Source organism: Macrobrachium rosenbergii, chromosome 30 (genome assembly GCF_040412425.1).
Source record: "Macrobrachium rosenbergii isolate ZJJX-2024 chromosome 30, ASM4041242v1, whole genome shotgun sequence".
Classification (NCBI taxonomy): Eukaryota; Metazoa; Arthropoda; class Malacostraca; order Decapoda; family Palaemonidae; genus Macrobrachium; species Macrobrachium rosenbergii.
Window position 1 is genome coordinate 31,583,350 of NC_089770.1, and position 72,089 is coordinate 31,655,438.

The 72,089-nt window shown below is 44.2% G+C and overlaps 1 long non-coding RNA gene and 1 pseudogene across 1 annotated transcript; both read right to left on the reverse strand.

The window, feature by feature from the left end:
* Positions 1-10,813: 10,813 nt before the first annotated feature.
* LOC136855152 (zinc finger protein OZF-like) lies at positions 10,814-12,085 on the reverse strand (annotated as a pseudogene).
* Positions 12,086-12,508: 423 nt separating this feature from the next.
* On the reverse strand, positions 12,509-43,833 carry LOC136855153 (uncharacterized). Its single transcript, XR_010857928.1, has 2 exons — positions 43,602-43,833; positions 12,509-12,780 (listed from the first exon to the last, which is right to left on the reverse strand). It is a non-coding gene; the product is annotated as an uncharacterized lncRNA (long non-coding RNA).
* Positions 43,834-72,089: the final 28,256 nt, after the last annotated feature.

A 72,089-nucleotide genomic window follows, 5' to 3' on the forward strand; every position in this document is an offset into this window, starting at 1 on the left:
TCTCGATGCCTCGGCAATCAGGTCGGATGAAGGCGAAGTCTTCAAGTATTTGTCTGTAACTCGGGGTGAGCAATGCTTGTGAACCCCTAGCGAAATGGACAAATACGGAGGGGAAAAATGTAGATATCGAGTTTTCCCCAAAAAGACAGCATGCCTCACCGAAGCGGGCCCTGGTCTGGTATGAAGGAGAGAGAAAAAAACTACCGACTTGTTGTGCAGGGAGGCAACAGAAGGACGGTAGGGATTTCTCAGTCGGGCAGTCTCTGCATGAATCTTCGAGAGTGAGCAGCATGTTCCGTCCCGATCACTCAAACCCGAGGCCAGGCTTGACTACCAATACATCCCCACCAGGAATGCATCTGGTTAACTGAGCTGTCGAGTGTGCAATAGAACAACACTTGAGTACCTGCAAATGTCGACATGAAAACAGGAGGAAAAAATGATTCCTCTTGTTTGTCGACAAATGCCACTACTGTGGTTTTGTTGTTCAAAAACCAGTGAGTGCCGCAAAACTCATCCTGAATTCTCGGACAGCCAAAAGGCTGCCCTGAGCCAAGGATGGTGATGAGAAGGTACTAATTGTCTCAGTCACACACCTTCAAGACAAAGTCTTACCAGTGTGCGCCTATTCCTCAATCGGTGAATCCGTAAGTAGACACAAGATGTGAGGGGAATATGCAAGCATATTCAAGGTTCCTTCAATCAAGCATTAGCCTAACTCCTTTCCTCATACTTCAAGAGGAAAGAAGGACGGAGGAATAGAAGCAGACTTCCATTCTCTACCATGGGAAAGCTTCCCGAAGGGAAGATGACAGGGTACCGAAAGAATTAGCTCTAGCCAGGCTGGCATTTTCCCTGAAGAATCGGAGCACGAAAGAGGAATGCGGGATGGAAGTTCATGGAAAAAATTGTTGAGACCATAAGGAAAATGGATACTTTTCTGAAGGAATCCATTTCCAGGTCTCAGCAATGTCCCTTTTGGGAAAGAGAGTGGAAAGAGATACAGTATCATTTCCTCCAGGCATCAGCAGATTGCAATCTTCTTCTGAAGCCTGGGACTTCTTAGCTAAGGAGTTGAGGGGGGCTGGCTTGTACTCAAGGTCGAGTTGAGATGACTAAGACCCAAAGTTCTTGGCCATTGTCCAAAAGACAAGGCAGTGCCCTGGTACGAACCTTAATTACCGAGGTATCTGGCAAATCTCTGAAAGAGAAAGGCAGAAAGGTTCGTTCCTAAGGGTCGAGCCAACTCCAGACGTACGAAACAGGAGATCCAAATTGGGACAAAGCCCTTCTTCTTAGCACCAGAATTGCCCAAAAAACTGCAGTCGGCAAGACCCTTTGAGGCAAGAAGAATTCATACTCTGTCGAGGCAGGGTTGGAAGCTTGGTGTCTCAACCTAAATTAACTCCTTCGAAGAAAAGAATTCATCAGGTCGAGAACACTCTTGGAAACCAGGACCGCGGCAGTCCCCGACACTCTCGGCCCCTCAGGAACTGCAAGGGTTGCGAGCGATGAAGGTTATTCATTGGGGGAGCCGCGGTCCTGTCCCGGGGACCCTCGCACCGATTCGTCGGTGCGTTCTCCAAAAAACATGGGGCGATCGTAACTTGAAAAGGAAAACCCTCGCTGTTTGTGAAGCGTGAAACTCCTGTACCTTTCCCTTTGGAGGGAGACCTTGACAGATCCCATGAAACCCTCCTCGGCTACCTGGTTATACTACGAGAGAATCAGGGGACCAACACCCAAAGCACGCCAGGCAGCCGAACTCCGAAGTTCGTCGGAGCTCTCTCTGTCCGTCTCGCACCTCTCGGAACAACTGAGAGGAGAAGAGAACAGGTGAGGAGAAAGAGTATCCCTACCTGTCCTGCCAGTAAGATAAGCAGGAGAGGCGGACCATGAGCGATAATCAACCGAAGGAGATTACTGCCACACGGGTGAAGAAGAGCACTTCTGCTGTGGCAAAGCGCTTTCCTGGGAAGAGTAAAAAGTTCACTCGAACATAGCCGAGAATCCGAATCGCGAAAAAATCAAGTAGGGCCGAGCCGAGGCGCACCGAACCGAGCTGATCACACAAACGGGATCCAGCTGGTTGGTATGCGGTGGACTGGGAGGCAGGCGGGGCGAGCCGAGCCGAGCCGAGCCAGTCTAGCAAGCCGAGTCGAGCTGAACCAGTCTCGTAAGCGCGACCAGGGGCCGAGCCAAGCCAAGCTGATCACGCGAACACAATCGGAACTGGGCAGGCTGGAACTCGTCTGCCGTGAACAATTGCTAGTTTCCCGAACTCTAAACTCCTTCGAGGCCGAGGCCCCTCAAGAAGAAGGTTCAAAGGGGAATTCTGTGTCTGTTATCTTGCATGCTCGAACCCTAAAGTTCAAGACACAAGAATGAAGCCCGCCGAGCAACCAAGCAGCTGGCAAAACACCTGGCCAGCCAGACACCCGGGCGTCTCGGCACTCAGACACCTGGGTGTCTCGGCACCCAGACACCTGGGTGCCCCGGCAACCAGACACCCAGGTGCCCTGGCAACCAGACACGTGTGTCTCGGCACCCAGACACCCGGGTGCCCTGGCAACCAGACACCTGGGTGTCTCGGCACTTTCTCGCCCTGTGCCTCTCATCAGGAGAGCGCTCGTGATTCATAGAATTCGAGCTACCCATGAGACTCCCAAAAATCGGGAGAGGCTGCTTTCAGTTTCCCAAGAGGTCGAAAGAGCCAAGCACAGAACCAGTCTTAGACGCAGACTTCCAAGACTGGCAACGATGGCATGGCCTCAAGAGGCCGTGCTCTCGCGGCCCCCGAAATACAAGATCCCACAGGAGAATGCGAATCGGTTCCCGCCTGAGGGCAGGAAGAGTCAACAAGAGAAACTTGTCTCCCGGAAGAGAGCCAGTCCCTTAGAAGTCCCGCGGGACTTTTGAAGGGAATCTCTTCCCTGCTTCTTCTGATGTTCGAACCAACAGGATCAAGACACCAGGCTGGGAACCCGACCGAGCACTGGCAAGCACTCAGGGAGCACTTGCAGTGCTGGCAGGAAGAGCTGAGACACCTGGGTGGCTCGGCCCTTTCTCTCGCACTGCTCCCGAACTGGGCCGAGGAAAATCTCTCCAGACCAGATCGGGATACTCGATATTCCATAGAATCTCGAGCACTTGGAGCAGCTTGCGAATGAGCACCCAAAGCAGCCCCCGTCTTAGATGCGGAACCTCTAGGACTGGGAACGGGATTGCAAACCAAGGTCTGCGCGCCCGCGGCTTCCGAAACACAAAACCCAGGGCTATGTGAATCGGTTTCCTAACCCGAAGGTCAGGAAGAGCCAACGAGAGACCCACTGCCTCTTCGGAAGGAGGCAGTCCATAGACATCCAAGGGCATCAAGGGGAAGAAGCAGCCTTCCTCTCCTTCGGCCGACAGAGGTCTGTCCGATTCTCGGGACCCCCTTGGACCTCAGGAAAGGAAGGGAAGACGCAGCAGAAGACGAAATCGAAGATAAGATGAAGAAGATGGCAGCTACTTCCACAGGGCGGCTTCCTTCACCTCCACTCCGACATCTTCTACAGGATGGTGGACACGAAACATCGTAACCTCCACGGCAGTCAGGCAGGAACACAACGGACGCGGCCCAGGACACCCCCACCAGGAGAAGCAGCAGGCATGATCAGGACAGCCGATGCAGGAGCTACGGCAGTGGTTCGGAAGGCAGGAGCTACTGCAACGGCCAGGGACATCACTTCAACAGGGCGACTTCCTTCATCTTCACGCCGACATCTTCTGCAGGATGGCGGACATCGTAACCTCTGGGGCAGCTGGCAGGAACACAACGGAAGCAGCCACAGGCACAACCGCCAGGAGAAGCGGCAGGCATGATCAAGACAGCCGATGCAGGAGCTACAGCAGAGGTTCAGAGGCCGGGAACGTCACTTCCACAAGGCAACTTCCTTCCCCTTCACGCCGACATCTACAAGATGGCAGACATCATAACTTCCAGGCCAGCTGGCAGAATACAACGGAAGCGCCCCGGCACGACCACTAGGAGAAGTAGCGGGCACGATCAGGACACCCAATGCAGGAGTTACGTTAGCGGTTCGGAAGGCAGGAGCTACTGCAACGGACAGAAATGTCACATGAAAGTCACCAGCAGCGACAGGAACGATCAGGGTGGCTGCAGCAGGAGACCAGGAAGAGCAGCCCAGAGACTGTCGTCGAGTTGACAAGAGCATAACACAGGGAACAGCAGGAGCAGATGGACCACAGATATGCCAGAGGCAGTGCAACAGCATACATGAAGACCAGCAATGACAGCGATCAATCCACATTGGCGGGAACAGTCAGAACGATCCCGACGTGAAATATGCCATCTAACCAGGTAATGTGGTCTATCCCGAAGAAACACTAAATGAACGTCAGGACTACTTCATGCGAGATATCCTTTGATAAATCTAGCCAACTACTGCTGTGTCTGTGATGCTCACTGTCAACCTGAAAGAAAAAGCAAAGATGATTAGTAGAGGGAGACTCCTCTCGCTACAAGGGGAACTGCCCTACACAGCAGGAGGAGGTACTCTAGAAGAGGTCGCCCGATTGCTCCCCGCACCTGGTCTTCACCCGAGAGGGCAAAGGAGAGAGACCTACTAAAGAGGAGAAGGAAGAACCTATGGGAAGAGAAAAAGGATGGAGGGGAGGCCACCAAGGGCGCCGTGGAAGCGGAACTTACCGGCGACGCCCGCAACCTCCCATCCAGCCCATAGTTCTCCAAGTGCAGGCAGCGAGCAACACTCAGCATAAGTAGGAAGGAAGTAGTGATACCCCTTATACACGGAGGGCGGAAGTCCAAGAAGGGAACGAACTCTTAAGTCCCGACGAATGTAGGGGAGCAAAGATATTACGTCCAAAACTATATCTCCGAATGTACAGGGGCGCCTTCAGTATTTACATAAAGGGCTGCTGGAAGAGAAGCATTACCACTCGGTTACACTTCTCCAATTACGCCCTTGGCCGTCAAACCCAAGACACAGCCCAGGGAACGACGGCTTATGAAGGTTATCACAAATCGTGGGTTCGTATTAATAAATATCAAACACACGTACAGTATATATAAATAAAAATACAGAAAGATCCCACCTGGATAATAAGAGCTTAACAACAGTCAGGCAGAGAGAACCAAAAACACGTCAGCAACGCATGACAGCCGAAAGCAAACTGGGATGTTTACCCGCCTGCCCGGCGGTAGTTACTGCCTAACCACCTTGCTCAAGAGTTTAACGGCCATTTCCAGCCTACGCCTGAAAGTAATTCCTAATGTAAAGGACCGACGGTTTGTATATCGTGTCGGAACAAAATACAATTTCAAAGATTAATACAATAGTAATAAGATAATAATTTAAGCTACTGTGAGGACAAAAAGGTCCAACTGGGTATTAACTGATTTATTTACCTGGGCTCAGGTTTACATAGCAGAGTGCGGACGGAAACGTAGTGCCCAACCTCCGATTGCTGTGATCCGCACTTCTGAGCAATTTGTGTTTGTGGACCATCAAACAAATGGCAATTTTAAGCCACATAATATACATACAATGATAAAATATATATCAGCGGAAAGGCCAGGAAACTCTACACACGAATATTTACATGAGATTCTTGACATGTTAATAAGTGTGATGCATGAACGTGATTAATGCAAAATGAAGAGACGTCTGACGTCTTTATAAGTACTCCCCCCCCACCCAAGACAATTATTATGAAATAATGATTGGAAGATATCTTGAAATCAATCATGGAACCTCTTTGGGAGCAGGAGCCGGCCCCGAGTTCTTGATACCTGCGGACATGGGGTGGCTTCGACTGCTGAATCGCCCAGTGGTTTTGTTGAGCGGATGTCTTCCTTAGTGCAGCCGTTGGGACGTCCTCGACCACATTTCGGGATGCTGATGGGTTCATCCAAGACCTTGTTTTGTGGAGGAATTCTGGGATGCCTGACGGTTTCCTCCCGAGTTCCACTGTCCATCAGGAAGGCTGGCTTTAGCTTGTCGACAGAAACCCAGTCTTCCCACCTGTGGATGTTGACGAGGTAGGCCCTGATGCCCTACTGACGACAAGGTATGGGCCTCTGTATGGTCTGGTCAAGGGTGGGTGGTAGGCGGCAATCCTGATAAAGACGTGCGTGCAGGAATCCAGGCCTCCTGGGCTGTAGATCGTGGTCCTGTCCGTGAAAGTCTTTCGGCAGAGCGCGAACTTCTTTGCTATTTCCCTCGGCCTTGGAAGGGGTGTATCTGCGACGTCCGGCTCCGTGGGGAAGAACTCTCCAGGTACAGCCAGTGTTTCACCGTAGACTTTCTCTGCGGGAGAGTCATTGCCGTTTTCCCTTGGTGCGGTGCGGAGGCCCAGCAGGATCCAGGATAGCTGCATTTTCCAATTGTCGTCGGAGCAACGTGCCACCAGAGCTGCCTTCAACGAACAGTGGGTCCTTTCCACCATGCCGTTGGCCGCAGGGTTATATGCCGTCGTACTGTGGAGAGTTGTCCCCATCAGGCGTGCCAGGGAGACCCAGAGCTCCAAAAAGAATGCTGGGCCTCTGTCTGTAGTTATGCTGTCGGGCACACCAAAACGGCTTATCTAACTTGACAGGAGGGCCTCTGCGCAGGCGCTCGTTGATGCTTTCACCATTGGGGTTGCTTCCTGCCATTTTGTGGAATGGTCTATGACCATCAGGAGGTATCTGGTGGCCCCTGATTGCGACAGAGGCCCTAAGACGTCTACATGGATGTGCCAGAAACGCTGACGTGGTTGAGGGAAATCTCCGATGCCTGATTCCGTGTGCCAGGTGATTTTACTCGTCTGGGACGGTATGCAGTTCTTCGCCCACTCCCGAACATCCTTCCTGATCCCGTGCCACACGAACTTTTTTGTCATCAGGCACGCTGTTGTTCGTCCTGATAGATGGGACAGCCCGTGGATGATGTCGAACGTCTGCTTTCTCCTCGATGAGGGTATCAGGGGGCGCAGGCGACCAGTGCTGCCTTCACAGAGAAGTGTTGAACTGGACCCATGTATTGGCACATCTTCCCGCCTCAGTGCGTTGAGTGCTGTGCGGTAGGCTGCTGTTTCCAGGTCCGCAGCTTGTTCCTTTGCCAGGTCCTCGTAGTCTATGCCCAGGTGGACTGAATTTATCTCGACTCTTGATAGGGCGTCGGCCACCGGGTTCTTCTTGTCGGGGACGTAGCTAATGGTGCAGCCGAACTCGGAGATAGCGGCCAGGTGCCACTGCTGTCTTGCCGACCATGCATCTCCCGCCCTCGTGAATGCATGCACCAATGGCTTGTGGTCTGTCAGGATGGTGAAAGGGCTGCCGTCCAAGAGGTACTTGAAATGCCACAGTTTTCAGCTTTCACCCTGCCAGCAGCTCCCTGTCGAATGCACTGCAGCAGGTCCTTTTTCTGCTTTGCTTTAACGTGTGGTTGAAGAAGGCCAGAGGGCAGGGGGGAACTGCCTACTATCTGCTACTTCTAGCACTGCTCCGTTGCAATGTTCTAACGTGAATCAGTAAGTCTCAGGGGCGGTGGGGTCGTGATATGTTAAGGTGGTGGCTTTGGCGACAGTCTGCCTTCGTCTGTTCAAACACCTGCTGCTGCAGGAGCTGCCCAAGTCAGAGCTTTCGGCTTCCCTTTCAGTACTCCGGTTAGGGGATTACATGATGCAAGGTGATGTCCAGTATAAAGCCATATCGCGGTAGTTGTTGACCATTTTGGTAAGGAACTCCTGCAGGGACTTGATGGATTTTGGTGTTGGAAACTTCTTCACTGCATCCACTTTGGAGGCCATGGGGCGGACACCTGCTGGAGAGATCTTGTGGCCGAGGAAGTCTACCTCTTCCGTTCCAAAGGTATGCTCGTCGTACCTGACAACCAAACTGTTCTCCTGCGGCCGCTTCAGCATAGCCCGGACGTGGCGCAGGTGTTTCTCCGGGGACCTGCAGCAGATCAGGATGTCGTCTACGTAGTAATTGCAGAAAGGTAGGTACCCCAAGATGGTGTCCATAAGGCGTTGGAATGTGGCCCCGGTGTTCCTGATGCCGAAGGTGGAGTAGAAGGTATATGTTCCGAACGGCATGATGATGGCTGTCTTCGGAACGTCATCAGGGTGCACTGGTACCTGAAAATAGGACTTGAGCAAATCCATTTTTATAAATACTTTGGCCCTGTGCAGGGCGCCTGTTAGGTCCTGCATGTTCAGCAAGGAACAGTGGCCCAGTGTCATTATTAGGTTCAGCTGACGATAGTCCCCACAGGGCCTCCAGGAGCCGTCTGGCTTCCTTACCATGTGGAGGGGGGAACCCCACGCTCGATGCCTTCCTGCAGATGCCCATCTGTTCCATCTCGACGAAGACTCGTTTAGCATCTTGGAGTTTTTTGGGTGGCAAGAGGCAGAATTTGGGGTGTGTTGGCAGGCCCATCGTGGTGATATGGTGATGGATGCCGTGCTTGGCCTGGGCTCCAAGCAACTGACGCAGCTCTGGCTTGAAGACATCTGGGAACTCGTGGAGGAGGGCGCTGTATTTGTTCAAAGAGATGGAGCAGACGGCGGGCATCCCCAGCCCGGTGGAGAGCAATCGGGAGCTGCAGGTTCCGGTATCCAGCAGGCATTTTTGGCTGACGTCTACCAGAAGTCCGTGGTGTGCAAGGAAATCGGCACCCAGGAGAGGAAACTTGATGTCTGCGATGACAAAGGGCCAATCATATTTACGGCCCAGAATGCATATTCTGAGGGTCAAAGTTCCCTAGCAGTGCGATTGCGGCGCTGGATGTGCGGTCATGGTCCTCCTTCAACAACGGAAACACTGATGGCATAGCCCTGGTGTCTACCAGCATCCGTCGTTCTAAGGGACGTGGATGAAGAATCCACTGGCTAACTCTTGAGGTTTGCGGTCATTGCTGCTATTTGTGGCTGCCTTTCTCATTTTTTGTGAAAGAACAGGGGCTCTGCAATTTCTGGCGGCGCTTCTGAACCTCCAATGGAAGTAACACTAGGCTGGATTTGTCCAAGTCCTCTGCTGCTGTGGCGGCGCCTTCTTCCTGTACACCGCGTTTATGTCCTCTGCCTCAGCTTCTTCTGTTACCAGGTTACAGGCTGCGGGTGTTGCAGCATGTTTGGAGGCCTTGGTGGCCTCATGGAGTTTGTGTACGACGTTCACCAATTTGTCCATTGCAAGGGCGTCTTCAAGCATCCGTGATTTGCCCCCCCTCACCTCATGCGGAAGGTTAGAATGCACCAATATTTCTCGCAACAAGCCAATTTCCCTCCTCCGACCGTCCGCGTCAAAGAATTATTAAGTGCAGCATCAGGAGACCTCAAGATTTTAGATGATGAGGCGCCCTGGGTGATGCATTCCCCAGGGGCTGGGTCATCAGGTCAATAAACCTGATGCTCTCTTATGGGCATGGAGTATGTGTTGATGATCTTATCTCGCAGGTCTCTGTACTTGACTTTGCCAGCTACAGTCCAACCATGGGGTGATTTTCTTGAAGACCTCCTCCAGTAGCGTTGTCATGGTTATAAGTTGTCCGCCAAAGCTTGGTCTCCTCATCTGTAATTTTCACCACTGGAAATGGACATCTGCCCGCAGAAACCAGGATGCAGTGTTTTGTTGCGAACGGGGAGTTTTATCGCCTAGCTTACTGCTGCCTTCGTCACGTATTGCGGAGGGGGATGCAGAGGATCTGTGCGTCCTCGAATGACTTTCTACCTCAGTGTCTGACATTTTTCCTCACACCAAAACACAAAATATTTCCTGAATATTTAGTCCGTTAATGGTGTTTGGGGCTCATCAGAAGTCAAAACTATATGCCGTGTGGTTCTGTTAATAACTTCTGAGTACAGTCAATGTGAATCATAAATGGCGGGGCCAAACCATTCAAGCACGCCAGAATGTACCTGGAGAGGTACACCGTAATTAGTCTGTTAGTGGCGTGGGTGTTCTCCGAGGAAGGAGCTTTCAGAGGCCTACACTTTTGTTGCCTTGTGGTTCCACTAAAGGCTCTCTGGAGGTAAAGCGGCCGTAGTGAGTCCATTAATGGCGAAGCCAAAACCACTGTGTTTACTGTACCGTCATTCCTCGGGTCACCAGTTGTGAGGACAAAAAGGTCGAACTGGATATTAACTAATTTATTTACCTGGGCTCAGGTATACACAGCAGCGTGCAGATGGAAACAATGCATACAATGATAAAATACATATTGGCGGAAAGGCCAGGAAACTCTACACATGAATATTTACATGGGATTCTTGACATGTTAATAAGTGTGATGCAGGAACGTGATTGATGCGAAATGAAGAGACGTCTGACGTCTTTGCACTATATTTGATGTTGGATGATACTTTAAGTATACATTTGGTATTTGAACTTTCAAGATAGGCAGTCAAGCATTTTTAGAGGGGATTTTTGCTTTTCTGAGGATTTTGCATTTCCGCAATAAGTTCTGAAACCTGTTCCGTAAAAATGGGGGACCACTGTAGTTCTTAGATAAGTGGTGAGGCTGACAGTCTCTCTCTCTCTCTCTCTCTCTCTCTCTCTCTCTCTCTCTCTCTCTCTCTCTCCAAAACAGCGGAATGGTAAAAGTTTGGAGGGTTTTTTATGAAAGACTCAATAAAAATGCAGGTTATGTCATTTTCAAGATACCCAAAGGATTAAAAGGAAAGTTTTCTTGCGATTCTTGATGATTATTTCAGTTTACGACGATTTTCAGCTGATGACGTGGCATCAGAACGGAAGCCCCCTCATACACCGGAGAATGCCTGTACTTGGTTACCCAGTGTGCTTGGTTTTTGTGGGAAACAGCATGTGTGAGAGAAGTTGATGAGAGGATTCACGGGGGGACGCTGTCTAATCTCAATGAGCACCCCATTGCTATATTTTTATAAATAAATGAAGAAAACGTCCATGTCTTCATTAGAATCCACCATATATATTACATAAAAATATGTTTCATGGAAAATGCTTTTCCACATTCCTTACACATGAATAGCTTCTCTCCAGTATGGATTCTCATATGAGCTATAAGATTTGCTTTCTGGGAAATTGCTTTCCCACATTCCTTGCACATGAATGGCTTCTCTCCAATATGGATTCTCATATGATATGTAAGACCATGTTTCTGGGAATATGCTTTCCCACATTCCTTGCATGTGATTGGCTTCTCTCAAGTATGAATTCTTGTATGCACTGTAAGAATGTCTTTCCTGTAAAATGCTTTCCCACACTCCTTGCACATGAATGGCTTCTCTCCAATATGGATTCTCATATGATATTTAAGACCATGTCTCTGGGAAAATGCTTTCCTACATTCCTTGCACATGAATGGCTTCGCTCCAGTATGCATTCTCATATGACGTGTAAGATCTGATTTACTGGAAAATGCTTTCCCACATTCCTTGCACATGAATGGCTTCTCTCCTGTATGAAGTCTCAAATGAACTGTAAGATTTGATTTCTGGGAAAATTCTTTCCCACATTCCTTGCACATAAATGGCTTTTCTCCTGTATGATGTCTCATGTGAACTGTAAGATTATGTTTCTGAGAAAATGCTTTCCCACATTCCTTGCACATGAATGGCTTCTCTCCTGTATGAAGTCTCATATGAGCTGCAAGACGTTGTTTCTGGGGAAATGCTTTCCCACATTCCTTGCACGTGAATGTTCTCTCTCTGGTAGGATTTGTGATATGACTTGTAAGATTACTTTTCTTGTAAAATGCTTTCTCACAGTCAGTGGATCTGAAAGGCTTCTCTCCATTGCGACCATTCCTTCTTTCTTGTTTTACTTCCTTTTTGTAAGTTAGTGGATCTTTTTCATTCACTGCTGAATTCATTTCATATGAATATTCATTATCTTCATTAGACTCACAGAATACCTCTGGCTCTATTTTGATGTCCATCAATGGATCCAGAGAGAAAAAGTCACCATTACTGGTTTCACTAAAGGCAGCCATGTTGCTGTTTTCTTGATTTATGGAAGGGTGTAATAATGTATCTTCAGTTTCACTTTTCAAGGGAAATTCTAAATAATGTTCTGGATTCATTCTTGGCAAGTTCAAGTATTATTTTGAGGTCTATTTTTACTGTACAGAAATAAGCTTCAACATTCAAAACACTTTTTCCGAATATGCTACAGTTGTTGAGCCTTTTTCAATCAGTGCTGAGTTCCTTTAATATGAACATTCATCACCTTCATTAGACTCAAAGAATTCTTCTGGCTCTGCCTTCATATCCATCAGTGGATCCACAGACAAAAAGTTACCATCACTGGTTTTCACTTGTTATATTTTTATTCTATTTTTTCCTTGGCAGCCAGCCATGTTGCTGTTTCTGGATTTATGGAAGGTAATGATAATGAATCTTCAGTTTCACATTTCAGAGGTATTTCTAAAGAATGTTCTGGATTCACTTTAGCCTTTTGTCCTATCCTGTTCTGTAAGAGAATGTGTTCAACTGACAACTCTTAACACAAAATTGTTTATAAATGATTATCCAATAAATGTGTTATAAATGAAGTACTATATCTTGAAGGACTACAACCAGATTTCAATGCTGATGTATGAATCTAATATTCAGAACAGATTTTATTTGTTGTTGTAATTTTTAAAGGAGTACAACAATTATTCACTATTGTTTCTTACACTTTAAGAGCTGCTACTGGTAATGTTACATGTAGTACCATTAAACACAACCATTCCCAAAATCTTGATGCTGCTCAAAACTGACGAAGGAAGGATGGTTCTTCCGAGGGAGAATCTGAAATCAAAAGAATGCAACACAGAGTTAGGAAACAATGCCAGAACTGAAGAAGCAAAATAATCAATCAAATTTAATTTAGGTTCCTATAAAGGTCTCAGGCTATTTAACAGGGAGTGTACTTGACAATATTGCATATTTTAGAGTAATTTGTATTTTTCTTAATATACAAACATGAAGGTCTTTACAAATGGATTTTGCTTGTGATGCGAGTTGGAACAGCCATTAACTTTCAAACAAGGTCATTAGCTACCAATGGTAGGGGGGAAGCCTGCCCACCCGTCAGTCTGCATTCCACTTTGCCTCTCGCGCCAGATATCAGAATGTTAGGAAAAATACAATTACTTTAAAATTTGCAATTTGTTCCTGCACAAATACAAACCTTTGGTCTTTACATAAGAGGCTTACCCTTTGGAGGGTGGATTCTGGGTAAATCTCAGAACCGACTTGAAGTTCTACCCAACTGGGAATCTCTTCCTGGTCTCAAAGAGCTGAGGAAGGAGTCCCGTACCTCTGATCTGTTGAATATATGGGATGTTCAACTGCCACACTTCTGGGCTTTGAATGAATGAGTTTATGTCATTATTTAAAAAAAGGCTTGGATGAACCCATAGTGTCGGAGACAATAAAAGGTTAATAAAACCAACAGGTGTGTTTTATTGTCAACCCCTCTCTCCCCTTGCTAGAGAGAGGGGGAGGAGTTGTATCTAACAATATACTCTAGATTATAGACAGGGTACTTAGTTATCTAGACTCACGTGCACGACACGCCAGTCGAAAATCACGTGAAAAAATACTACCACCTGCCTCTCTGCCCTAGGAGAAAAAATAATTTCTTTAATCTAAATGAGAAAAGGGAGGAGGCCAGTCATTCACACTTATTCTCTCTTTAGCTACCGATACACCGTAGGTGAGATACTACTTTTCCCTCTAGGGGAACTGCGCGAGCTACACAACTTGAGCAGCCACCACCACCACAGGAACCATGGAAAACATGTCCAAGAACTTATGGGCAATGTCCCAAAGGTAGAAGGATGTGAATATGGTTGTTGAGACCACACTCCTGCCCTTAAGACCTGTAGAACCAACAGGTTCTTCCAGAATGTGAGGGAAGGACCAGTCTCCCTAACCTTGTGAGCTCTTTCTTGGAACATACTCCCATCTACCTCGTCAGAAACAGAGTACACTCACTTGATTGTCTCATGAAGCAAGAATGAAATCGTGCTCTTGGACACCTCTTTCTTGGTCAAGCCAGTACTAAAGAAGAATCATCAACATTCAGACCTTAAAGGTTGAAACCTCTTAAGACAGCACCGCAGCACTCGAACTGGACACAGTAGCATCTTGTCTTGATCACTACTGACAAAGCCCTCTGGGGGGATTGAAAAGAACTCAAATCTGGTGTCAGGGACCAACGGATTCTGAGTCTTCGCTACATAAATCCGGGACAAACTTGAGCGTGACAGATCACCATCCCCTCCACCGTTTAACACTGAAGGAAAAGCCATGTAGCTCGCCAACTCTCAATGCCAATGCCAGGTCAAGCAAGAACACAGTCTTGAAGGTCAGATCCCTGTCTGACAACTCTCATAAAGGCTCGTAGGGGACACGAGTCAGGCTCCTTAAGACGAGAGTTACATCCCACTCAGGGGTGCTCAGTTCCCTGGGAGGGCAAGATTGTTTGAAGGTTCTCAACAGCATGGAGATCTCCCACGAGGAAGAGAGAGCAACACCCTTCATGCGAAGGACTTGACCAAGGGCAGCTCTGTAGCCCTTAACCCTTAAACGCCTAATGGACGTACCATACGTCGACTGAAAATTGTCTGTTGGATGTCAAGTGGACGTACCATACGTCGACTAAAAATGCTTTTTTTAAATATTTGCGGAAAAATAATTATAGGCCTAGTTTGCGGAAGGTTTCAAATCACACGCCCTGAGGGATGCTGGGAGTTCACGGATCAAGCTGTTGTTTTGTTTATAAGCGTCACCCAGACGCGCATGCGCGAATTCCCTCCTTCTCGCACCAGACAGCATCAGCGCCGGACCATGCGAGAGCGATTTTTTGACGATCCGTGTTTTGCAGAACTTTGGCGAGTGTTTGCGTGATTTGTGCTGCAACAGGACGTTTGCAGAGATGTCTCAAAGCCGTCAGGACCGTGAAAGGCGCATACTGCCTGTCGGTAGTGAGCGTGTGAGACGAGTTTTAGACTGGGATGCTGGAGAAGGACCCAGCAGCCAAAGTGACCCAGCTTCTCAGCGCCGTGTTGTTCGCCCACGTGTGACCGAAGGCGACCAAGGACCACATCCTGTGCCTTTTTACGACCCCTAGGAAGCATCGGGGTGTCCTGAGGGGCATCCGTAAATTTTTGAAAAAACTTTTTCCTTCGCTGAAAATCCTGGCATTTCTTGAGTCACCTTGTCGTAATTTTTTCGCCATTTTATATTATTCGTTACATAAAGTGTTATACATCAAAATGTGTGCAATTTCATGTAGAATACAACAAAAAATAAATCATTCTTTTAGCTTTTAACAGTTTTGAAATATTTTCATTTAAATCACAATAACTGACAAAATTTTAACATTTGGTCAATTTTGACTTGACCAAAATGCTCGAAAAACGCAATCGTAAGCCAAAATTCTTGCATTCTAGTAACAATCAATCATTTACCTTTATTCTGCAACAAACGGAAAGTCTCCAGCACAATATTTCGATTTATGGTGAATTTTTGAAAAAAACTTTTTCCTTCGCTCCGCAAAAAATCCTAGCATTTCTTGAGTCACATTGTCGTAATTTTTTCGCCGTTTTATATTATTCATTACATAAAGTGTTATACATCAAAATGTGCGCAATTTCATGTAGAATACAACAAAAAATAAATCATGCTTTTAGCTTTTACCATTTTTGAAATATTTTCATATAAATAACGATAAATAGAAAAAAATCAACCTTCGGTCAACTTTAACTCAATCGAAATGCTCGAAAAACGCAATCGTAAGCCAAAATTCTTACATTCTAGTAACAATCAATCCTTTACCTTCATTTTGCAACAAACAGAAAGTCTCTGGCACAATATTTCGATTTATGGTGAATTTTTGAAAAACTTTTTCCCTCCATCCGCGCGCATAACTCCGCTAAAAATCCTAGCATTTCTTGAGTCACCTTGTCGTAATTTTTTTTGCCATTTTATATTATTCGTTACATAAAGTGTTATACATCAAAATGTGCGCATTTTATGTAGAATACAACAAAAATAAATCATGCTTTTAGCTTTTACCATTTTTGAAATATTTTCATATAAATAACAATAAATAAAAAAAATCAACCTTCGGTCAACTTTAACTCGATCGAAATGGTAAAAAAATGCAATTGTAAGCTAAAAAACGTACAGTCTAGTAATATTCAATCAATTTCCTTCATTTTGAAACAATTGGAAAGTTCTAGCACAATATTTCGATTTATGGTGAATTTTTGAAAAAACTTTTTTTACGTCCGCGTTACTTAATTCATGCATCATTTTGTGATAATATTTTCTCTGTGTTGCTTTAATCGTTTTACAATCTATTATATACTAAATCATATATAGTGTACAAAAACTCAAAAATTAACTCAATTTAACCGCTTTGTGTACAATACAACAAATAATTAACTCATTAGCTTTAACAGTCGTTGCTCGTCGAAAATCGTCAAAATCATAAGAAAACCTTACTTTTAATTTGTATATTGATTTTATCAAAAAAACCTTCAAATTATGATTATTCTGCCATTTTGGGGCATATTCTTCCTGTTCCAATATTTATATATGATAATGATATTTTTTATATATGATTTCATTTCTGATGGTTGCATACTAAACTTCAGGCAATGAGAAAAAAAGGAGCCAAAAATGAACTCTTAATCTTAAAAACTAAGCGTGCTGTGATTTTTGAAAAACTTTTTTCCGCTTTTGGCGCTAGCTCCCAAACGCCGCATATGGGAGACGTTTTTTGTAAATAGGGCTTCACGTTTAAGGGTTAATAGCTGAGACAGAGAGAAGCTTCTCTCAGTGAAGAAAGACGAGAAAGTACGCTACCTGCTGAAGAGGAGCTCCAACTGGAGAGACAACCCACTGACGACATCAACCACAGAAGATGGCCAATTTCCCCTGGTACACAGCCACAGAGGATTTACAAACTGCTTGGTAATTCGAGAGAGGACAGTGTCCCTTCTCTTAAGAACCAAGTTGGACCACAGATCTGCTGTCTGGTCAGCCAGGTAGGAATCACCCTACCACCAGATTGTCACAGCCTCCCGAAGTTAGTGTCTTATGCGGGGTTGATAAATCCCCCAAAAGCAGCAACCTTGGACATTGTGAGGGACCACAAGTCCAGCCTGGACACTGCCTGGAAGGCTCTCATGGCAGTAGTTTCTAGGTTCACTGTTTCTTGTTGCGTGAGGACCAGGTCCTCCGCACCAAGCTGCTGCAGAGAAAGACCTGGAGCTAGGCGTACCAAGTCCGGGTCAACCTGTCTCGTCAGCAATGGCTTTGTTGAGGGTGATAATATTTCTTCTGGCAAGGCAGAGGTGGGGGAAGTAGCTTAGCTGAGCAGTTGATCGTAGAGAACTCTCTTCCCAGACACAAGAGAGTTATCTCAGTCTACTACACCCTCAGCAAGCGAGGACCAAGGCAAGACTAGAGAAGTCCTGGGATCCTTCTTGGGACCCCAGTAACCTTCTAGGCTTGAAGGACAGTCAGTGGACGCAACCATGGCCCTTCTCCAAGATTGTTATGTCGACGTATCAACGTAATGCTCTCTGCAAAGTTCCTCTGTATCTCAGGAGAAAATGCGCCCCGGGGTGGAGGACCCTCGAGTCCTTCCAAGGCACAGTCCTCCCTTGACACTCCCTGCAGGTGGGAGAACCTCACCAGAACCTCCTGCTCAACCACTTGGGCATACGAACAGGTAGGTCTGAGAACCTTGCCCGCTTCATAAGTCCTCATGAAGGGGCTGTAATGAGCGATGTCCCAGTCACGAGCCCTTCTGTCTGACTTGTGGTTCCCGGTACAGTAAACCCCCCGTATTCGCGTTCTCATGGTTCGCGGACTCACGCATTCGTGGGTTTCTCTGTGGAACATATCTAGCCATTTTTCGCGGAAAATTCGCCCATTCGCGGTATTTTTGACTGAGAAATATTCACTAATTACTGTATTTTCATATAATTTTCATGAATAAATGCACTTTTTGTGATAAAACTTTTAAAATACTTAGGTATAAGCATTTTTACAGGGTTTTTCTTAGATAAAGCTTTCAAAATGGGCAGTTCTAGGTGTTTTTAGAGGGGTTTTAAACATTCGCGGATTTGACCTATTCGCGGGGGGTGTGGGGAACGCATCCCCCGCGAATACGGGGGTTCACTGTATAACCCCAGGAAATTGAGGGACAGGAGAGAGGGAGAGAGAACCCTTATCCGTCCTGTCGGAGCCAAAGGTTCTGGCAGGAGAGGCAGGCCATGCGCGATCACCAACTCGCTGTGGTGATGGTTTCATGGGTCTAGGAGAGTCCCTCCTCTCGCGAGAACGTGGAGGGGGGGGCTGTCCCGAGGAGAGGGAAGAGGCTCGCACGAACGCACACGAGGGTTCTCACGCGACGAGCAAACCCATTCATGTGAGCGGGAGATGGTCGGGGGAGAGTGATCGCATAATCTCAGGCGAGAGCATACACCATCCTCTCAACGTGCTCCAACCATCCCTGAGACTCCAGCAGTGTGTCAAGGGGACCGTTGTAAGGGGGGCCTCCTTAAAGAGGCTCCCAGCAAGTTGACTTTGAGTCAACCTCGCTGTAATGAGACTCTGTTCACTCACTCAGGAGAGGAGTGGTAGGGGTTGGGGAAGCACCTGCATGCTTCAACACCTTCCTCTTTCATAAGCCTGAACCCCCAAGTGAATGGAGACCACCGAAGGGAGGTTGTCCTGGCTTCCAATCCCCCAAAGATGATGTCCGCTCAACAAAGTGAGCGAAGACAACGAAAGGGAAACGTCTCCCAAAGGAGAAGTCACAAATCGGGGAAGATTCGTGGGTGGGAGGAATGTATCTGAAGGATTAGCCACCAAGGGAGTCATCGGGGGCGTGTTACCCTCAGAGGACGCCTTGGGGGCTGCTTATGATACTTCCTCCTCAACGAATACTTCGACTACTGCTCTGGAGTCCAGGAAGAGCACTCGTCTCATACAGAACTAGGATTACACTCATACCCTCTGCAAAAAGTATGAGGTTAACTTCAAAAGCCATGAGCAATAATGGCTACAGGATTTGCCAACGATACCTGGGAATTTTCTCTTTGGTACCGCCTTACACTCAGGCTCAGATGATTCATGAGTTTGCTGCATTTTTGCAAACATAAAAATACACACAAGATGAAGAAGAAAAATCACAAATTTTGAAAGTAAATTGTATTTTTCCTAACTATACAAACCTGAGGTCCTTTACATTAGGAATTACTTTCAGCGTAGGCTGGAAACGGCCATTAAACTCTTCAGCAAGGTGGTTAGGCAGTAGCTACTGTCAGGTAGGCAGGAATACCTGCCTGCCTGGATGTAAACATTCCAGTTTGCCTTTCAGTCCAGGTTCAGATTGAGGGGTGGCATGAGGCGGGCATAATATGTAATGTAGAGGACCTCAGGTTTGTATAGTTAGGAAAAATACAATTTACTTTCAAAAACTGTGATTTGTTCCGACACAATATACAAACTGTCGGTCCTTTACATTAGGAAGACTCACTGGTTGGAGGGAGGAATCTGAGTGAGTCTCCTGAACTGATTGGAGTTCTGCACACCTGGGATACTCCTCCTGGTCAAAAGAGCGAGGAGGAGTACCATGCCTCTGACATATTGATCGGAGTGTAGGAACTGCAGGATCAAATGTCAGATACTGGACCTTTTCACACGAGTGAGGAAACGTAACTCATATGAAATAGGCTAGAAGAATCTTAGAGTCGGGGGGGCAGTAAGGAAAAGCTGAGATAGGGTTTCTCTTATTGCCAGTCTCTCCTTCCTCCCCTTGCTAGAGGAAGGAGCGGAATTGCTTCTATGATTCTAGGAGAAAAATAGAATGGGTGCTCGATGTGTAGTCTTACCGCATCAGCGCCAGGTCCAGCAAGTATTGGTTCAGGTCATATTCTCATTCCAAAGGAGGAGAAGCAGAAGGACGAGGAAGGAGGAGGAAGAGAGGCCAGTCACTCTCAGTATCCTTCTCACTTCCAGAACCAACACCTTAAGCAAGATGCTAAACTCGTCCTCTTGAAGGAGCTGGGTAACAAAACACAACTTGTTGAGCAACCACCACAGGGCCAAGGAAAAAAGGTTCCAAGGGCCTGTGGGCAAGACCACAGGAAGACAAGAGTGTGGTCTATGAGACCACGTCTTGCTTCCAGACCGACAGAAACTCCGGAATGCGAGGGATGGACCAAGCCATTGACTTCGTGAGCTCTCGGGTGGAAGGTACCAATATCGTCGTCGTCAGCTGCCGAGTACCTCCTCCGATCGCTTCACGAAGTCAGGAGGAAGATGTGTCCTTAGACACTTCTTCCTTGGGAGAGAGTACTGGTGAAAATGTCGACGACATCCAGGTTAGGAGTGTCGAGCCTTTTCGGAAAGTACCACAGCTCCCTAATAGGACAAAGTAACAAATGATCTGGATCATCAACACAAAGTCCAAGGAGGAGGGGAACAAGAGGGACTCGAACCCGACAATAGATGCCGGAGGATTTGGAGTCCACCTAGAACATCTGAGAAGGAGTCGAGGTATTGATCCCCATCACCTGTTCTTCCATCTTCTATGCCAAGCCCAGAGCAAGATAAGAGATGGTCCTAAGAGGGCACATCTCTATCCGATGACTCTTGTAAGGGCATGTGCAGCATGGGACAGGAACCCTAAACAAGAGTCACATGCTACCCAGGGAACAGTTCCCTGGGACAGCAAGACCAAAGAAGCTTCTCATCCGTACCTAAATCTCGGCTGAGGAGAAGAAGGCTACTTCAGATAGAAGACTAGGTCGCAAGGGCCTATGCTCTTCACAAATGAAAGGGAGAGAAGCAATCCTCGGCGGAGAAGACAAGGAAGTCCACACTTGAACAGCAACTCTGACCCGAGAAGAAGTTCCGTCAACAACACCCACCAGCGAAGATGGTGTTGGGAGTGTTGCAGAGGACTTCAAGAGATATCCAGCTATATCCGCTGCCGCTCGGTGAGAAAGCCTATGCTTGCAAGGGAAGCTGGAAGGTCTCCCAGTCCTGAACACACCTCGATGTACTGCCCAAAGAACCACTTCTTGTGAAGCTGCTACAGGAGGTTGGGTCAAGAGGAGAACTCTTCTCGATGCCTCAGCTATCAGGTCGGGCAAGAGGCGAAGTCTTCCAGCATTTGTGTGTAACTCGGGGTGAGCAATGCTTGAGAACCCCTAGCGAAACAGACAAACACAGAGGGGAAAAACGTGGATATAAAGTTTCCCAGAAAGACAGCATGACTCACCGTAGCGGCCTGTGGGTCTGGTATGAAGGGGCGAGAAAAACTATCGACTTGTTGTGCAGGGAGGCAACAGAAAGACAGTAGGGATTTCTCAGTCGAGCAGTCTCTTCATGAATCATCGAGTGAGCAGCTTGTTCCGTCCTGATCACCCAAACCAGAGGCCGAGGTCGCCTACCAATACATCCCCACCGGGGGATGCATCTGGCTAATTGAGATGTTGAGTGTGTTTAGAACACTTGAGTACCTGCAAATGTCGACAGATGAAACAGGAGGAAAAAATGATTACCTCTTGTTTGTCTACAAATGCCACTACTGCGGTTTTGTTGTTCAACGAACCACTGAGTGTCGCAAAAACTCATCCTGAATTCTCGGAAGGCCAAAAGGCTGCCTTGAGCCAAGGATGATGGTGAGAAGGTACTAATCGTCTTGGTCACACACCTTCAAGACAAAGTCTTACAGGTGTGCGCTTATTCCTCGATCGGTGAATCCGTAAGTAGACACGATGTGAGGGGAATATGCAAGCATGTTCGAAGGTTCCTTCAATCAAGCATTAGCGTAACTCTTTCCTCATGCTTTGAAGAGGAAAGAAGGACGGAGGAATGAAAGCAGACCTCCATTCTCCACCATGGGAAAGCTTCTGCAAGATGACAGGATACCAAGGCAATTAGCTCTAGCCAGGCTGGCATTTCCTGAATTGGGAGCACGGGAGAGGAAGTGGGATGGAAGTTTGATGAAAAGAATTGCCGAGACTTAAGGGAAATAGATACTTCTGAAGAAATCCATTTCCAGGTCTCAGCAATGTCGCTGCCAGCTCCAGAGACTCGATAAGTATCATTTCATTCAGGAATCTGCAGTAGGAAAACTTCTTCCCTCCTCCCTTATGGGAAAGAGGGTGGAAAGTTATGAGCACTTTCCTAGAAGGGAAGAAGAGGGCTATGTGTTCCGAAATCTTCTACCGAAGCCTAGGACTTCTTAGGAGTTGAGGGGGGTTGGCTTGAACTCAAGGTTGAGTTGAGATGACTAAGACCCAAAGCTCTTGGCCATTGTCCAAAAGACAAGGCAGTGCCCGGGTACGAACCTTGATTACCGAGATATCTGGCAAATCTCTGCAAGACAAAGGCAGTACCAAGTAAAGGTACGTTCCTAAGGGTCGAGCCAACTTAGGACTTACAAAACCGGAGATCCAAATTGGGACAAAGTCCTTCTTCTTATCACCAGAATTGCCCACAGAACTGCAGTCGGCAAGACCCTCCGAGGCAAGAAGAATTCATATTCTGTCAAGGCAGGGGAGAAGCTTGGTGTCTTGACCTGAATGACCTCCTTCTCTGCAGAAAAGAATTCATCTGGTAAAGAACGCTCTCGGAAGCAAGGACTGTGGTGGCCCCCAACACTCTTGGCCCCTCGCGAACTGCAAGGGTTGGGAGTGATGAAGATTACAGTAAACCCCCCGTATTCACGGGGGATGTGTACCACACACCCCCCACGAATAGCTAAAACCCACAAATACTTAGAATCCTTCTAAAAACACTTAGAACTACCTATTTTGATAGTTCAAACAGACACAAAACAAACTAAAAATGTTTATACAGGTATTATCCTACTTACAAAGGAGTTAGGTTCCAAAAAACCATCGTTTGTAAGAAATACCAAAACGTATCTTGAACATAGCCTAGCCTACACTAGGGTATTTGGCTACCATGTATACATACTGTACAGTATATGGTAGCCTAGCCTACACTATAAAGTATACTCTATACATACATGGTTTAGTAATTATTAATATCAGCTAATTCTGGAAGTTCATGCAAAGTGACTTATGATAATTCAGTGCAAAGAGAAATTGAATAACAAGAATTAGCTTAGCCTACACTATGGCACATTGTATAGATATACGGTAGCGTAGCCTTCATTATACTGTACAGTAAACCTCCCGTATTCGCGTTCTCATGGTTTGCAGACTCACGCATTCGCTGGTTTCTCTGTGGAACATATCTAGCCATCATTCGCGGAAAATTTGCCCATTTGCGGTATTTTTCACCAAGAAATATTCACTAATTACTGTATTTTCATATAATTTTCATGAATAAATGCACTTTTTATGATAAAACTATTAAAATACTCAGGTATAAGCATTTTTACAGGGTTTTTCTTGCTTTAAAGCTGTCAAAATGGGCAGTTCTAAGTGTTTTTAGAGGGTTTTAAGCATTCACGGATTTGAGCTATTTATGGGGGACACATCCCCGCGAATCTGGGGTTCACTGTACCCACATATATTCAAACATATAACGAATATGCATCTTTTAAAATGTTATGTAATTCACTGTATCCACAAACATCATCATAACGAATATGCATCTTTTAAATAAGAGTTATTTTCTTAATTCACTGTATCCAAATATTTCATTAATTCCATTAATATTCTTAATATTGCTTTGTTGGTTCAATATAAATAATTCAGTACAAAATGATTAAACAAAAATATGCTTCACTGATATTCAAAAAATTAAAATTTTGGTTTGGAAATGTTGGAAGCAAGGCACGTGAGTGATTATTTATCACTGTTGATGTTTCATCTTAAATCACTGTTTAATTAAAATTCAGTCAAGGATACTGTATACAGTCAAGCTACTGTGCTGTACAGTACACACCATTTCTCTCTCTTTTCTTGCTCTCTCAATGAAATATGAATTACTGTAGATAAACTTTTATGTATTAAAAATAATTTCTCTTTGTTTCTTTTAGAAAAATTATTTAATTCTTTCGTTAGTAGTGAGCAGCTTCAGTCAGCTGATTCTCAAACGTGGACATTACAAATATGGGACGATTTTTTTATTTTAGGAGATCAAAATAGTAATACAGGCACTCGGACAAGGACGTGAGTGTTTCTTATCAAGTTGATATTTCATCTTAAATCACTGTAAAAATAATTAAAACCGAATTTCATACATAAGCAACTCAAGGATACTGTATACTCTCTCATCACCAGCTTGTCAAGACTTAGTCAAGACTTAGTCTCGTCCCAAGCTACTGTGCTGTACAGTACACACCATTTCTCTCTCTCTCTCTCTCATATATGAATTACTGTATCATAATCTTTTATGTACAGAATTAAAAATAATTTCATTGATAAATTTGTTTCTTTTGGCATAATGTTATTTTCCTAATTCTTTCACTAGTAGACAGCTTCAGTCAGCTGATTCTCAGAACGTAAACATTACAAATATGGGACGATCTTTTTTATGACGGAAGAAAAAATAGTAATACAGTGTTTAAGTATATAGGCTCCCAAATACAGTAAAGCGGAAAATAATAATCAAAATTTGGAGTTTTTTTATGAAAAATTCAATGAAAGTGGGTTCTGGCCCCCATTATTTCACTGTATTATATTTTTTGTAATATAAATTGCGATCATAGCGAAAGTTTTGGTTTGGAAATGTTTAAGATTTTTAATTCAGTTCATTTCTAGTTAGCGACGATTTTACTTTATTTATATGGGGCAAGGTTATTTTTCGTTTGAAGTGTTTTGTTTATACAGGCAGTCCCCGGTTTACGACAGGTCCGGCTTCGGAAAAACGGAACCATCAGAAATTATTTCCCGGTTTACGAATGTTCCAGGGTTAACTGCGCCTGTATAGCTAAAAAATATGGCTCCAAAAGGAAGAATAATAAAATTTGGAGTTTTTTTCTACTCAATGAAAGTTTTACATCATTTTCAGATGACCCAAAGCATTAAATTTTTGGGACGATTTTTGGTTTCCGCTTGTTTTGTGCCTGTAAAAAAATACGCCTCAAGATTTTATCTACTTTCATTAGTAGATGACGATGGCCATTTGGGGGCGTTTGTTTTGTGTAAAAAAAAATTCAAGATTTCATTAGCTATTGTCACTTGATTTCATCATAATACAAGTTTTATGTATTTATCGTTTATCGGCGTAAAAATAACAGTAATGTGTGTGCTCTTCCATACCCAGTAGTTTTGATTAAAATACTTTCTTTCCCATTTTAATTACAATCGAGTTGTTATCCAATTAGGTTATAAGCAAAACAACAGTTTCTTGGTCGGTTGCAACCAACAGTTTCTTGGTCTATTGTTTATGGCTGTACGCATTTACACAAAAATATAACGTTACTAACAATACTTTTATCATTCTCCTTTACTTTTTTAACTAGAAGATGGGGTAAAGAGATGGAGGAAAAGTCCTCTATTGTAATTTGGTCTCTCTCACTGCCTGATTACGCTGCTGCCTGCGCCTGTGCGAAATTTTAAAATATTTTATAAATAATATTGTCGTATCGGCATTAATTACATACCCCACTGCAAAATCGAATTATTGTAAGGTGAATTATTATAACTCAACCATTACCCGAGTATTTTAATAGTTTTATCACAAAAAAATCATTTAGTCATGAAAATGAGATGAAAATACAGTATTTGGTGAACATTTCTCAGTGAAAAATACCATGAATGGGCAAATCTTCTGCAAATAATGGGTAGATAGGTTCCAAAGAGAAATCCGTGAATATGTGAGTCCGCGAATAGTGAGAACTGTATTCACTGGGGGAGCCGCAGTCGTGTTCCGGGGATCCTCGTGCTGACAAATCAGCACAAATTTCTCCGAAAAACGAGGGCAATAGCAACTTGAAGGGGAAGACCCTCGCTGCTTCCAAAGCGTGAAACTCCTGTACCTCTCTCCTTGGAGGGAGACCTTGACAGATCCCATGAAACCCTCCTTGGCTACCTGGTTGTGCTACAAGACAATCGGGGAACCGACACCCAAAGCAACGCCAGGAAGCTGAACTCCGAAGAGCTCTCTCTGTCCATCTCGCGCCTCTCAGAACAACCGAGAGGAAAAGAGAACAGGTGAGGAGAAAGAGTACACCTACCTGTCCTGCCAGTAAGACCAGCAGGAGAGGCAGACCGCGAGCGGTAATCAACCGAAGGAAATTACCGCCACACGGGGGAAGAAGAGCACTTGTGCCATGGCAAAGTGCTTTCCTGGGAAGAACAGAAAGTTCACTCCAACTGAGTGGGGCCAAGCCAAGCCGCACCGAACAGAGCTCATCACACGAACGCGATCCAGACTGGGAGGCATGTGGTGGACTAGGAGGCAGGCGGGGCGAGCCGAGCCAAGCCGAGCCAGTCTGGCAAGCGCGACCAAGGGCTGGGCGGGGCGATCAAGCTGAGCAAGCTGAGCCGAGCCGAGCCAGTCTCGCAAGTGCGACCAGGGGCTGAGCCAAGCCGAGCCGATCACGCAAACACAATTGGAACTGGACAGGGCGGAACTCGTCTGCCGTGAACTATTGCTAGTTTCCCAAACTCTTAAACTCCTTCGAGGCCGAGGCCCGTCAAGAAGAAGGTTCAAAGGGGAATTCTGTGTCTACTATCCTGCATGTTCGAACCTTAAGGTTCAAGACACAAGGATGAAACCCAGCCAAGCAACCAAAGCAGCTGGCAGACAGTATCGAGACACCTGGCTTCCCAGCACCCAGACACCTGGGTGTCTCAGCACTTTCTCTCGTCCTGTGCCTCTCGTCAGGAGAGAGCTCATGATTCATAGAATTCGAGTGATCCGACAACTTCTACAGGATGGTGGACATCGTAACATCCAGGGCAGCTTGACAGGAACACAACGGAAGCAGCCCCAGGCACGACCACCAGGAGAAGCAGTAGGCAAGATCAGGACAGCCAATGCAGGAGCTACGGCAGCGGTTCGGAAGGCAGGAACTACAGCAATGGCCAGGAACGTCGAATGAAAGTCACCAGCAGCGACAGGAACAATCAGGGCGGCTGCAGCAGGAGACCAGGAACAGCCACCCAGAGACTGCTGTCCAGTCAACAGGAGCATAACACAGGAAGCAGCAGGAGCAAATGGACCACAGATACGCCAGAGGCAGTGCCACGGCATACATGAAGGCCAGCAATGACAGTAATCGATCCACATCGGTGGGAACAGAGTCGGAATGATCCCAATGTGGAACTGTCATTCCAACCAGGTACTGTGGTCGGTTCCAAAGCAACAATGAATGAACGTCGGGACTCCATCATGCAAGATATCCCCTCAGATATCCTGCCAACTACTGCTGTGTCTGCGGTGCTCACTGTCAACCTGAAAGAAAAAGCAAAGAAGATTAGTAGAGGGAGACTCTTCTCGCTACAAGGGGAACTGCCCTACGCAGCGAGAGGAGGCCCTAAAAGAGGTCGCCCAACTGCCTGCGGGGGCCCCCCCGCCTCCCCGCCCTCCTCACAGTCTACGCCCGACGAGTGAGCGAAGAGGGCGAAAGAGAGATAAGGAGGGATCTACAGGGAGAGGGAAGGAAGGAGGGGAGGCCATCAAGGGCGACGTGGTAGCGGAGCATATACCGACGATGCCTGCAACCTCCCCCCCTCCGTAACTCTAAGCGCCTCTAAGCGCAACAGGCGAAAACAACACTCAGCACAAGTAGGAAGGAAGTAGTCATGCCCCTTGTACACGGAGGGCAGAAGCCCAAGATGGTAAGGGAATTCTTACGTCCTGATCAACATAGGGGAGCGAAGATATTATGTCCCAATCTAATATCTCCGAATGTACAGGGGAACGCCTTCGGTATCTAAATAAAGGGCTACTGGAAGAGAAGAATTACCACTCGGTTACACGTCTCTAAATATGCCCTTGGCCGTCAAACCCAAGACACAGCGCACAGGAATGACGGCTTATGCAAGGTTATCACAAATCGTGGGTTTGTATTAATAAATATCAAACACACGTAATATATACACAAAAATACAGAAAGATCCCACTGGAATGATAAGAGCTTAATGACAGTCAGGTAGAGAGATCCGAAACCACGTCTGCAATGCATAACGGCCAAAAGCAAACTGGAATGTTTACATCTGGGCAGGTGGGTATTCCCGCCTACCTGGCAGTAGTTACTGCCTAACCACCTTGCTCAAGAGTTTAATGGCTATTTCCAGCCTGCGCCAAAAGTAATTCCTAATGTAAAGGACCGATGGTTTGTATATCGTGTTGGAACAAAAGAATAATCCCACTGGGAGAGAGCGATGTTTAGCAAACAAAGCGAAGCAAATGGAACGCAGGGCAGAGACAGCGCACAGCACATCCACACCATGTCAAGGCCAAAGGTAAAGTGATGCTCTACTGACAAGGGGTCAGGACTCCCATCAGGTTGTCCAGTACTTAACTACCAAACCACCTTCTTAAAAATTTAACAGCTGTGTCCAGCTTCACTGAAGGTAACTGCTATGATAAAGACCAAAGGTTTGTATATTGTATAGGAACAACACATTATTTATACTTTGTGGTATGTGTTTGATATGTTAACATTTAAAACCACAGTTTTTTAAAGTAAATTGTATTTTTCCTAACTATACAAACCTGAGGTCCTTTACATTAGGAATAATTTATGGCAAAGCTGGACACAGCCGTTTTAAACTCTTGAACAAGGCGGTTAGGCAGTGACTACCGCCAGGTAGGCGGGAATACCCGCCTACCCGGATGTAAACATTCCAGTTTGCCTTTGGCCTTTGGGCCCAGGTTTCAGATTGAGGGGTGGCATGATGCGGGTATAATATGTAATGCAAAGGACCTCTGGTTCGTATAGTTAGGAAAAATACAATTTACTTTTAAAAATTGTGATCTGTTCCTACACAATATACAAACCATCGGTCCTTTACATTAGGAAGACTCACTGGCTGGAGGGAGGAATCTGAGTGAGTTTCTTGAACTGACTGGAGTTCTGCACACCTGGGCTTCTCCTCCTGGTCAAAAGAGCAAGGAGTACTGTGCCTCTGACATACTGATCGGCGTGTAGGAACTGCAAGATCAAATGTCAGATACTGGACCTTTTCACATTAGTGAGGAAATGTAACTCATACGAAATAGGATGGAAGAATCTTAGAGTCGGAGGCAGTAAGGAAAAGCTGAGATAGGGATTTCCTTATTGCCAGAGTCTCCTTCTTCCCATTGCTAGAGGAAGGAGTGGAACTGCTTCTATGATTCTAGGAGAAAAAAAAACGTGTGCTCGATGTGTAGTCTTACCGCATCAGATGCCAGATCCAGCAAGTGTTGGTTCAAGTCCTATTCTCATCCCGAAGGAAGAGAAGTAGGAGGACAAGGAAGGAGGAGGAGGAGGAGAGGCCAGTCACTTTTGGAAGACTTCTCACTTCCAGAACCAACACCTTAGGCAAGATGCTCCCTGTCCTCTTGAAGGAGACGGGTAAGAAAACACAACTTGTTGAGCACCACCACAGGACCAAGGAAAAAAGGTTCCAAGGGCCTGTGGGCAAGACCATAGGAAGACAAGAGTGTGGTCTATGAGAACACGTCTTGCTTCCAGACCGACAGAATCTTCCGGAATGCGAGGGATGGACCAAGCCATCGACTTCCTGAGCTCTCGGGTGGATTGTACAGGTACCGTTGTCGCCAGTTGCAGAGTACATCCTTCCAATCGCTTCACGAAGCCAGGAGAAAGAAGTGTCCTTAGACACTTCTAGGAAGAGATAGTACTTAGTGAAAAAGCCAAGGACATCCAGGTTAGGAAAGTTGAACCTTTTCAGAAAGTAACGCAGCTCCCTAACAGAACAAAGTAACGATTGATCTGGATCATCGATACAAAGGCCAATCCGCTTTGACATCCAAGAAGCAGTCGAGGTATTAATCCCCTTCCCTGTAGGTTTGCCTCAGAGAAGGTCCATGAAGATCATCCATCTTCTATGGCAAGTCCGGAGCAAGACGAGAGATGGTCCTAAGAGGACAGATCTCAGTCTGACGACTCTCGCAAGGCGGCGTGCAGAGCATGAGACAGGAACCCTAAACGAGAGTCACATGCCACCCAGGGACCTCAGTTCCCTGGGACAGCAAGACCAAAAGAAGCTTCTCATCAGTAGCTAAATCTTAACTGAGGAAAAAAGGCTTCTTTCAGATGGAATACTAGGTAGCAAGGGCCTACGTTCTTCACAACTGAATCGGAGAGAAGCAACCCTCAGTGAAGATGTCGAGAAAGTCCGCGACCTGCTGAAGAGCGACTCTGCCCAAGAAGAAGTTCCGTCGATAACACCATCCAGTGAAGATGGATCCAGCAACTGGAATAGAGCTGCAGAGGACCTCAAGAGATATCCAGTTATATCCGTTGCCGCTCAGCAAGAAAGCTTACGCTTGCAAGGGAAGCCAGAAAGTCTCCTATTCCTGGACACACAGGGATGTACTGCCTGAAGAATCGCTTCTTGTATAGCTGCTTGGGTCAGGAGAACTTTCTCGATGCTGCAGAAGCAGGGCTATCAGGTTGGGCAAAACGCAAGGTCTTCCAGCATGTCTATAACTCGAGGTGAGCAATGCTTGTTAAACCCCTAGTGAAACAGACAAATATGGCGGAAAGACGTAGATATCAATGTTTCCCAAAAGAGAGCATGCCTCACTGTAGCAGCCCATGGGTCGGGTACGAAGGAGAGGGAAGAAAAAAAACTACAGACTTTTGTTGTGCTGGGGAGCAAACAAAAGACAACATGAATCCCCGAGTCCAGCAGTCTCTGCGTGGAGAAAAGAGTGACGAGCACACTGTCTCGGTTACTCAAACCCAAGGCCGAGCTCGTCTGCCAATACATTCCCCAATGGGGATGTCAACATATGCAACAGGAGGAAAAAGTGATTCCCTCTTGTTTTGATGGCGTATGTCACCACTGTGGTGTTGTCGATCAACAAAACCACTGAGTGTCGCAAACCCCATCCTAAAATTCAGAGAGGGCCAAAAGGCTGCCTTGAGATTTAGGACGTTGATGAGAAGGTACTTTTCATTTTGGTCACACACCTTCAAGACAAAGTCTTACAGGTGTGCGCCTATTCCTCGATCAATGCATCCATGAGTAAACACATGATACGAAGGTTCCTTGTCAGTCAAACATTAGCCTAAATCTTTGCCCATCCTTCAAAGGGGAAAGAAGGATGGAGGACTGGAAGCAGGCCTCCTTCATTCTCCAAGACGAGAATGAAGGTGAAGCTGACCTGTGAGGAAGCTTCTGCAAGATAACAGGATACCAAGAAGATTAGCTCTAGCCGAGCTGGCATTTCCCAAATCGGGAACACAGGACAGGAGGCGGGACGGATGTCTGATGAAAAGATTTGCTGAGACCCCAAGGGAAGTAGATACTTCTCCTGAAGGAATCTATACCCAGGTCTTGGGAAATGTTACTATCAGGTCCAGAGACTCGAGTATCATTTCATCTAGTCATCTGCAGGAGAACTTCTGTATGGTTGATACTTCTTCCTCTCTTCCCCTCTGCCCTCTTTCTGTATGGAAAAGAGGGTGGAAAGACAGAAGTATGCGCACCTTCCCAGAAGGGAAGAAGAGGGCTGTGTGTTTCTGTGATCTCCTTCCAAAGCCTGGGACTTTGTAGGAGTCAAGGAGGGCTGGCTTGACCCTAAGGTTGAGCCAAGATGACGAAGACCCAAAGGTCTTGGCCATTGTCCAAAGGACAAACCAGAGCCCTGGCACATTCCTTGACTGCCATGGTATCTGGCGAATCTTTGAAATAGAAAGGCAGTACCGAGTAAAGGTCCATTCCTAAGGGTCGAGCCGACTCGGGACTTCCGAAACTGGAGATCTGAATTAGGAGAAAGTCCTTCTTCTTAGCACCAGAATTGCCCACAGGTTGCTGCCTGGTGTAGGAAGACCCACTCCTGGACAGGAACAGTCTCCAGACGGAACATGGGTCTATCAGAAGACTTCCTGGGGGCAACCAAAAAGGTGTCCTCAAGGATCGCCGCCTCTTGTTGTGGAAGAGAATACCCTTCACAGTAAGGAGAAGCAAAGAGAGATCCCAGTCCAGACGAATCAGTCACAACAACCTGCAGTCAGCAAGACCCTTCCAAGGCGAGAAGAATTGTACTCAGTTGAGGAAGGGGGGGAGCTTGGAGATTTGACTGGAATGAACTTGTCTGATGAAAAGGTATTCATCTTGTCGAGAATGCTCTCGCAAGCAAGGACTAAGTGACCCCATCGAAACTCTTGGCCCCTTTGGAACTGTAAGGGTTATGAGCGATGATTTCATCAGGGAAACCGTGGTCCTGTTCCAGATATCCTCGTGCTGACAAATCGGCGCAAAATTCTCCGAGAAACGAGGGAGATTATAACTTAAAAGAGGAACACCCCCAATGCTTCCGAAGCGTGAAGCTCTCGTACCTCTCTCTCCCTGGAGGAAAACCTTGACTTGACAGATCCAAAGAAACCCTCCTTGGCCACCTGGTTGTACTATCAGACGATCGGGGAACCAATCTCGAAAGCATATCCTGGCCGCCATAATCTGAAGAAAGACAAATTCATTGGAGTTCTCTCTGTTCGTCTCGCACCTCTCGGAACAACAGAGAGGAAAGAGAACAGGTGAGGAGAAAAGAGCACTCCTACCTATCCTGCCATAAGACCAGCAGGAGAAGCAGACCGTGACCAATAATCAACCGAAGGTGATGACTGCAACACTGGGAAAGAAGAGCGCTTGTGCTGTGGCAAAAGTGCTTTCCTGGGAAGTGCAGAAAGTTCACTTGAACAGTGTCAAGAACCCGATTCAGAAGAATCGAGCGGGGGTGAATCCCGCCGCTCCAAACCAAGCCGATCGTGCGGACACGCTCTGGACTGGGAGGCATGCAGGACGAGCAAAGCCCTTCGAGAAGAAGGTTTAAAGGGGGATTCTGTGTCTGCTATCCTGCGTGCTTGAACCCTAAGGTCCGAGACATGAGGATGAAACTTGGCCAAGCAACCGATGTAGCTGGCACGCAGTGTTGAAACACCCAGGTGCCGAGACGCCAGGCACCAAGACACCCGGGTGTCTTGGCACTTTCTCTTGTCCTATGCCTCTCGCCAGGAGAGCACTTGTGATTCACAGAATTCGAGCACCCTATGAGACTCCCAAATCTTGAAGAATAATCATCAAGAGCAGCCCCTTTCGGCTTCCCAAGAAATCGAAAAGAGCCAGGCACGGCCTTGAGAAGCCACGCTCTCATGGCCCCCGAAACACGAGACGCCACAGGAGAATGCGAATAGGTTCCTACCCAAGAGCGGAAAGAGGCAACGAGAGAAAAATACCTCCCAGGAGAGAGGCAGTCCCTTAGAAGTTCCACAGGACTCCCAAAGGGAACCTCTTCCATGCTTCTTCAGGTGTTCAAACCAATAAGATCAAGACACCAGGTTGGGAACCTGACTGAGCACTGGTAAGTGCTTGTAGTGCTGGCAGGAAGAGCCAAGACAACTGGGTGCCTCGGCCCTTTCTCTCACGCTGTTCCCGAACTGGGCTAGAGTGATTACTCTCCAGCCAGATCAGGATACTCGATATTCCACAGAATTCCAAGCACTTGAAGCGATTCACGAACAAGCGCCCGAAGCAGCACCCGTCTTAGAGGCAGAACCTCTAGGACTGGTAACGGAAGCACCCGCGGCTCCCGAAACACAAAACCCAGGGGTCGAATTGGTTCCCAACCCAAAGGTCAGGAAAAGCCAATGAGAGACCCACTGCCCCCTCGGAAGGAGTCAGTCCCTAGATGCCCAATTAAGGACTTCAAGGGGGAAGAAGCAGCCTTCCTCTCCTTCAGCCGATGGAGACCTATCTAGATTCCCGGGACCCCCTTGAACCTCGTGAGAGGAAGGGAGAGGCAGCAGAAGACAAAGTCGAAGATGAAGCAGAAGAAGACGGCGGCTACCTCCCACAGGGCAACTTCCTTCACCTCCACTCTAACATCTTCTACAGGATGGTAGACATGAAACATCGGAACCTCCAGGGCAGCTAGGCAGGATCACAACACAAGCAGCCCAGGACACAACCACCAGGAGAAACAGCAGACGCGATCAGGACAGCTGATGCAGGAGCTACAGGAGCAGTCTGGAAGGCAGGAGCTACAGCAACGGCCAGAAATACCACAGGAACGCCACCAGTAGCAACAGGGCAATCAGGGCAGCTGCAGCAGGAGACCAGGATGAGCTGCCCAGAGACTTGTCGCCGAGTCAACAGGAGCAATAAAACAGGAAGCACAGCAGGAGTAGATGGGACCACAGATATGTCAGAGGCAGTGCCATAGCATACATGAGCCAGCAAATAACAGTGATTGATCCAATCGACGGGGGACAGAGTTGGAGCGACACCAACATGGACCTATGCTATCCCAACCAGGTACTGTGGTTGATCCTGAAGCAAACACTGTGTGAACGTCGGGATTTATTCAGGCTAAGATATCTCAAACTGGGTTATCTAGCCAACTTCTGTTGCGCCTACGATGCTCACTGTCAACCTAAAAGAAAAAACAAAGATGATTAGTAGAAGGTGACTCCTTTCGCTCCGTGGGAAAATGCCCTACGAAGCAAGAGGAGGCCCCTGAAAGAGGTTGCCCGACACCTGCCCCCCCCACAACACCACGATCTTCGCCCAAGAGCGAGCGAAGAGGCGAAGGGGAGAGAAACAGAAGAAGAAGTCAGAGAGAGAAACAATGACGAATGAGAGGCCGCCAAGGGCACTGTGAAAGCAAACTTACCGACGATGCCCAGCAACCCTCCTCCAAAGTTCCCCCGGAACCACTCCACAAGTAGGCGGCAAGAGCAACCAGTCACACCCTAGCAGACAGAGGGCAAGAGCCCAAAGAAGCGGAGTGAACTTGTTACGTCCCAGTCTAATTTCTGAATGTACTGGGGAAAGCATCAATATATAATGGGCTACAGGAAGAGAAGCATTGCCATTGGTTACACCACTCTACAAAATTAAGCCCCAGGGCGCCACACCCCAGACACAGATGCTGGGGAACGACGGCCTACGCAAGGCTATCACAAATTGTGGGTTTGAATACAGTTTCAATAAATATTAAACACACATAATCTATACACAAAAACAGAAAGATCCCACTGGGATAAATAAGAGTTCAACGACAGTCTGTCAAAGAGATCCGAAAACACGTCTGCAAACCATGACGGACGAAAACAAACTGGAATGTTTATATCTAGTTACTGCCTAACCACCTTGTTCAAGAGTTTAACGGCCATGTCCAGCTTCGCCGTAAGCAATTCCTAATGCAAAGGACCGATGGTTTGTACATCGTGTAGGAACAATCAAGCTTCCAAAGAATATGGTGGTCATTAGGAAGAAGTAAAATGAGGTAAAGGGAAATACAAGAAGAAAAGACCCCACTTATTATAAAAGAAAAAAGATAAATTAACAAATACTTAAAAATGTGTTAAAATGCAAGAAGAATACTACAGTAAATCTGCAAATACTTAAAACCCCTCTAAAAACAATTAGAACTGCCTATTTTGATAGTTTAAACACAAAAAAACTCTAAAATGCTTATACCTGAGTATTTTAATAGTTTTATCACAAAAAGTGCATTTAGTCATGAAAATTATATGAAAATACAATAATTAGTGAATATTTCTAAGTGAAAAATAACAATTTTTAAAGTAAATTGTATTTTTCCTAACTATACAAACCTGAGGTCCTTTACATTAGGAATTACTTTCAGGCGTAGGCTGGAAACAGCCGTTAAACTCTTGAGCAAGGTGGTTAGGCAGTAACTACCACCAGGTAGGCGGGGATACCCGCCTGCCCGGGTGTAAACATTCCAATTTGCCTTTCAGTCCAGGTTCAGATTGAGGGGTGGCATGAGGTGGGCATAAAGTGTAAAGGACCTCGGGTTTGTATAGTTAGGAAAAATACAATTTAATTTAAAAATTGTTATTTGTTCCGACACAATATACAAACCCTCGGTCCTTTACATTAGGAAGACTCACTGGTTGGAGGGAGGAATCTGAGTGAGTCTCCTGAACTGACTGGAGTTCTGCACACCTGGGTTACTCCTCCTGATCAAAAGAGGGAGGAGGAGTACCATGCCTCTGACATATTGATCAGAGTGTAGGAACTGCAAGATCAAATGTCAGATACTGGACCTTTTCGCATGAGTGAGGAAACGTAACTCCTACGAAATAGGCTGGAAGGATCTAGAGTCGGAGGCAGTAAGGGAAAGCCGAGATAGGGTTCCCTTATTGCCAGTCTCTCCTTCCTCCCCTTGCTAGAGGAAGGAGCGGAATTGCTTCTATGATTCTATAAGAAAAATAGAATGGGTGCTCGATGTGTAGTCTTACCGCATCAGTGCCAGTTCCAGCAGCTATTGGTTCGAGTCCTATTCTCATCCCTAAGGAGGAGAAGTTGGAGGACGGGGAAGGAGGAGGAAGAGAGGCCAGTCACTCTCGGAATCCTTCTCACTTCCAGAACCAACACCTTAGGCGAGATGCTACTCGTCCTCTTGAAGGAGCCGGGTAAGACAACACAACTTGTTGAGCAGCCACCACAGACCCAAGGAAAAAGGGTTCCAAGGGCCTGTGGGCAAGACCGAAGGGAGAAGACAAGAATGTGGTCTAAGAGACCACGTCTTGCTTCCAGACCGACAGAAACTTCCGGAATGTGAGGGATGGACCAAGCCATCGACTTCATGAGCTCTTGGGTGGAAGGTATCGGTATCGTCGTCGTCAACTGCCAAGTACCTCCTTGATCGCTTCACAAAGTCAGGAGAAAGATGTGTCCTTAGACACTTCTTCCTTGGGAGAGACAGTACTAGCAAAAATGTTGACGACATCCAGGTTAGGAATGTCGAGCCTTTCGGAAAGTACCACAGCTCCCTAATAGGACAAAGTAACGAATGATCTGGATCATTGACACAAAGTCCAATGAGGAGAGGAACAAGAAGGACTCGAACCTGACAGTAGGTGCCAATGAATTCGGAGTCCACCTACGACATCCCAGAAGGAGTCGAGGTATGATCCCCATCCCTGTTCTTCCATCTTCTACGCCAAGGCCAGGGTAAGATGAGAGATGGCCCTAAGAGGGCATATCTCTATCCGACTCCTCTTGTAAGGTGCGTGCAGAGCATGGACAGGAACCCTAGACGAGAGTCACATGCCACCCAGGAAACAGTTCCCTGGGAGAGCACGACTGAAGAAGCTTCTCTTCCGTAGCTAACTCTCGACTGAGGAGACGAAGGCTACTTCAGATAGAAGACTAGGTCGCAGGGAACTGGTTCTTCTTCAAAATGAAAGGGAGAGAAGCAACCCTCGGCAGAGAAGACGAGGAAGTCCAGACTTGACGGCGACTCTGACCTGAGAAGAAGTTCCGACAACGACACCACCAGCAAAGACGGATCCAGTCCCTGGGACAGTGTTGCAGAGGACTTCAAGGGATATCCAGCTATATCCGTTGCCACTCGGCAAGAAAGCCTGTGCTTGCAAGGAAAGCTGGAAGGTCTCCCAGTCCTGAACACACAGGGATGTACTGCCTCAAGAACTGCTTCTTGTGTAGCTGCTACAGGAGGTTGGGTCAAGTGGAATTCTTCTCGATGCCTCGGCAATCAGGTCGGATGAAGGCGAAGTCTTCAGGTATTTGTCTATAACTTGGGGTGAGCAATGCTTGTGAACCCCTAGCAAAACGGACAAATACGGAGGGAAAAAACGTCGATATCGAGTTTTCACCAAAAAGACAGCATGCCTCAACAGAGCGGCCCCTGTTCTGGTATGAAGGAGCGAGAAAAAATCTACCGACGTGTGTGCAGGGAGGCAACAGAAAGATGGTAGGGATTTCTCAGTCGAGCAGTCTGCATGAATCTTCGTGAAGAAAGAGTGAACAGTATGTTCCGTCCCGATCACTCAAACCCGAGGCCAGGCTTGCCTACCTATACATCCCCACCAGGAATGCATCTGGTTAATTTAGCTGTCGAGTGTGCAATAGAACAACACTTTTCGTAGTACCTGCAAATGTCGAGATGAAACAGGAGGAAAAAAAACGATTGCCTCTTGTTTGTCGAAAAAAATGCCACTACTGTGGTTTTGTTGTTAAAACACCTGACCAGTGAGTGCCAAAAACCCATCCTGAATTCTCGGACTGGCCAAAAGGCTGCCCCTGAGCCCAGGACAGTGATGAGAAGGTACTAATCGTCTCGGTCACACACCTTCAAGACAAGGTCTTACCAGTGTGCACCTATTCCTCAATCTGTGAATCCGTTGTAGACACAAGATGTGAGGGGAATATGCAAAGCATATTCGAAGGTTCCTTCGATCAAGCATTAGCCTAACTCTTTCCTAATACATCGAAGAGGAAAGAACAGAGAAAAGGAAGCAGACTTCCATTCTCTACCATGGGGAAGCTTCTGCAAGATGACAGGGTACCGAGGCAATTAGCTCTAGCCGGGCTGGCATTTCCAGAATCGAAGCATGGGAGAGGAGGCGGGATGGAAGTTCGATGGAAAGAATTGCCGAGACCTAAGGGAAATAGATACTGCCCCTGAAGGAATCCATTCCCAGGTCTCGGCAATGTCGCTGCCAGTTCCAGAGACTTGATAAGTATCATTTCGTCCAGGCATCAGCAGTTGCAATCTTCTTCTGAAGCCTAGGACTTCTTAGCTAAGGAGATGAGGGGGGCTGGCTTGAGCTCAAGGTCGAGTTGAGATGACTAAGACCCAAAGTTCTTGGCCATTGTCCAAAGGAAAAGTCAGTGCCCTGGTGCGAACCTTGATTACCGGGGTATCTGGCAAATCTCTGAAAGAGAAAGGCAGAACCAAGTAAAGGTTCATTCCTAAGGGTCGAGCCAACTCCAGACTTACGAAACCGGAGATCCGAACTGGAACAAAGTCCTTCTTCTTAGCACCAGAATTGCCCAAAAAACTGCAGTCGGCAAGACCCTTTGAGGCAAGAAGAATTCATATTCTGTCGAGGCAGGGGTGGAAGCTTGGTGTCTCGACCTGAATTAACTCCATCGAAGAAAAGAATTCATCAGGTCGAGAACGCTCTCGGAAGCCAGGACCGCTGCGGTCCCTGACACTCTCGGCCCCTCAGGAACTGCAAGGGTTGTGAGCGATGAAGGTTATTCATTGGGGGAGCCAAGGTCCTGTCCCGGGGATCCTCGCGCCGATTCGTCGTCACAAAGTTCTCCGAGAACACGGGGACGATCGCAACTTGAAGAGGAAGACCCTCGCTGTTTCCGATGCGAGAAACTCCTGTACATTACCTCTCCCCTTGGAGGGAGACCTTGACAGATCCCATGAAACCCTCCTCGGCTACCTGGTTATACAAGAGAATCGGGGAATGGACACCCAAAGCACGCCAGGCAGCCGAACTCCGAAGATAATCCGTCCGGAGCTCTCTGTCCGTCTCGCGCTCTCAGAACAACCGTGAGGAGAAGAGAACAGGTGAGGAAAAGAGTATCCCTACCTGTCCTGCCAGTAAGATAAGCAGGAGGGCGGACCGTGGCGATAATCAAGCAAGGAGATTACTGCCACATGGGTGAAGAAGAGCACTTGAGCCGTGGCAAAGTGCTTTCCTGGGAAGAGCAAAAGTTCACTCGAACATATCCGAGAACCCGATTGGAAAAAAACCGAGTAGGGCGAAATTCTGAACACGATCCAGCTGGTTGGTATCAACGGCGGACTGGGAGGCAGGCGGGGCGAGATGAGCCAGCCGAGCCAGTCTTAGTAGCGCGCCAACCGGGGCGAGCCCTTATCCATCGCGCGAACACAATCGTAACTGGGCAGGCCGGACTCATCTGCTGTGAACAATTGCTGGTTTCCGGAACTCGAAACTCCTTCGAGGCCGAGGCCTCTTGAGAAGGTTCAAAGGGGAATTCTGTGTCTGCTATCTTGCATGCTCGAACCCTAAAGTTCGAGACACAAGAATGGAGCCTGGCCGAGCAACCGAAGCAGCTGGCGGGCAGTATCGAGACACCTGGCGTCTCGACACCCAGACACCTGGGTGTCCCGGCAACCAGACACCTGGGTGTCTCGGCACTTTCTCTCGTCCTGTGCCTCTCGTAAGGAGAGCGCTCGTGATTCATAGAATTCAGGCTACCCACAAAAGACTTCCAAAAATCAGGAGTTCGGCTGCTTTGTTTCCTAATAGATCGAAAGAGCCAAGCACAGAACCAGTCTTAGACGCAGACTTCCAAGACTGGCAACGAGGAGTGGCCTCAGGCTAGGCTCTCGCTGGCCCCCAAACGCAAGATCCCACAGGAGAATGCGAATTATCAACGAGAAACTTGTCTCCCGGAAGAGAGTCAGTCCCTTAGAAGTCCCGCAGGACTCCTGAAGGGAATCTCTTCCCTGCTTCTTCTGATGTTTGAACCGACAGGATCAAGACACCAGGCTGGGAACCCGACCGAGCACTGGCAAGCACTCAGGGAGCGCTTGTGGTGCTGGCAGGAAGAGGAGCCGAGACACCTGGGTGCCTCGGCCCTTTCTATCGCACTGCTCCCGAACTGGGCCAAGGAAAATCTCTCCAGACCAGATTGGGATACTCGATATTCCACAGAATCTCGAGCACTCGGAGCGGCTTCGCAACCAGCGCCTGAGCAGCCCCGTCTTAGAGGCGGAACCTCTGGGACTCGGGAACAGGGATCGCAAACTGAGGTCTGCGCGCCCTCAGCTTCCGAAATACAAAACCCAGGGCTATGCAAATCGGTTTCCTAACCCGAAGGTTGGGAAGAGCCAACGAGAGACCCACTGCCTCCTCGGAAGGACGCAGTCCCTAGACATCCAATGGCATCAAGGGGAAGAAGCAGCCTTCCTCTCCTTTGGCCGACGGAGATCTGTCCGATTCTTGGGACCCCCTTAGACCTCGGGAGAGGAAGGGAAGACGCAGCAGAAGAAAACGAAGATAAGATGAAGAAGACGGCGGCTACTTCCACAGGGCGGCTTCCTTCACCTCCACTGTGACATCTTCTACAGGATGGTGGACACGAAACATAGTAACCTCCAGGGCAGTCCAGCAGGAACACAACGGACGCGGCCCGGGACACCACCACCAGGAGAAGTAGCAGGCATGATCAGGACAGCCGATGCAGGAGCTATGGCAGCGGTTCGGAAGGCAGGAGCTACTGCAATGGCCAGGAACATCACCTCAACAGGGCGACTTCCTTCATCTTCACGCCGACATCTTCTACAGGATGGCAGACATCGTAACCCCTGGGGCAGCTGGCAGGAACACAACGGGAGCGGCCCCGGGCACGACCGCCAGGAGGACAGCCAATGCAAGAACTACGGCAGAGGTTTGGAAGACAGGAGCTACTGCAATGGCCAGGAACGTCACTTCCACAAGGTGACTTCCTTACCCTTCACGTTAACATCTCCTACAGGATGGCGGACATCGTAACCTCTGGGACAGCTGGCAGGAACGCAACGGAAGCGGCCACAGGCACGACCGCCAGGAGAAGCAGCAGGAATGATCAGGACAGCCGATGCAAAAGCTACGGCAGAGGTTCAGAGGGCAGGAGCTATTGCAACGGCCAGGAACATCACTTCCACAAGGCGACTTCCTTCCCCTTCATGCCAACATCTTCTACAGGATGGCAGACATCGTAACCTCCAGGGCAGCTGGCAGGAACACAACGGAAGCGGCCCCGGGCACGACCACTACGAGGAGTAGCGGGCACGATCAGGACACCCGATGCAGGAGCTACGTTGGCGGTTCGGAAGGCAGGAGCTACTGCAACGGACAGAAATGTCACTTGAAAGTCACCAGCAGTGACAGGAACAATCAGGGCAGCTGCAGCAGGAGACCAGGAAGAGCAGCCCACAGTCTGTCGTCGAGTTGACAAGAGCATAACACATGGAACAGCAGGAGCAGATGGACCACAGATACGCTGGAGGCATTGCAACAGCATACATGAAGACCAGCAATGACATCGGCGGGAACAGAGTCAGAATGATCCCAACGTGGAAATATGTCATCTAACCAGGTATTGTGGTCGATCCCAAAGCAACACTGAATGAATGTCGGGACTGCTTCATGCGAGATATCCTTTGATATATCCAGCCAACTACTGTTGTGTCTGCAATGCTCACTGTCAACCTGAAAGAAAAGCAGAGATGATTAGTAAAGGAGACTCCTTTCGCTACAAGAGGAACTGCCTTAAGAGATTAGGGAGGAGGTACTCTAGAAGCAGGTCGCCGATTGCTCCCATACTGGTCTTCACCCGACAAGCGGCGAAGAGGCGAAGGAGAGAGATCTACTAAGGGGAGTAGGAAGAACCTACATGGAAGAGAAAAAAAAAAAAAAAAAGACAGAGGAGGCCACCAAGGGCGCCGTGGAAGCGGAGCTTGCTCGATTAACCCGCAACCTCCCACCCAGCCCGTAATTCTCCAAGTGCAGGTGGCGAGTAACACTCAGCAAGTAGGAAGGAATTAGTGATGCCCCTTACAAAATTTAATAGGGCTGGAAGCCCAAGAAGGGAACGAACTCTTACGTCCCGATGAATGTAGGGGAGTGAAGATATTACGTCCCAAACTATATCTCCGAAACAGGGGCGCCTTTAGTATTTACATAAAGGGCTGCTGGAAGGAAGCATTACCACTTGGTTACGCTGCTACTCCAATTACGCCCTTTACCAGTCAAACCCAAGACAAGGCAGGGAACAACGGCTTATGCAAGGTTATCACAAATCGTGGGTTTGTATTAATAAATATCAAACACACGTATATATAAACAAAAATACAGGAAGATCCCACCGGGATAATAAGAGCTTAACGACAGTCAAGCAGAGAACCAAAATCACGTCGGCAATGCATGATGGCCGAAAGCAAACTGGAATGTTTACACCCAGGCAGGCGGGTATCCCCGCCTACTTGGCGGTAATTACTGCCTAACCACCTTGCTCAAGAGTTTAACGGCTGTTTCCAGCCTACGCCTGAAAGTAATTCCTAATGTAAAGGACCGAGGGTTTGTATATTGTGTCGGAACAAATACCGCCCCCGGTGCGGTAGTGAGTGCAGGCTCGGAGTCTCTAAGGTAAGTTTACTGGGGCTACTTTTCTTAGTATATCGGATTGTGTTTTTTTTTTGCATATTAATTTATGAAACCCGAGGTCTGTTTTTACCTTGGAAGCTGCTTTTTCTACACTTTTTGGGATGCCGGTAAAGGAGGTGAACTTTTATTTCTGTCAGTCACATGTTCTTTGTCCCCTTGCCTGTTACCAGGCAGTGTTGCGTCCCCCCCCCCAAACCCCCAACGTTTCATTGCTACCCAGTCTTGTTCCCAAACTGTTCTGTATTTGCGCATTCCTCCTCCCACCCCCTACTTGCGCCATTCCTCACTTTTCCTCCTCCAGGGGACGTTTCCACAACGTAAACATGTCCGCTCCATTTCTGTGTTCTCCCCCACCCAAAACCTTTACTGTTGAGTCGAGTTAACGGACAAATAACAGTTGGCCGACAAGAAACAAACTCACCTCCATTATCAGCAGCCCTAAAAGTGTAGAAAAAAGCAGTTTCCAAGATAAAAACAGGCACGGAGCTAGTACTTAGAAATACCACCTGGAACTCACCGAAGCAGCGATGTCCTTCCAAGCTTAGGCTGCAATAGCCCTTCCATGCAGTCTATAGTCAATATACAGTCTATTCAGAGTATTCACAGTCTACTTATAACCTAAATACAGTCTATAACTTATACTATCTCACTGTATTAAGACGGGAATGATAGAATACTTAATTAACAGACATTTGAATTCAGGACCGCCAGTTCATGGCGTCGCTTATTTGTTTACGTTTCGGGCGTCTTCTATTCGAGGGTATTTAAGTTTGTGGTTCTGGTTTATAAGTGGTTTCAATCGTTTTACTTTGTTATAGGTCAATTGGTGGATAATTTTAAGTAACCAGTAAGAAAATAATTAATAACATAATTTATTAGCAAATTGGATAATTTAATGGTAATTAAGGCAAATGATGGATTTGGTTAAGGGAGGTTTGTTTACGTTTTGGGCGTCGTCTACTAAACTTTTCGTATGCGGTTAAAGTTTGAATTGATTTTATTTACTATTATGCAACTGGGATAATTATACACAAGTGAAAAAACCATTAAAACCGTAGGTAATCTGTTTGATTAAGAGATAATTAGGATAAATGATGATAAGGACCTCTGCCAATGGCGTTGGTTTGTTGACATGTTTAGGCGTCGTCTACCTTACACCGTTTTCGTTTGTGGTTATGGTTTGAATTGATTTTAAGATATAAACGAAAAATGGATAATTGTATATAATTAGCGGATAATAAATGAAAAATATAGACGATTTACTTAATTATGAGATAATTAGGGTTAATAATATCAATGACAGTGTGAAATAGGTTTACATTTTAGGAGTCGTCTACTAAACACTGTTTTCGTTTGTGGTTCTGGTTTGAGTTTGACATTTTGAGATGAAATAAATTATAATAAAGAAAAACGAGGTAATTAGTGGAGAATAGATTAACAATTGGGGCAATATGATTAATCAATGGAAAATTAGGATCATCATCATCTTTCTTTGCATCTTTTCCCACATGTACAGTGGGCTATGTGGGGCGGTCGATGTTGTCGACAGCTTTTCTCCACCTGACTCTGTCAAACACATCGTCTTCTGGCTGTAATTGTTTACCTCTCAGATCATCTTTAATTACATCCATCCACCTTCTTTGCATCTTCGGTCTCTCTCTCTCTCTCTCTCTCTCTCTCTCTCTCTCTCTCTCTCTCTCTCTCTCTCTCTCTCTCTTCCACCAGGCACCTCCATCTGCATCACTCTCTTCCCTACTAAATATGTTGTGAGGTCGAAGAAGACCGAACTGGGTGCTGATTGATTTATTACCTGGGCAAAGGTATACATAGCAGTGTACGGACGGAAACAAGGTGCCCGACCCCCGGTCGCCGTCACCCGCACGCTGAGTGAGAGCAATTTGTGATTGTTAACAGTCAATCAAGTTGCAATAACAAGAGATATAATGTACATACAGTGATAAAATATATATTAGCGAAAAGGCCAGGAAATTCTACATAAAAATATATTGAGATTCTTGCTGCGTTGATAGATGACGTGATCATAATTAATGGGTAAAGACGACGCCTTTACAAGTACTCCCCCCCAAAAGACAATTATTATGAAAAATGATTGGAAGATCTGTTGAATGTTAATCACGGTAGGCCTATCTTCTTGGGAGCAGGAGCCGACCCCCAGTTCTTGATATCTGCGGATGTGGGGTGGTTTCGACAGCTGAGTCGTCCAGCGGTTTTGCCGGGCGGATGACATCCTTAGTGCGGCCCTTGGGACGTCCTCAACCTCGTTTCAGGATGCCGATCTCTTCATCCGAGGTCTTGTTTTGTGGAGGAATTTTGGGATGTCTGCCGGTTTCCTCCCGGGTTCCGCTGTCCATTAGGAAGGCTGGCTTTAATCTGTCGATAGATATCCTGTCTTTCCGCCGTTGGATGTTGACGAGGTAGGCCTTGCATATTCTACCGACGACTCAGTATGGTTCTCTGCATGGTCTGGTCAAGGGTGGGCAGTGGGCATCGTTCCTGATGAAGACGTGTTTACAGGTTTTCAGGCCTTCTGGGCTGAAGTTATGGGTCCTGTCTGTGAAAGTCTTCCGGCAGGGTGCAAACTTCTCTGCAATTTCTCTTTGCCTTGGAAGGGGTGTATCTGGGTTGTCCGGCTCCGTGGGGAAGAATTCTCCAGGTACGGCCAATGCTTCATCGTAGACTTTTTCTGCGGGAGATTCCTCGCCATTTGCCCTCGGTGCGGTGTGGAGACCCAGCAGGACCCAGGGTAGCTGTGCCTTCCAATTCTCGTCAGTGCAGCGTGCCATCAGAGCTCCTTTCAATGAACAGTGGGTCCTTTCCACCATACCGTTGGCCGCAGGGTTGTATGCCGTCGTACTGTGGAGTGTTGTCCCCATCAGGCATGCCAGGGAGACCCAGAGTTCCAACAAGAATGCCGGGCCCCTGTCTGTAGTTATATTGTCCGGCACACCGAAACGGCCTATCCAACTTGATAGTAGGGCTTCCATGCAGGCACATGTTGATGCTTCTACCACTGGGGTTGCTTCCGGCCACCTTGTGGAATGGTCTATGATTCTCAGGAGGTATCTGGCGGTCCCCCTGATTGCGGCAGAGGTCCTACGACCTCTATGTGGATGTGCCCGAAACACCGTCGTGGTTGAGGGAAGTCTCCGATGCCTGATTCCATGTGCCGGGTGATCTTACTTGTTTGGCACGGTATGCAGTTCTTTGCCCATTCTCATATGTCCTTCCTGATCCCGTGCCGCACAAATTTCTCTGTCATCAGGCGCATTGTTGTTCGTCCTGATAGATGGGACAGCCTGTGGGTGATGTTGAATGCCTGCTTTCTTCGTGAAGCAGGTATCAGGGGGTATGGGCGGCCTGTGCTGGTTTCGCAGAGAAGTGTCCATCAGGATTCACCTATTGGCACATCTTCCCACTTCAGTGTAGCAAGTGCCATGCGGTAAGCTGCCATTTCCAGGTCTGCGGTCTGTTCCTTCGCCAGGTCTTCGTAGTCTATGCCCAGGTGGACTGAATTTATTTCAATCCTTGATAGGGCATCAGCTACCGGGTTCTTCTTGCCAGGGATGTAACTGATGGTGCATCCGAATTCGGAGATAGCAACCAGGTGCCATTGCTGTCTTGCCAACCATGCGTCTCCTGCCTTCATGAACGCATGTACCAATGGCTTGTGGTCTGTCAGGATGGTGAATGGACTGTTGTCCAAGAGGTACTTGAAGTGCCGCACAGCTTGGTAGATTGCCATCAGTTCCCCGTCAAATGCACTGTAGCAGGCCTCCAGCCACTTTAACTTGCAGCTAAAAAATGCAAGTTGGGGGGGGAAACCATCTACTATCTGCTCCAGCACAGCTCCGCAAGCGACATTGCTGGCAAGTCTCAGGGGGGCGGTGGATCTTGATATGTTAAGATGGTGGCTTTGGCGAGGGCTGCCTTCGTCTGTTTGAACGCCTTTTGCTGCAGGGCTTCCAAAGTCAGTGCTTTTGGCTTCCCCTTCAGCACTCCAGTTAGGGGATACATGATGTGGGTGATGTCCAGCACAAATTGTCGGTAGTAGTTGACCATGCTGAGGAACTCCTGCAGGGATTTGATGGTTTTTGGTGCTGGAAAATCCTTCACTGCATCCACCTTGGAGGCCATGGGGCGGACACCTGTCTGAGAGACCTCGTGTCCCAGGAAGTCTACCTTCTCCACTCTGAAGGTACATTTGTCGAACCTGATGACCAAACCATTCTCCTGAAGGCGTTTCAGCTCAGCTCGGACGTGACCCAGGTGCTCCTCTGGGGACCTGGAGAAGATCAGGATGTCATCCACGTAGCAGACGCAGAAAGGTAGGTCCCCCAAGATGCTGTCCATAAGGCGTTGGAATGTGGCCCTGGTATCCCTGTGGCCAAAGGTGGAGTAGGAGAAGGTATATGTCCTGAACGGCGTGATGATGGCAGTCTTCGAGACCCCGTTGCATCCATCGGTTGTGGATGAAGAATCGTCCCAGGCGGTCGCCTTCCTTGTGAAAGAACAGGGGTTCTGCAGTTCTGGGTGTCCCAGGGAAGTAACACCAGGCTGGTTTGTCCTCTGCTGCTGCTGTCAAGGACCAGGCTGCAGGTGTTGTGGTGTTCTTGGAGGCCTTGGTGGCTTCGTGGGTTTGTCACTTCATCGAGCGCATCTGCTTCCATGATTTGTGCCCTCACCTCCTGCCACCGCGGACAAGTTGATCTCCTCCTCCATCCATCTGTCCCTGGCAGCCATGGGGGGAGATTCTGTTGGCTGGTTCATCAGGTCAAGGACACGTTGGGCTTCTCTTTCGTAGGTCTTCAGTAGACTTTGCCCGCTGAAGTCAACCATGGTGATTCTGTTGAAGACGACTTCCGGTAGCGCTGACATGGTGATGTCCGCTTTGGTTTTCTCGTCCGTGATTTTAGCTACACGGAAATTGATGTCTGCCTGCAGGAACCAGGATGCGGTATTTTGCCGCAAGAACGGTGGCAGTTTCATCGCCTGGCTTATTGCTGCCTTCAAAGGTGAGAGGGGGGTGCAGAGGATCTGTGTCCTCGGAACGACTTTCTGCCTTAGTGTCTGACATTTTGACTTCACATCAAAATGCGAAATAAGCACTGTATTTAGTCCATTATGGTGTTGGGGGCTCATCAGAAGTCAAAACTATACGCCGTGAGGCTCCGTTAATGACTTCTGAATATGGTCAACGTGAATTGTAAATGGCAGGGCCAAACCGTTCGAGAATGTCAGAACATACCTGAAGAAGGTACATCGCAATTAGTCCGTTAGTGGCATGGGTGTTCTCTGAGGAAGGAGCTTTTAGAGGTCTAGACCTTGTCGCCATATGGTTCCGTTAAAGGCTCCCTGAAGGTAAAGCGGCCATAGTGAGTCCATTAATGGCGAAGCCAAAAACGCTGTGTTTACTGTAGCTCCTCGGGTCACCAGTTGCGAGTCAAAGAAGACAGAACTGGGTACTGATTGATTTATTACCTAGGCAAAGTTATACATAGCAGCATGTGGACGGAAACAAGGTACCTGACCCCCAATTGCCGTGACCCTCGCGCTGAGTGAGAGCAGTTTGTGTTTGTTAACAGTCAATCAAATAACAATAATAAGAGACATAATACATACAGTGATAAAATATATTGGCGAAAAGGCCAGGAAATTCTATATACAAATATATACATGAGATTCTTGCTGTGTTGATAGATGCGATACATGATCGTAATTAATGCATAAAGACAACGTCTTTACAATGTCTCCTCCCTTCTCATCAAATGGCCATACCACTGCAATCTTCTTTCCTGGGCCTTCTTTGATAGTTCTATGATTTTAGTAGTTCCTCTTATTCTTTCATTCTTGATCCTGTCCATTTTTGTCACTCCACACATCCACCTGAGCATTTTCATCTCTGCCACATCCACTTTCTTCTATTGTGCTCTCTTTACAAGCCATGTTTCAGCTCCATATATCAAAGCTGGTCTCACTACTGTCTTATACAGTCTTCCTTTACCCTTTAAGTTAATTCTGCGGTCACTCAAGACACCTGACATCTTTTTCCAAATCTCCCATCCAGCCTGCACTCTGTGTGTCATTTCTACATCCAAATTTCCATCACCAGCTACTGTTAAACCAAGATACCTAAATTTCTCTACTTGGTTCAACCTTGTCCCTTCCATACCGTACGATATGTTTTGATAATGTGCTGCTAACTGATAAGGAGCAGCAACCTGCAACGCTACAGCGAGTCAGTTGGCTCTCTGTTCTCTTGCCATAAATGTCACTATAGAATGTCATCTCATTACAAACCCAACATGGAGCAGTGAGTTTTTCAGCCAAGTCATGTCCCTGATACGCCGACCACTCCAGGCCACGCTGAGGCATGCCTCTCCTGCAGTGCCCAGGGTCTTGTCACGAGCCGTGTTGCAGGCACAGATGTTAATTGCAGATCAGCAACATGCCATCTGTTCCCTTCAGGATGCCCTTCTTGGTTCTGGATCACGTGCTGGCAAAGTCCCTGTCTCTGTTGCACCAGAGAAATGGGATGCTGTAATGTCCTCAGTGGCATTCAGGTCCTGGAGACGTTTGATGGATTCACCTTAACAAGTTTCTGCCGCAGGATGTTGTCCTGCACATTAGGCTCAACTGTGTTCCAGCACTGCAACATGCACTGGACGCTCAGTACTCAGATGCCAAATGGAACGCCCTTACCCCAGACGCAGCTCTGGATGTCATCGGAAACATCGTGTTACAGTCGTTGAATCAGGCAGTGCAGTAGTCAGAACTTTTTGCTCTCACCCAAAGGCGTGAGGAGTCTGTGAGTGATTATTTCTCAAGGTGAGCTCAAAAAACCACCAACTGTGATTTTCTGTGTCCCAAATGTGGGGAGTGTTTAGCTGAATACATGCTACTATGTAAAATAATGGTAGGTCTTAGTGATCCTTTGTTGAAAAGGCATGTGTTTCAAACGTGTGATGCATTTAAAAGTGGAGATGCCCTTCAGGTTTTGTGTAGTACTTTTGAAGCTGTGCGCCTAGACATTGAAAGTGTCCCAAGTGTCATTGCACGGGAATCAGCCGGCACTTGAAGTGATGACGTCACAGGCAGTGATGAAGGAGAGCCAGACACTGCGGTGTTACGCAGCAACTCAGATGCAAAGAAATGCTGGAACTGCGGGGGCCACTATTCCCCTGGTCAAGCATCATGCCCAGCAAAGGGTATGACGTGTCATAGGTGCCAAAAGGTAGGTCACTTTCAGAAATGCTGCCCGGGTGTGAAGAAGGCGCTGCTTGCCTCGAGTGTGGTGACCATTGCAGAGACTCAACCTCTACCCCTACCCAACAATCAAGGTTTGTGTCTCCCATGGGAGGGGGAGGTCAGTGTCCACATTTGCTGTAGCAGACACAGGAGCGCAGATCTGCACTGCCAGACCCACAATGCTTTCAAGCCTGCACATAGAACCCCTGGAATTGCAACCTCGAACGGTTCTGAGGGACGTTGTCTGAGGGACGTTGCTAATCTTGGAATGAGATGCCTTGGATCAACGGCAAGCACCATTGAAATAGGTGGGCGACACACTAAGCAGGAAGTTTACTTTGTGCCTACAGCCAAGAACTTTTTTATGTCACTGAATGCCTGTAAGGAGCTGGGAATAGTACCAACGAGTTTCCCTCACCCTTCCCTCATCGCTGCATCAGTTGACATCTCTTTTGAGACAGTCTTGCAACCCAACTCTCCTCAGACAAATGAAGCCAGCCACTATACTGATCCCACCTATAGAGGAGAACATCCTAAGACTGGAAGAATGCCTGTTACGTCACTTTTCATCTATGACCTCCAACACAACTAGGGAACCTTTACCTGTGATGAATGGCAAGCAACACCACATACATTTATTGCCTGAAGCTGTATCTTATGCCTGTCATACAGTGGTAGCAATCCTTAAGCATTGGGAAGAGGAGGTCAAGGCCCAGCTTGACGAAGACATCTGGAAGGGCGTTATAGAACCAGTCCCAGCAGGAGATGCAATGGAGTGGTGTGTTAGGATAGTCGTGGTAGCCAAGAAGATGGGCCAACCTCGCCGCACAGTGGACTTCCAATGCCTCAATGCCCACTGCCTTCGTGAGACTCGTCATACACTGGCACCCTTTGACATGGTTTCAAGCATTCATATACACACGTATAAGACTACAGCGGACGCCCATTCTGGTTTCCACCAAGTGGAGTTGGATGAGGATAGCCGCCCACTCACGACCTTCATTACCCCATGGAGGCAGTATCATTGCCATAGAACACCCATGGGTCATTGTTCAGCTTCCAACGCTTACACAAAAAGGTTTGACGATGCCCTGCAAGACATCACCAGAAAGCATAAATGCATCGACAACATTTTGCTATATGATCACAGCATCAAAGAGGCGTTCTGGCACGTGTATGAATCCTGTCAACTTGTGGCTCCGCAGGGATAACACTCAAACCTGAAAAGTTCAAACTCTGCAAGAGAGAGGTTACCTTTGTCGGATACCACTAGGGATGGGAGGCATACAATCCTGCAGACAAACGTCTAGACACCATCCGTAACTTCTATATGCCAAACAAGCCCTCCATCACTGACATTAGGTCATGGTTTGGATTTGCGCCCATCATGGAGTCCCTTCAGAGGCCTCCTCAGGAAACCCACTGGGAAAAACGTATATTGGGATAGTCAGCTATGCAGCAAACTCCAGCAGGTACAGGAGGTCATCTGCCAACTAGCCAAGGACGGCTTGGCATACTACAACAAGACATGCCCTACAATAATCATGATGGACTGGAGCAAGGAGGGCACTGGTTTCGTCGTCCTCCAGCGTATTGTGCCTGTCAGTCAGCTGACAGCCCATTTTGTTGCAAGGGCGGCTGGCGTCTCGCCCTATGCGGCTGTCGACACCTCACCCCCACTGAGGCAGGGTATGCCACCATTGAAGGAGAAGCCCTTGCAGTCACCTGGTGCTTGCGGAAGGTCCTGGCAGGTTGTTCCTCCTTGGGTTCCCTAATCTCACCACCATCAGGGACCACTGCCCACTTGTCAAACTGCTGGGTGATAGGGCCCTTAAGGATGTCATCAACCCAAGGTTGTTCAACCTGAAGGAGAAGACACTCCAATTCAGGTTCCACATTAAATACCTGCCCGGAAAAAGGAACACAGAAGCGAATTTTCTCTCAAGGTACCCAGCTATGAGATTGTCCCATGAAGCCTCTGATGCCGACTTGGAGGACGACATTCAAGTGGCAGTAGCATCTGCAACAGTGGCCACCTTGGAACAGGACACCATCGTATTGGATGAAGACTCTGTCAGGAGTGCCACATCCAGTGACCCAGAGTATCAGCTTTTGGTAGCCAGAGTCGCAGCAGGTGACTGGCCCCAACAGAAGTCACAAGAAGTCGCCAATTTCTGGAGTGGTCTCGCTGTTTTCAATAGCACCTGATAGCACAAAATATGAAAAATATCTGTACATACCATCATTCCTGCATATAAGCTAGCCACATCACTTTGCCTCATGTGCAGGAATGATGGTATGTACAGATATCTTTTTCATATTTTAGTTATCTAAAATATGAAAGATATCTGTACATACCATCATTCCTGCACATGAGCTAGCCACATCACTTCGCCTCATGTGCAGGAATGATCGTATGTACAGATATCTTTCATATTTTGTGGTATCAGGTGCTATTGAAAACAGCGAGACCCACTCCAGAAATTTGCGCAACAAATTAAAAAGACTGATTAGGAAGTGTATGGAATAATTTTGGCTTACCCAATAATGTGCTGAACCTCTCTAACCATCCCCTCACCGCAGAAGAACAGACAGTTTTAAATCTTGGGGTTTCATTTGCTCTAAAACCAGGTCCCGAGAGTAATCTTAATTTCTTAGTTGCATTTGATAACATTTTGCAAAACAATTATGACAAAAAAGATGCATGTCCCAAAGGCATTTTGGTAAATGTCTTGGAGCAAAATAACAACAAAAATTCGCTCCTGAAAAGATTCTAAAATGCGTTTTTTTCTTAAAAAGGGGGATATCATAATTACAAAATCTGACAAAGAAGGAAAAATAGTTCTCTTAGATAAGGAGACAAACCAATAAAGTTCAAGAACTTCTAAACGATACAAAGACCTATGATAAATTAACGAAAGATCCCACAACAAATATTACCGCCCAATTTAACAAATCAGTCAGAACCATAGGGGGCAATAAGAAGAACATAGAATTACTAGACATTCAAGATAATCAACCCCCTCTCCCCTATTTTTACAGCCTCCTAAAAACACATAAAGATGTCATTCCTTTACGCCCCATAATATCTAGCAGGGCTCTTTCATGTGTAAATGATCAAAATGGCTTGCAGACCTGTTATCATCCTTTCTAGGAACCTTCTCATCCTCTCACATCAAACATGCAGAGGATTTTATACAAAAATTTAATAGTTTAAACATCCCCTCAAATAACATCAAATTGCTCAGCCTAGATGTCAAGTCATTATTTACTAAAGTCCCGATTGCCAACATGTTGCCTTTTTCAAAGAGGAAGTTACAACCATATGAAGACCATTTTCCTCTTGGCATAGATAAAACTCTAAAACTTATCAACCTCTGTGTAACTAACAACGTGTTTTCTTTCAATGGTAATTTTTATAAAAAAAAAATTTGGCTGCATCATGGGCAGTCCCCTTGTAAGGACTGGGTTATGAGCGACATACTGGCTGGGTGTTAACTGGTTTATTGGTTGTTCCTTACTGAGAGATGTACAGAATCTTGGAAGATGTTATTGACGCGTCCCTAATGTAGCGTCTACACACAGACAGGTAAAACGGACATAAAGGTTCAGACATCTGTGTTTGTCGGCAGACAAACAGATGGCGATATCAAGAGACATGATTAACATATGGTGATGAAACATACATCAGTGGAAGGGTCAGGAAATTCTACATATGGCCAATTGCATGAGATTCAAGACAGATTAATGGATACAATGCAATAGCATAATAAATGTGAAATGGAGAGACCTTTGGCGTCTTCACAAACAGAAACATACACAGTTTGATACAGAAGATTCGTTGGAACATTATGAGTACATGATTAGAATGCTTGCATGGCAATGCAAGTAGTGGTGATTGTACATACGTTAAGACAACAATGCTTAGGGAGAAAGACTGAAATATTGTATGGTTGAAAATCGCGTTCCTGTAGAGAAAGAAAACGAGGCGCTCCTGTTTTGTCCTGTCGACTCCGATGATGATGATCGACGAACACACGAACACACACGTGTTTGGAAGAGACAGCGTCGGGGCTCTTACAAGTACTCTCCCCAAGGCGTGTATTGTTTGGAAGAGACGGCGTTTAATAGTTCCCCACAAGCGAGGCAACGATGCGGAAATTGTCTTAGGCGAAATTGTAGTTGGCTCGAAGGGCTTGGGCTAGGGGCGGGTAGGAGGCTGAAGGGCGGCACCGGCCAGCAGGAGCTCGAGGAGGACGGGAGCTGGTTGAAGGGTGACGTCCGGATGATCCTTTGGCCGGCTCGAGGGCTGAAGGATGACGGCTGATCCTTGGTACCCAGCTCGAGAGGGGCGGCAGCAGGCTGAAGGATGACGTGGCTGGTCCCCGTTGGTCAGCTCGTCCAGTACGAGTGCGGGCGGCTTCAGGTTTCCTGGAGGAGGTATCCAGGGCTCGGTGGTGGACATCTCGGAGGGTCGGACTAATACTGAGAACTCAGGAACGGCGGAAACAGCGAGGCGGCGAAGGGTCTATCAGGCGTTCGTCATCTTGGTCGGCCCGGGTCCCATCACTCGGGGTCACCAGTGTAAGGTGTCAAAGAAACGAGCAGGTAAAGGTTACTGCTGATTTATTACAGATCCAGGCGGCTTATATTGCACTGACGCCGCGTGAGAGACAATGGAATTGACTGTGACCTGAGGTCGAAACAATAAACAATAATATGCAGTGAACGAGTACGAATTACAATACGAAACATACAGAGACACAATATAGATACAGTCTTGATGCCTGTGAATGAAGAAACATGTGATACACAATGTGTGACATTCGTATAAATACCATAAAGTAAAAATGATTAAAATGCGTGACCTGGCACGTTTTAACTAATTTAGCTGCGGGAAGTCACCAAAGAAAACAAGCTCAGCGGAGACTTAATTAATGGCGCCCACTATCCTGGCGCCGAAACTTTACACCCTATCACCCCTTCTAGCAAACTTGTACATGGAATATTTCGAAAAAGAAACTTTGTCGTCTATCAAACCCCTTAATATGATCTGGCTTAGATACGTAGATGATGTTTTTATTTTCTGGGACAATAGCTGGGGAGACTTTAATGAATTTTTTAATAGACTAAATTCGCCAGTTCCGACCATAAAATTCAAAACAGAATGGGATAAGGACGGAAAATTGCCGTTCCTAGGTGTACTGATCATAAGAGAATGGAACAGATATGTTTTCACAGTATATAGGAAATCCACTTTCGCTGTTTCCTACATTCATTTCTTAAACTACCACGATGTCTCCGTAAAGATCATGGTAGGGTGCAACTTATTCCTTAGGGGGCTTAGAATATGTTCAAATGGGCACCTAGATAAAGAATTCAACATGATCTGCCAACACCTGATGCAACTGCTCTATCCATTACACATTATCGAGAGGGCTATTAACAAATCGAATAAAATACACTGCAGAGGTCCCACTCACAACAGACAAATAGATTTTAACAACAAAATAAAGCTTCCATACGATGAAACCATCCAAAAAGCCACCGAACAACTCAGGTCGAACAATCTTTTATTTTCCATTATCCCAAATCCATCAGGAGCTCGCTCATTAACGTATACTTAAATAAAAAAAGGGAAGAAGCCGGAGTTTACAAGATTCTGTGCAGCAATTGTAATGAGATTTACAAGGGGGAGACGGGTAGATTCCTCTCTCAAAGACTAATAGAGCACAAAAGATCAGTACAGTATGCTTTGGAGAGTTCGGTGATTTTCCTACATATCCAAGATAAAGGCCATTCCATAAATTGGAACAAGGCAGAGCTGGTTTTCAAAAGTAGCTGTCCCTACAAAAGAAAGATGCTGGAATCTGTTATCATCAATCAAACCAACAATATGAACTTGTCAGGACACTGGAAATCGGATGACATCAACGGATTAATCCTCAAACCTCTTCTGAAGAAAGTATTCCAGGAAACACGACCACCAAACATATCGCCAAACAGGAGTTAACGAGGCCAGAAACCACTGGGGAAGTGTTTATTTTCCCTCCTTCTTGGGGAAACGTCACCTGCATACCATCGGAGACTTAATGCCACACTTACAGTACATATGCTTTGTATATACAGTAAACCCTTGTAACATTTCATCTGTCCATATTTTCGTGATGTTGCCTTGTAATATGTGTATCCTCCTATAATTTTGATAAATTTACTCTTCCAGTTATCATGTATTATGTGTAATGATAATGATTGTTGAAATATTGTATGTACTGTAGTATCAGCTCTCAAAAGAGTTAGTGATTTAGATAACTTAACAGCAAAATTTAGAATTAATAATATCTTTCCTGATAATAGCGTAGTAGCAGGAGAGAGAGATTCGAGTTTTAGACTAGATGTGCCATCTGTCATCAGTTCAGATAAGAGAAGCGTTTTGTTTTGGGTGAAGCGATGACAGGTTAGGAATAGCAATTGCTGATCCAACTTGGGTTTTTCATTTTGTTTTTAAAAACATGTCAGTCATAATTAGCCAGTAGAAATCTGTTTGATCATGTTAGAATTCTGTAAAAGCTTTGTCCCAAACAGGAAGAAGACGAAGGTTTCGCAATGTTTAAGATTAGATTGCTCTGATCACGTATGCCCTTTTGTCTTGATCAATTACTTCATGTATTGTCCCAATTGCATTCAAAACATTTTGCCCTTGTATCTCGTCCCCAAAATGCCTTAATGACATCATCTATTTCGTTTTCATACTGGAATCCTCAGATTTATTGATTTTGATTTTCGAGACCGATCGGTTTGGTTCCCACTCTCTCTCTCATTCTTAAAAAGAGAGTAATTTTAATGTAATATATTTGTAGTCACTGGTATTAGTATTAGCTTTTGAGATCTGAATTCAGTAAAATTATTTAATTCGTAACGGTGCCAGAAAAAAAGTGTGTTTTGTGAATTTAGCGCAGCTGCAAAGGATTTTACAGTTTTCCAAAGCTTGTGTACAGTAAAGTGAATTTTACTTATTATTACCATGGTATAATAAGGTACATTGAGAGAATTTTTGCATTGGTGAAATTATTATTGATAAATCTTTTGTGTATTTTTGTGTGCTCTTGTGTTTGCAATCTCTTGATTTTTACTAGTGATTTAACATTTATTTACTTAACATTTTAAATATTTCTTGATAATTTAACATTGCATACTTGATTTAATTTTCACTTATTAAGATTTTCTTTTCAAATCTTGAGTAATTCTTGATAGTTTAAATTTTGCTTAATTAATTTAATTTCTTGATAAATTAAAGTTTTGTGATTTAATTTTGTTTAATAATTTAATTCAAGAACTAATTAAAGTTTGTGTTGTTTTCAAATAAGAGTAAATTTTTCAGATTGTGAATTCTGATTATAAATTTTCAATTTAACAACAAATGTTTGTATTTACTGTTTTGAAAGTGTTTCATTTATTGACCAGCAGTGAATAGGACTGAGGGCAAAGTGATAAATATGTTTTGTTCCTTTAGTTTTGCTGAAGTGAATTAAGACCAGGGAAACAGTTAAAGTTGTTTGATGGAGTGATGCCCTTTTATTCTAGTATATTTCTTGTTTAATTGTTGATACCTCACAATTCTTTTGATAAACTTAGTTTGATTTTTCATGTGATTAATGAGCTTTTTTGAAGGGATCACTTTTGCCTACAGAGCACTCAGTCGTAATTCTTATTGTTATGAGAGTTCAGGTATCTGGCTGAAGTGAGGTATATTTTTGAAGTCTGTGATTAGTTGTGTAATAACAAGGTACTTGGTTTGCATCGTGACAATATTTTACCAGTGAACAAGGACACAAAAGGAAGTGCTCGAAATATATGGTTGCAACGTTCAAATAGTGTTTCATGGGTCTTTTTATCTTCATATTATACTGTGGTATGATAGTATAAGATGTGTATGTGTATATATACGTTTATATGTATATATATTTATATATAGATATATATATATATATATATATATATATATATATATATATATATATATATATATATATATATATATATATATATATATATAATATATATATATATATATTTATATATATATATATATATATATATATATATGTATATGTATTTGTATTATGTATGTACATATGTATATGTATGTATATATATGTATATACATGTATATTTATATATATATATATATATATATATATATATATATATATATATATATGTATATGTATGTATATATATGCATATACATGTATATGTATATACATATGTATATGTATGTATATATGTATATATATGTTATGCCCTCAAACAAGGTCAAATAGGGTCATAATCTCTTTCTACATCTGTTTTAAGAACAGTCTCATATCACCTTACATCTCTAAGATTCTCCGGTAGCAATGGCCAGCATTGGGTCAGCACATTCTTTCCCTCTCGTCGACTCCTCTCACTGTATCTATCCTCAAACAAAGGCCTACTGGAATAAAATGCCGAGATACAAAACTAGACTTTCTTTGCAAATTTAATGAAAGCATTTCAGCAAAAACTACGGTCATGAAATGGAGTGTCCCACACCCCATAAAAATGGAAGTCGTAACTAGAGGAAACTCAGACTCACAGTCAACCGAATTAATGACTCTAGACCAACCAATACTAGTGACTAACACCCTGGTCACCCAACAAAGTAAAAAGGTCATAATTATTCTAGACCAAATAAATGTCATATAGTATGTTAAAAGAACACCACTTCCAAAATATTCTTCCTCACAGGACTGAACCAGAATTCCTATTAAAAGAAACATAGCATATATTAAAACCTGAAATGGTATATAAAAAAAATAGACACTTAAAACGGAGAAATGCATAATAGAGAACAAAACGGAAAATACATTATGGAGAACAGATGGGGTGTCACTGCAACATAAATTGGGTATTCCACATAATGTCTGAAAAAGATGTAAGTGTTAATGAGTTATCTTACTCACATTCTATGGCCCATGGAAACCATTCCTCACATTGGCTGTTCTTATTCACTATCGCAGCTCAAACGAGCGATCACACCAGCCACAAATTTAAGTGAATACCGATTGTATGGTTCCTCTTTTAATATACACATTAGAGAGTACATGTATGCACACACTTAATAGCCCCTCCCTTGAGGCATGACAACACCGTCGGGTTCAATGTTTGAAGGACTCTACCTTCCGAATCCATAAACATCACAAATTGAAAAGGCAAGGGTGCTGCCCACTAGGCCATACAAGTCATAAAAGAAGTTGGAACCTGAGGGCAACTGCACCCAAGGAATTACCGGGGCTAGCTAACTGCTTGCATACCAGCATGTTTTCCCCAACTTCCCGACTCAGCAATGACCCAATTGACAGCATTTCATTCGAATTATCCCTTCAATTGAATAGGCTATCCTGAGTTCGATCCTGATGTGAGTCAGAAATTTACTTCTGTTCCAAACGTGATTGTGTGTTGATTATTTCTATCTTATTCACTTAGAAGGGATAATTCGAATGGAAAGCTGTTAATTGCACCATTGCTAGTCGGGAAGTTGGGGAAAACACGCTGGTATGCAAGCTGTTAGCTTGCCCAGCTAATTCCTTGGGTGCAGTTGCCCTCAGGTTCCAACTTCTTTTATGACTTGTATGGCCTAGTGTGCAGTGCCCTTGCCCTTCAATTGAAAAAGACCTGGGTTCGATCTTGATGTGAGTCAGAAATTTTCCACACGTGATTGAGTGTTGATTTTATATATACATATATATATATATATATATATATATATATATATATATATATATATATATATATATATATATATATATATATATATACACACACATGTATATGTATATATATATATATATATATATATATATATATATATATATATATATATATATATATATATATATATATATATATATATATATATATATATATATATATATATATATATATATATATATATATATATATATATATATATATATATATATATATATATATATATATATATATATATATATATATATATATATATATATATATATATATATACATATATATACATATATATATTTATATTTATTTATATATATATATATATATATATTTATATTTATATTTATATATATATATATATATATATATATATATATATATATTATGTAACTGCTCATGAAGGGACCTTTGAAAGATTGGGTCAGCTATTTGCAGGATCCATTTTGACTTACACAGCATATAGGAAAATGCTGAACCATTCGCATACCTCAAGAAGTCAAGGGTCGCAGAAGCTCCTTGGTGATAAGACTTGAGGCGTAAAAAGTGCCATTTCAGCTTAGAACATTCTAGAAGGTGAACCGGTTACAAATCCAGATTTAGAGAGAACAATTGTGCACGAGTACCTCATGACGCCTTGGAGTACAGAGGGCGTGTCTTTGTCGAACATTGAACTTGGTGATGTCACGAGAGTGTGTTCATACGTGCATTGCATAATGAATAAAATGGGAGTGATCACTGAAGGAGTGGGCATTGCGATCCGTTATCGGTATAGTTTAGCATGTGTCTGTGAAAAAAGCAGCAGCACACGTGGAGGCTGTGTCCCAGAGGATTTTTGTGAAGTGAGTACAACTTATAAACATTTTAGATCTCTTTTTCAGACTCTGGAAAAACTATGTCCATGTTGCAGTGAAATCTTGTGGTTATGCATTTGTATTTTGTGAATTTGGTTTTTAATATAACGCTGGTTTTTTTTACAGGTATTCCTTCCTCCTTCCTTCACGTTCCTCTTCAAGGAAGGGAGTGGTGACGTTTTTTAAATGACCTGATTCTATTAATTGACCTATTTATGATTTGAATGACTGATGAATTATTTTCTGTATTTCCTTAAGTAACTGGGTGTTTATGATTCTGAACCTTATTTCTTTAGAAGATTTTACAGTGATGTTGGATCATTCGTTTTCCATTCTTCGTAATTTTTAAGAAGTTATTTTCGTTATTTCTTTGGTCAATAAAGGTTTAGTTTTGTACTTAGTATCTCATTCCAGTAGTCCTTAGAATTTAGTTAGGGCAAGGAATATCTTATGATGTGAAGATGACAGACCAGCTGGCATAGCAAGTCGGCTAATGCTATCACACAATATCTCGGGAAAAGCAAGATACCAACCTCTGTACTAAAACGGAGACTGAAATAAAGTATAGGCTTCAGGTTTGGCCTATCACAGTTTTTGGCAGCAGCGGCATAAAGTAGTTAGGGGCGTTATAAGGTGTTAGATAGTTAGATAATTGTTTAGTTAGGCAGGTATACGCTTCCAAAGAGACATAATTTAGTGTTGGAATCTCAGAATAGGATTTTGTGGGGGTCAGCAGCGTCAGATGTTGCTGGAGGTGAGCGTCACTCGCAAGCTAGTATTTCTTGAAGAGTGTTTTAGGTAGGGTATAAATAGTGATATGTCAACGGGTATACTGTGCAGTAATTGCGGTATTATGACAGCTAGTGTGTGTTAAAACACGTGAAGACGCATATTTTTTGTCCCTCTCTCTCTCTTCGCTTGATGGAAATTCACGCGCAGCTAATGTGAGTGTTGTGATTTTTCTTTTTTGTTGTTGCTTTAATGTGGAATTGTCCTTTTCGTTGTGTTGTAACTGATGATAGGGACAATTGTGTGTTTTTTTTGTCATTGTATTGTAACTGATGTTTTGATTGCAACGATTGTGTTACGTCATCACCATGGTGACGTAGTAATTGCGTCATGAGTTTGGGCGGAGCATCTTGCTTGCTTTGCCACGCCTATGAAGCGCTGTATGTATTATATGTATATTGTATCTTCTTCTTTTTTTTATAGCAATCTGCTGTTCGCATCGGCGTGTAGGGTTAAGAGCGGTATTTTATTGGGAACTTTTTATAATTGGGTAGTATTTTATTTTGATACTTGTGAATTGCGGGGTGCAATCATCTTTACGCATGTGTGTATGCACTTCTTGGTTTTTGTGATCACACACGTATGTGCGTGGGGTATGTGTGTATGTGTGTAGAGCGGTTGCATTTTGCTTGAATGACATTTTCTGCTTGGACAAAGGAGGAAGTGTGCATCCAGCAGTTTTTGCCTTTGGAGACAGAGCGAGCCTCTGAGGGTATGGTGCTAAGCATTTTTTCTATAGGCGTCATCAGGCCTTGGATGAGGATTGAGGGAGTAGTAGGGAGAGGCTGTTGTTGCTTGTGGGGGGTGGGAGACGAATCGCTCTCTCTCTCTCTCTGTGTCTGAGAGGCGATTCCCATGTTTTTTTTTTTTATGTCCTTTTGTAGCTTGGCCTTGGAAGAAGTGAACTTGACCGCTTTTTACTGACTAAAGAGTAATCAGCTGTGTACGTAAACAGCACTTTTTTTTTTCTTTCTCTCCATGGGATTTGGGAATTTAACTGCAAGCGTTCGCTAATTGTGAAATTAATCTTTGGAATGTAGTTTGATGATGGGTTTAATTCATTGGGAATTTATTTAAGGGGTCACTTAATAGTAAATTTAGTTTTTGGATTTACGTAATTTTGAATTTAATTAAGGGTTTAATTAATTGATTTTTGTATTTTATGGTGGGTTTTGTAAACTTTTGATTTAATTGTTTGTTTCGGGAACTTTGAATTTGATTGTAATTTTAATTAAGCTGGGATTTAATGATGGCTCCGAGTTAGTACCTTTCTTTTGAGTTTCGGGGATTAATTGTAAAGGGATTTAACATCGTAATTTTGTGTTGTACGGAAATTCTGTTAAGGGAAATTGTTTTGCTTTCAGTATTTGTTTTTGATAAATCGTATACTTTCTCGGGACCTTGGGAATTTTTGCATTTGTGATTAGCCAAGAGTAAGTTTGTGAATTTAAGTACAAATATGAGGGGAGGTAGTAGTGATCAGAGACTCCTTAGAGCAGCCTATGGTTGTGTAGGATGCGGAAATCCAGTCCGCTGTCCGAAAAATTTGGTTGCAAGTCATAATAGCCCAAGATTGATGGGTGGCTTGAGTTCCAGGATCCCACGGGGTCGTTGCTTTAACTGTAATATGCAGGGTCACATTAGGAGATTTTGCCGTGTTAAGTATTGTAACAGTTGTAAGAGTTATGATCATCCTTGGCGGTCTTGGCCGTCTCGGAGACAATATAATAGGCCCACATTCCAGAATTTTGGTAGTCCAGATAGGGAGGTACCTCACGTGAATTGTTCAAGGGGATCTGGTAATTGACAGACATTGTCGAAAGACCAGTCATTTGTACAGGAAAACTGGATGGGTGTCTCTTGGGATATTGGACTTTTGGGAGAACCCGCAGGGTCGAAGCCTGTTGTAATCGGGTCTGTACAGGGAGTTATTATTATTATTATTAAAGTAGTTTAACCAGACCACTGAGCTGACTTTCAGCTCTCATAGGGCTGGCCCGAAGGATTTGATTAAAATACTAGGTCAAGGCCTGAAGTCCAGCGCTAGACCCAATAGATCATCCGATACAAAGATGAATGAATTAAAATGAAATTAAAAACTGCACATAGGCACATCCTCTCATACAATAAATACATTTACTCAGATTTCCTTACATACATACTAAAACGGTATATTAAAATTCAGAATATAAATTAAACAAAATTTTTAAAAATTTTCTCTTTTTTGTAAAATTCAAATGTTAAAAGGGTTTTCATACTTTTATTATTTACTTATTTTTATATTTTGTTAATTAAATTACAGTTCTTCAAGAACATCAAAATTGGAATGATTGAAAATGTGAAAGATTCTGACAAAATTTCTTTCACTGATCTATTTCCAAAAGTAGACATTCGTTGTCGGTCATACTTTGGATATTCACATAACACATGTCTGACCATTATTATTACTCTGCATTCTGAGCACTTGGGAGCCGGGCCATGTGGGCTGCTCATTAAGTGCCCATGTGTCAGACGAGTATGGCCTATTCTGAGGCGTGTTAAAATTACTTGTGCATGTCTCTCTCTCTGATATGATGAACTCCATTTTTTAACATTGGGTTTTATTTCTTTCAGTTTATTACTTTCAGGTTCTTCATCCCATATATATTGCCATTTATTTATGATACCCATTTTAATGTGAGTTGCATAATCAGTAACAGGGATATTCACATTTGATCTTGTCATGTGAGTTGCTGCTTTAGCTGCTTTGTCTGCATCTTCATTTCCTTTGATCCCTACATGTGCAGGGATCCAACATATTTCTACATTTTTTCCATTATTATATAATTTATGGAGATATAATTTAATTTGTTGTACTATATTATTATTTGATTTGTAACTTTGAATAGCTTCGATAGCACTTCTTGAATCACTGAAAATCACAAAATTATTGAATGATGATTCTTTAATTATTTTTATAGCTGATGCAATTCCATACAATTCTGCTGTAAATACAGAAGCATTATTAGGAAGAGAGAACTGATAAGTTTTGTCTTGGGACACTGCAGCATATCCTACTCCGTGTTCTGATTTAGATCCATCTGTATATATTGCGTAATGTGGACCTTTTCGGTTTATATACTCTGTTGTATGCTGTCTATGGTGTTCTGTTGTATATGAGTTACTTTTTGATAAATACCTGAGGTGTGTGCAAATTCTCGTTTTATTCATTGTCCAGGGAGGAGGTGATTTTACTATTACAGGCACTTGTATATTTATATTCAGCGACTCAAACAATCTTCTAGCTCTAATTGGGAAAGGTGGTGGATGGTTGTTTATAAATACATCTCTTAATTCAAATAATTTTTGGTTGGAGAATCACTAGTTTGAATTCTTAAAGCACTTTTCATTGTTACTAGCTCTCTATGGAGAGACAAAGGCAGTTCACCACATTCAACTTGTAACGATGATTTTGGTGATGATCTAAAGGCTCCTGAGCATATTCTAAGGCCTTCATTGTGAACAGGGTCTAACATTTTCAGAACTGCGTCAGATGCCGAGCCATATACTTCGCTTCCGTAATCAATGATGGACAGAACTGTTGCCTTATACAGCACAGTAAGGGTATGTCTATCGGCTCCCCAAGTAGTGTTCGATAGTTTTCTAATTAGATTTAATGCTCTTTTACTTTTAGATTTTACATATGTAATGTGGGCTCTCCAGTTCAAGTGGGTATCAAATAATAATCCCAAAAATTTTGCTGTTTGGCCAATTGGTATACTATGGTTTCTGATTTTTAAATCTATTTCTTCACCTTTTTTCCACTTTTTATTTTTATAAAACATGATTGCTTGAGTTTTATCTATGGAAAATTTAAAGCCTACAGATGAGGCCCATTCATCTATTTTTACTATGCTTTTACTAACGATTCGTTCTGCATGTTTTATTCGGGATGCTGAATAATATATGGCAAAGTCATCCATGTACAGGTTACTTTTAATGCCAATAGGTAGATTTTTACTGATATCATTAATTGCTAAAGTAAACAGTGTTCCACTAAGGACACTTCCCTGTGGAACACCATTTTCAAGTGGAAATGTTCTAGACAGATCATCATCAATTCTCACCTGAAAATTGCGGTTTGTCAAAAGTTCTGTATAAACCTAGGTAAATGTCCATGGATGTTGTTGTTTTGTAAAGTTTTTAATATAGCATACCTCCATGTGGTATCGTATGCCTTTTCAATGTCAAAAAAGACAGCTACAGTAATTTGTTTTCGTTCAAAACCTCTACGTATATGGTCTTCTAAGTTACAGAGAGAATCCAATGTGGATCTGTTACACTGTGACCCAAACTGAGTGGGAGTTAAAATTTTATTTTCTCGAATGTGCCATGTTAGTCGAGCATTTACCATTTTCTCTAACAATTTGCATAAGCAGCTTGTTAAAGAAATTGGTCTGTAATTATTTACTTTACTGGGATCTTTTCCAGGTTTGGGGATAGGAATTATTATAGCTTTACGCCATTCATCTGGAAATAAATTTCGAAGCCATAAATGATTATAAAACTCTAATAAGTATAACTTTGCCAAAGGTGCTAAGTGGCAGATCATCTCAAAACAAATATTGTCACCTCCAGGAGCAGATTTATTGCTGTTCGAGAGAGCATATTCCATCTCTGACATACTAAATTTTCTATTATAATATATATCGTCAATTGTTTCAAAATTTATTGTTATTAATTCTTTTTAATTTTTTTTTTGTGCGGAAGTGTTCATCTAAATTCTTATCACTACTTATATTTACTAAATTTTCTCCCATTATATTACTTATTTCTTTTGGATCAAGTGTTCTTTTCCCATCTTTTAATATGGCATGTCTAGGTGGTTTGACATGGGTACCATTTATTTTCCTGAATTTTTCCCATATTTTTTGTATGGGAGTATTATTAGAGAGATCTGATACGTATTTCCTCCATGAAATGATTCTTCCTTGAATTACTTCTTTTTAAATTTTGCAGATATTTTGTTGTATACAGGTTTTAATGTATCAATTTCTAGTAATAATACAGTCATTTTTGTAAAGTTCTTTCTAATATCGGTAATTTTTATTAATTTTATTGAACTTTCTATTCAAATTATCTAATCGTCTCCCTATTGAGTGTTTCATATTTATTAATTCTGTTAACTCATCAGACCACCAGGGAACTTTGTGTTTTGTTGGATGGGGTTTTGACTTTGGTATTGCTTTACCAGCAGCATTTTTAATGAAATCAACAAGAAATTTATTAGTTTCATTATGGTCTTTTAAATATTCAAATTGTGGGATATTTCTAGTGTGCATTTCATTTCGCTCCCAATCTGCTTTATAAATGTTATAGTGAGGACATGTTTTGCAGGATTATTTTGCAATAAGGAAATTAATATTGGGAAATGATCACTGGTGTGTAAGTCATCAACTGTATTCCAATCCAATCTGTCAACTATGCTTGTTGTACATAAAGTTAAGTCTACTGAGGAAAATGTTCCATGTGCTTTTGAAAACTATGTGCTAATTTCGTCGTCATTTATACAGCACATGTTGTTGGAATCCATGAACTCTTCTATTTTACTACCTATTCTATTTGAGTTTGTACAATGACAGTCCCATATTGGGTTGTGAGCATTAAAATCACCTACTATTAATGTAGGTTCCTTGGTATTGTTAAGTAAATCTTTAAGTTTATCAATATCGTAACTTTTATTAGGTTGGTTATATAAGTTATAAATTATGTAATTATCATTTTTATTCGTATTTTAATACTTGATATTTGCAAGTCAGTAAAATTTACAGGTACTCTGTCATAACATACTTTGTTATGTACATATATAGCAGTACCTAAATTTCCTTCTTCTTCTCTAGATGTAGATACTAAGGTATATTTACCTATTGTTGATATTGTTTTGTTGACATGTTGTAAACATATTATCATTGGCTCATATTCCTTTAGTAATCGTTGTATTTCTCCCAAATGTAATCTGGTCTGTAGACCATTTACGTTCCATTGTATAATATAATTATTGAAAGTATAACGTTAGTGTGTTCAAGTGTTATTTTCTTTTTGTGGATCATCAATTTGCTTTTTTTCTAAAATCCTATTTACAATATTTATTTGTTTTTCTTTATAGGACATTGTGTGTCCAATGCACATACAGCCCTTTTCGTGAGTGTCCAAACTAGTAGTTTGTTTATTTCTGTAACTTATAAAATTTCGTATAGTGTTTGTTAAACTGTCTTTTGTTATGCTTTCATTTTTGTTGCACAGTTCAATGAAACATTCATTACATCCACATGTGTTTTCGTGTGTCGTTTTTTCATTTACTCTTGCTGCACCTATTGTTGGTGATGGAGTAATCTCTTCTCCCATCACATAATCATTTTTGTCAATGGTTTGTTCCTCTGCTATTTCTTTGGTGTTCTGGGTATCTGTTTCTATTGGTTTTATTATTACTTTAGGAGACAAAGGTATTTTCTTATTATTTGGTTTATGTTCTTTCTTGGGGTCTCCCGCCTTTATTTTAATGGATGTATCTCTAATAATAGTTGGTTTTTTGTTGGTCTTGGGTGGAGTTCTCTCTAAAGGTCTCTTTTTCTTTAGTTTCTAATTCATCATAACTATCTTTTAATATTTCTGTGGTGCTTGTATTGTCTTCTAGTGATTCTATTTCTCTTAAAATCTCAAATGAATTTGAGCAAAGATTTGTATACATTTCTTGGTCCTTTGCTATATTAGTTTCTTCTTGCAAAGTGGTTATTTTTCTTTGAGATTGATCTATCAGGGTTTTGTTACTCTTATTTATTTCCGTTTTTGTTTCTTTGTTTGATCTTATTGCTGCAGAAAAAGTTCGTTTCTTAGCGGGATCATGCATTCCTCTAACCTTTAATTCTAATTTGGCCTCTTTTATAGGCATTCCTGTCCTTTCCTGAAGTAATTTCAATTCCGTGTTGTATATGTAATACATACACTCCTTAGATCTTGCATGGTGATTTTGTCCACAGTTCACGCATTTTGGTTCACCAGACCTCCACTGTGTGGCATGTTTGTCAGATCCACAGTATGCACATACAGATGTATTATGGCAATTTTTCTTTGTATGTCCATACATACTACAGTTTTGGCACTGTAGTGGTTTAGGGACATACGGTCTCAGTTCTCTGCTTTGGCCTAAGATTTTTATTTTTAATGGTAATTCATGGCCTTCAAATTTTATCTTTGCTATTCTTAGTATTTTTTCATTACTCCGTCTACTAGCTATGTTGTAAATTTCGCAGTCTTGTATATTGTTGTACCTTTTTTTAAGGGAATCTAGCAATATATTCTTTTCTATCGGTTCATCATTATCAGGAAGTACTATGGTACCCTGGACACTGTTCATATTGTCATGTTTTTTAATATGTACTTTAACATTATCAATATTTTTTATATTTAAGTAATTTTCCGATTGATTTCTTGTAGTGGTTTCTATCAACCACATCTGTTCTTTTACTTGTCTGAATGACATTTCAGTAGTTGAATGTCGATTCAATAAGAAGTTTTCTAATTTCAATGGTGATATTTTTTTCTCCGTTTCTAAGGTTAGGAATCCTGACCAACTTCCACTCCCAAAGGGGAGTTGAAGTGGGTCAAGGTTGGGTCAAGATATTTGCTTTTTTTTGGGTTTGTTTTTCATTGGAGCATAGGGCTCCAGTGTAATTACGTTCGTCTTTTTTTCTGATTTTTCCAGAGAGAGGTCAGAGGAGGTTCCCACGGTTGTCAACTGTGCCGAGTCGCTACTATCAAAGGGTCCAGGGGCACTTAAATCGTTAACACAACTTTGCATTAAGACTGAAGTAAAATTGAGAAAAAAAAATTTTAAAAAGTAAATAAACCTGAAAACCTTAAAAAGATATCATCAGCCTTTCATGGGGTTTATTCTTCCGCCAATGGCACAAGTGAGAACCGACTCCCAACTGTCCGCGTCCCTACCCTACCCCATAGGGGATGGCACAACATGATTAGAGTGGCCCAAGTGTAAGCCAAACCCACTTGCTAGGACTGAGAGTATTTCAAGAATACAATCATCCCCACCCTAATCATGTTATGGGCAAACCGGATAGAATGCCGAGAGTTCTATCCCTAGAACCAGACCCCCCTGGAATCCGTGGTCCAGCCCTAAAGAATAGTTCCGCCTGATATCTCTCAGGTCCAAACACTATCGGGTAGTTGATGGTCCTACCACAGTTCTCACTATTTAGCTTCGGATATAAACCCATTCCCAGCTATGATATCTTTTCCTATTTATCAGGTCCACCAAATTTTATCAAAAGTGGAAATTTCCACAAATCTAATCCAAAACAATATACGATGGCATATGAGACTCTTGGACTCGAACCCAGAAACAAATTCCTGGGGTTCAAGAGCCCCCTCACCACGTCAAGGTGGTCTCATATTGATGGGGAGTATATTTACACAAAGACATTAGTACAGGAAGGAGAATTGCAATTAAATTATTGATCCTGAAGGGGATTCCTACAGGATGAATGAACCAGGGGATCCCAGGCACAGTCCGAGAAGATTCCACGATATAGGGTCCCTCTGAAATGAGAGATACACAGATTATACGCCAGTAATGGGAACAGACAAAAGGATAATGAATTCAAAGCTGCACTGAGGGTGCCAATGGAGCCTCGACGCATAAATAATGGATTAGCACTGAGAGCAGACACTCGAATAGCACGGGTGGAATTGAACAAAAGATTCTGTGATTACTGGCACTCAAAGTAAGTAAATTCTACGAGGACAAAGTGTGACTGAAAGGACGTCTTTACAGAGCACTTTACTGTAAGAGAGAAATGGTTCCAGCGAAGAAGGCGGCACGTGGTTGACTCCCGATTCGCAAGGGCGAAGGCATTGATCTTCCACGTGGTAGGATGTAGGGCAACACGTGGGTGACTTCACGAAGCACCAGGTAATGGAGTGGGTGGCCCTCATGTTAGGATCAGGCCAGCAGCGAAGGGAACACGTGGTTGGCGGTCGAAGTGCACGAAGGTAAAAGCATACTTTGAGGTGCCACGTGGTTAGATGGAGAAGGGGTGAGCTAAGGGTGTTGCTCTGCGAGGGGCATGGTCTTCCGCGTGGGGGTGGTGAGTATGTTTGTCGAGTCTTCATGTCATATCGTCCCGCGAGTCTCTGAGAGAGGGCCCTTGTCTGTCGGTCCTTTTATGCCATCTGCTAGGGGCAGGGGACAAGTTCTTCGATAGGGAGTTGAGTCATCTCAGTTGTGCCCGTGGCTGGGGTTGCCTGGAAAGAGTCGGGCAGACAGATTCACTTATGCCTCAAATAAGGAGTTATCTACTTAACAGGAGTGGCCTACAATCTATTTAATCCCTTGCCTTCTGACCGCGATCCTCAATTGTTCAGCTCGGGCTGATAGATAGGTAGGCACGCATGTCGATAGACAGATATGTCTATCGATAGATCGGCAGACAGGAAACGAAAAGGGAGCAATTTGTTAGCAAATTCTTGCTAATTATAATAATATATATATAAAATATATATATATATATATATATATATATATATATATATATATATATATATATATATATATATATATATATATATATATATATATATATATATATATATATGAATGAAATTTTATCACATCACCATGATTCATATACAAGCATTAAGCTACAAACGTCCTTTAATATCAATTAAGCTCTACCTCGGAAATGATATATTTTCATATATGTTACCGAAGGGGAATTTTTAGTTGATAATAAGTTCGTCGTCCCGTGGGCTCGAACCAGTGAAGGACAGAACTCAGGACTACAGTGACGAACTTATTATCAACTAAAAATTCCCCTTCGGGAACATATATGAAAATATATCATTTCGAGGTAGAGCGAATTGATATTAAAGGACGTTTGTAGCTTAATGCTTATATATATATATATATATATATATATATATATATATATATATATATATATATATATATATATATATATATATACATGAATGTCTTTTACTGTAATACTACAGTATATGAAGATAAAAGGCCCATAAAACACTATTTGAATGTTGCAACCATATATTTCAGGGCACTTCCTTCTGTGCCCCTGTTCACTGGAAAATATTTTCCAGTGAACAGGGGCACAGAAGGAAGTGCCTGAAATATATGGTTGCAACGTTCAAATAGTGTTTTATGGGCCATATATATATATATATATATATATATATATATATATATATATATATATATATATGTAAATAAAGATAAAATCCACGAAGGTGGTCAGTCACGA